Genomic DNA, 70,338 nt, shown 5'->3' on the forward strand with positions numbered 1-70,338 from the left:
TTAAATTCAATATTATCGGCCATATGATGGAGGAAATAAACGGATGAGATCAAGAAGGAAATAGGAGGAATGGAAAAATGAAATGAATACATCCCTATATATATAATGGTTTCGGAATTGGTGGGGGACCATGGGCCCCCCTTAATGGCGAATCCAGGAATTTTAATTTGGGAGTACGAATTGTACAACAAATTAATACATAAAATAAGTACTATTAAAAATATAAAAAAATTAAAATAGCAAGAATTTGAGGTGAAAGTTGGGCTACAAATGATACTCACATAAAATAATAAAAAAATACTTAATAAAGTATAATATAAAAATCAAAGCAATTTAAAAAATAAATAATAGAACAAATTTGAAAAACAAGAATAATTTTGAGGTACAAGTTGCACTCAGTTAATGTTACATAAATTTACAAAAACAACAGCGTATAAATAATAAAACCAATGCAATTAAAATAATTAAATAAATAATAGAATATAATATAATATGAAATATCAAAACAATCAAAACATACTACGACTACTCCCTAAACAACCTAATAACTGAAAAATGTAAGTGCATAAACAGAAAATAAGTGCAAATAATTACTATTGGATGACTAATAAAAATATCTATATAACTTAAAAGGAGTCTAAACATAATTAAAAAATTATTAAAAAGAATGGTAAATAGTTGAAAAGATTCTTTGTCTAAACATATCTAACACATACCGAGAGGAATGATAGAAACAGTGAAATTACTTGCTACTCCCGTCGGGTTTCAAACACGGGGCAGAAGCCATGCACTGAGAGCGTTTTACCATTGGACCACCAATGTTAGATGAAATCAAACACAAAAAATAGTACTCCCTCCGTCCCAGGTAAGATGACACATTTTTCTTTTTAGTTTGTCCCAATTAAGATGACACATTTCCTTTTTTGGAAACTTTCTCTCTCCAATTAATACACCCAACCACTTTTTCTTACTCCTACTAATATATACTCTCTTTATTTTAATACTTACACTCACGTTTTCTCTCTCCAATTAAACACATTAACCAATAACTCCTAAAATTTCGTGTCGGCCAAGAAATTTGTCATCTTAGCCGGGACGGAGGGAGTATTAGATTTGTCACGTTTGGGGGTACAATGGTACCTCTTGTTCCCAAGTGCGTCTGCCAGGCCCACTTGGACCCAACGCGGCTTCGCCACTGCCACACAGAAATTTTGGAGAATCATCTCTATAACCACCACGTGAAGCCATACTCTCTATACTCCATTAAATTATCAACCAAACCGCCACGACAATCTCTCAACAACCACTTAAACACCATCTCCTCCGCAGTGGAAAATGGATGGAATCGGTGTTTTGATGATGCACCCCATGAACAACTACCTGGAGCAAGAGCTCGACAAGCGGTTCAAGCTCTTCCGCTACTGGACCCAACCCAATCCGACCGAATTCCTCGCCGACTCGATCCGCGCGGTGGTCTTGAGCTCCAGAGCCGGCGCTAGGGCCAACCTGATCGACGCGCTGCCGAATTTGGAGATAGTCTCGAGCTTCAGCGTGGGATTGGATAAAATCGACTTGGCCAGGTGTAAGGAGGAGGGGATTAGGGTTACCAACACGCCCGGTGTGGTGACAGATGACGCGGCGGATCTCGCCATCAGGCTGATGCTGGCTGTTCTCCGTCGGATTCGCCAGTGTGACAAGTATGTGCGGAGTGGGGATTGGAAATTCGAGGACTTCAGGTTGACTACTAAGGTGGCATTGCTTTCCCATATTCTTCGAGCGCTTAAAAATAAAAACTATTTTTATTTTGATCCATCCTTTAAATATAAAATAATGTACTGTTGTATTGTTATGCATTTTCACATCCTATGCATGCTTTTGATGCTGTTGAAGTTTAGGGTTTTTTACGAATTTTATACATTTTCCTTTGGACTGTGTGCCGGTGTTATCAGTTACTACTTTCGTCTCACACTCATATTCATTTTTGGGATGTTATTCAATGGCGGATCCAGAACCCAAAAATAAAAGGGGTGGAATTTAATACTAATAATATTAATATAATTTAAATGGTTTTTTCTTTTTCTTTTCCTTATGTTTCATCTTTTAATTTCAACTCAAAATAAGATTATGATGATTTTTTTAATGAGATGTATAAACCGCACATAGTACATAGTATTATTCATCTAATACTTGAAAGACTTATTACTAATTACTAAACCATTAATATGACTACTTGAAAGACTAATAAATGAATGGGGGCTAATATGTTATTTTCGGCTCGACTCGAGGAGATTTTAATGCTCTTCAGACGGTCGGGAGGGGGTGGCCGACCCCTCCCACTCCCCCTTCAATCCGTCACTAATGTCACTAACTGTTTTTTACTTTATTCTCTCTTTATACTCTCTAAACATTGTTTTCTTAAATTTTGTGCTCAAAAGAAACGTCTCGTTTATGGAGGCTTTTTGTGATGCAGTTCAGCAGCAAAAGAGTTGGCATCATAGGATTAGGCAGGATCGGTGTAGCAGTCGCTGAGAGAGCAGAGGCGTTCGGCTGCCCCATTAGTTACTACTCAAGATCGAAGAAAGCCGGTGCCACAAGCTACACTTACTATGGCTGCGTTGTCGAACTGGCATTAAACAACGACGTCCTAGTGGTAGCTTGTGCCCTGACTCCAGAGACGACCCACATTGTGAACCGGGAAGTACTCGATGCTCTGGGTCCAAAGGGAGTCCTGATCAACGTCGGGAGGGAACCCCACGTTGATGAGGCCGAGCTAGTGTCAGCTCTTGTGGAGGGCCACCTGGGTGGCGCTGGACTTGATGTCTTCGATAAGGAGCCTAACGTGCCAGAGCAACTTTTTAGGCTCGATAACGTAGTTGATAAGGCTCGTTTCATGCATTGGTTTTAGATCAAAACTCTGTGTTTTCGGTGCACTAATGTATGTTTCTAAGTTCAGGAGCATGAAAAATCTGCCAGACCTAGGAAGCGCATATAAATTACAAGGGGCCAGGGAAAAGGAAGAAAATGAAGTGAAAAACGCCAGCAATTTACCTGCCCGAGGAGATGAAAATGAACGCTGGCAGAATACAAAAATGGAGCAAGGAGCAAGGAGCAAGTATAAGGATGAAGGGAAAAAAAGACAAATTATGAAGAGAGAGTGCCCTAGGGATTGCTGCCTAAATAAAGGGACGACCCCTTTTGGAAGAGGAGCCTTCTTTATAGCATTTTTTCGATCTTTTCGCTTAGTCTCCTTAGTTTCACTCTCCAATCACAGTTCACTTCACTTCACACGCACTTGGCACTTATGGGGTGACTTCCGGCTACCGTGGTGGTTCCTAGCTAGTTTCTGTGGTGTAACACCATCCTCACGAGGGCGAAGATACAATTTGCTTTTATTTTCCGTTGTTTATTCTCGCCGTGAAGAATGCACAACCACTGGAAGGAACGGCAGGAGAAATGTCAATGAAGGCGTCGTCTTCAAACCCTATCGCCCAGAAACCGCCGTTGGTACCACCACCAAAAATTGTCGAGCCTGCGAATGCCCAAATCACGGTGCCTGCAACTGCTCCAACGTCAATGCTAGCACCAACCGCAGTCCCTCCACTGCCAGAAACCAGTTCGAGCACCTACCGCTACGGTCACTCCCACCTCCACCACGATGACCGATGAGTTCGACCCAAAGCAGATTATGAATGAATTTCTCCAGAAATTCGGTCGTGGAGTGAGGGCGAGTGATCTTTTCGCTCGAATGGCGGCTGCATGTCAAGAGGAAGAAGCCACCTCAACCCTCACCCCACTCGAGATTCTACCCAGACCCCAAACCTTGATTGAGACACCTACTTCTCAAGCCCTATGCACACTAAGAAACCCAAGACCCTACCGAACCCCCATATCGAATCCACATCCCAAGAAATAACCCACACAGTACCAACCCCCATATCGAAACCCAAGACCCTACCGAACCCCTTGTGGAAGAAACGAGAACACTAAAGAGGGGGGGATAAAATCAAAGATGAGGAGGGAGTGAAACTAACTGAGGAGGGTGATGAGGGCGATGAGGGTGATGAGGAATGGGATGAGAAGGAAATGAAACTGACCGAGGAAGGTGATGGGGTGATGAGGGTGGTGAGGCAGGGAATAACTAGGAAGTCGAATCTGAGGGCGAGGGGGTAGGAAAACAAACGGAAGGAGGCAAGAAGGATAACGAGATACAAGAGCAGGTTGAGAGTATGGTAGGTGAGGAAGATGAGGGGAATGTTGAGAGCGATGTGGAGTCTGATAGGGTTGATGAGAAGGAAGAAACAACACCAGTTGTCGAGGAGGAAACCGGAGATCGAGATACAGAGATAGGGAACCCCAGTTGACTAGAGAACGGTTAGGAGACAGTCACGTCGGGCTAAGAATTGGGAGAACCCAGTGCCGGCCAAACTGCAATGGGAACTGAGGCTGAGCGACTCCGAGGAAACAGGGGACGATATTCCCCAGGCCCAGGAAACTCCGGAAGGTGCAGAGGATGTCTCTCCAGAGGCCCTGGAGAAGAGGTACGAAGCAGAAAGGAAGCGTAAGGGGAAGCAAGAAGCTAAGCCCCATAAGAAGACTGTGTTGGTCGATGAGGCCACTCCAGAGACAATCCTAGTTCCGTTTGCCTCACCGACTGAAGAGGAAGAAGCACAAAAGGAATCTGAAAATGAGACCGAGGACCCCCAGGAGGAAGAGGGTGTGTTCAAAAAGATGGAGGTCCTTGTTACTAGAAAATTGTTGGAAGCGATGGTCCACTTCGAGGACCCCAAATAGAGCATGGCGTGCGAGGGAAGAGTATCGAATGGGAAAGTGGCTAAGTCAGGAAAAAGTCTGTGTTTCTCAGACCTGAGGGATCTAGGTGTGGAGGAGAAGTTCATCTCCTATTTCAAGAGCATCGGGTTCGAGTGGTCTGGACCACTGCATGGAAGAGGTACCGGTGGCTCTGGCAAAGGAATTCTTCACATCCTTCAAATTCAAATCTACCACAGATCCCGACGCAGACTCAATTACATTCCGACTATTCAACAAGGAGATGGTGATGAGTATCAGAGAGTGGTCACTGAGGATGGGGCTATTTACGCCCGAAGAGGATGAGGAAGGGGCCTGGAACGAAAGAGAGATTGAACCACCCAAGAAGACAAAGGGCTTCGTAACTGAGGAGGCCTGGACGATGATTGCCCACAAGAAATGAGGAAAATTCAAGACAAGCTGCTCTAAAAGAATACATATCACTGACCAAGTCCTCCGCCTGGCGCAAGTATACATCGGATACAATCTGCTGGGTCAAGTAGGCGCAACTCTCACCACTCCAGAGTTGTACTTTATGTGGTGCATGCTTAAGGGCGTGAAGGTGCATCTAGGTTATTGGATGGCCCAAGCATGCCACCTGGTCAGGACCCACTCAGATCGCCATCTCTACACTTGCAACCTCCTAGGAGCCTTCATCAAGAGGAACGTGGCCATAAAGATAGCTGATTCAGTCACCCACATGCCCCTGTGCGATGCCTCAGGGAGTTTCGATCTCCCCTTTCTTCAACAAGGGACTCACCATAATTAAGGATGACGAAGTCCGATTCTATGAGGTCGGGAAATAGGAGGGGGTGACAGTGAAGACCGAGAGAGAGGAGGACGAGGCGCCAGCGAAGGTGGCTGATGATGGGTGGAAAACCAGGATGGAGGAAATGATGTTGAAGCAGGGCGAGAATGCAGTGGCTCAGAGGGGACTGATGGAGGTGCACACAGAATGACCCAGGCCGTCGATGTGATAATGAGAATGGTCGTTGTGGTCGAGCAGCACATCCTCTCGGCCCAGCAGCGCATGATTCCTAAAGTGCATGTAGAGCCCAAACAGCAAGCCCCAGGAGCCACCCCAGTGAAGCCAGTTTCCAGCTCCCCAGCAACTACTCTAACCAAGAAGAGGAAGGATGATGAACCAGCACCACCACCACTTAAGAAAACAAATATGGTAGTGAGGAAGTCTGTCCCCTTAGGGACCAGAGTCAGAATTGATCGCCCCCTATACACCACGTAATTTTAAGTTTCCGTTTTAGTTTTTATTTTTAATTAAGTCGTATATATGTTATGTGCCATCTCCCACTTAGGCCATTGCTGGGCCTAAGTGTGAGAAGTTTGTGTGTCTATTATGTGTTTTGTTAGTCTATATGTTTTAGATATACGCTCTGTCAAGGATGTTATGTTTTTGATTTCTGTTGTTCTGTGTCTTTTCCCACTTAGCCCAATGTTTGGTCTAAGTGTGAGAAGTTTGTGTTTTTCTTGTGATTGTTTCTGTCTGTTTTTGCGTGTGCACTAACTGCCATGTTTTCCACTTCATCGGGAATGCTTGGGAATAAGCAAGAATGAAGTGGGAGGGGGGGTTTGTGTGATAAGTGTCTGAGCATGCATGTTTCTACTAGGTCTAGGAGTCGGTAGATTTTTTAGATTCTATGTTTATCCATAACTGGTGAAATAAAAAAGCAAGTGCCCCTTAATGAGAGTGATTGAAGAGAGAATACATGTCAATTTGTGAAACCCTCTTCTTTAATAAATTGAAGTCATTTTGGACGAAGTGAGGATGATTGAAAAAGCCTTAATTTAAGCCAACTGTGAAGCCCTCTAAGAGTGAGTTAGAAGCGTAGAGTAGAACACTTTCTACTAAACACTAAAAAAACAAAGTGGCTGCCATTGATGCTAAGAGAAAAATGACACAGGTAGTAAGGACTAAAGGCAATAGGGATAGCCATTTGAGCTCAATTCTTTCGAACCTGCTGAACCTGCCTCATTGGAAAGGCACCCTTTAGTGAACACTTTGGGCCTACACTGAATTTTTCCTATTTTTTTGGAACCATTAGCCTTCATGCCATGTGAACAAGGGGACATGGATGGAGCAGCTCACCATTTGGGGTACGAAATAGGATGATAGAATAGGGGAGAAAAAGAAAAAAAATTAAGAAAAGAAAACGGGTAGGAAAAGTTGTCACTTGACCCAAGAAAAAAGAAAAAATCAGAAAAGAAAATGGGCAGGAAAAGTTGTAACCTGACCCAAGAAAAAATATATATGTATATAGAAAAAATTAGCAAAAAAAATAGAGAGAAGAAAAACAAAGGGCAGAAAAAATTTTATCTGACATGGTGGAAAAGAGTAGAGAATAAGGCTAATTAGCCAGGGAACATCTCCAAATTTTGGGAAGTTAGAATTGTACATAGGGAGGTTGTTTCCAATTTTTTTGTCCCAAAGTTCACATGTCCGCAGTATGTTTTCACTTATACTTCTTGAACTTATGACCCATAGGACTCTCACCTATATACATTGTAATCCCCTAGCCCCATTACAACCTAATGAAAGACCTTAAGGAACTATTCTGTGTCAGTCGATCTCAAGGCATTAAAGTGGTATGGCAAAATAATGAGTGAATGATCCTAATATCCCTGCTGAGGAATGAGTGATCGAGTGAATCCAACGGATGGTAAGGACTAAGGCTATCTTGACGAACTGACAACCTGACCAGATAGAAGAAGGGATGGGGATGAATCTGAGGTTGTAGAGGCTTGAATTGACCTTAATCTTGTGGGGACGGCTGCTAGAAATTAAACCAGTTTATGCATTATGTGTCGATGTGATTTTCTTTGTTTTGTTGTTTTCTGTATGTGTTTTTGTGTCTGTTTTCTTTGTCCAAGTCTTTTTGTGGGTCTAGGAGTTTATATCTTTTTCTTTTCCGTAGGGTCGGTTAAAAGGGGAACCATGCATCGAAACTTGCCTTATTTCTTTTTTCTTGTCTTTTATACTTGAGGACAAGTATGGTTTAAGTGTGACCAGTTTGATAAGGCTCGTTTCATGCATTGGTTTTAGATCAAAACTCTGTGTTTTCGGTGCTCTAATGTATGTTTTTAAGTTCAGGTGCTTGAAAAATCTGCCGGACCTACGAAGCGCATATAAATTATAAGGGGCAGAGAAAAGGAGGAAAATGAAGTGAAAAACGCCAACAATTTATCTGACCGGGGAGATGAAAAGGAACGCTGGCAGAATACAAAATTGGAGCAAGGAGCAAGTATAAGGATGGATGAAGGGCAAAAAAGACAAATTATGAAGAGGGAGTGCCCTAGGGATTGCTGCATATATAAAGGGACGACCCCTTTTAGAAGAGGAGCCTTCTTTTTAGCATTTTTTCGATCTTTTACACTTATTCTCCTTAGTTTCACTCTCCAATCACAGTTCACTTCACTTCACACGCACTTGGCACTTATGGGGTGACTCCCGGCTACCGTGGTGGTTCCTAGCTAGTTTCTGTGGTGTAACACCGTCCTCACGGGGGTAAAGATACAATTTGCTTTTATTTTCCTTTGTTTATTCTCGCCGTGAACTTCCTTGCCGGAAGCTCAGCGACTGCTTTGTGTTTTGGAATTTGTTCTCGTGGATATAGTAGTTTCTACTTTTTGTTTTACTATGGTTTCTGATGTTTGATGTTGTTCTACTGATTTTGGATGCTTTTCGCAATTGACTGTTGCATTGGAATTGAGATTGGTTGAATATGAGGTTGTTTGTTGAGTGGTTGTTTGAATCGAAGTTCATGTTCCTGGATCTGAAGGTTGTTGGGTTTGGATCGGTTGGATCTGGAAGGGATTGTGAGTCGGAGTTGTGGATCTGATACGTGGTGAATTGAATCTGCATGATTATGACATTTTTACTATTGTTCTCGCATCTGCTAGGCCCAGTAGTTTAGATTTGTTGAGTTTAGCCTTTAATTCCTTGTTTAATTTCAGATCTGGAACTTGCTCTATTTTTATGATATTTATTACTCTGTTTTATTCTGTTTTCCCGATTGGATTCCTGAAGAAGATGAAGTTTGTTAGTAGTTAGGATCAAATCTGCGATCTGTCTGTTTTCTCTGCCTTGTCCTTTACTTTTCTGTAGTTTTTTCAGAACCTAGACACTTAGGGAAATTTGGTCCCCACTTTCCTGAACATGCATGTGCCGTACACACCCGTTTCCTGGACCCAGTAGATAGAGTAGTTAGCTTTCATTTCCTAAGTCCAGTAGTTTAAAATTCTCGACCCACTTGTTGCGAGGCAGCAGTCGAACCCTCCCAAAACCCTCCAAATGTATGCTAACTCATCCGTCCTCGTGGGATCGATTATTTACTTCTCTATACTAGCCAATAGTGTAGTGGGTTGAGGTTTTTGAAGCGGAAAAGTGTGTGTCCAACGACCGAATTCTGAAGGTTCCACGATCTCCTAGACCAGGATCTAGTAAATCCTCGGGACCTAGGGGTTTGTGATATATCAATAGCACATCGCACTATTCTTCTACTTCCAGTAGTCCTGTTGCCGCATGTTGGGAGTGGCACCTAGGAAACGCGTAGAGCCATGGCTGACCTTGTTCTCGGAAATTTGGAAGCTCAGTTTTCCAGCAAAGCTTTGTTAACACCTGTGGTTTAGATTTTAGCTCTATTTATAGTAGTGCAAAGGATGATCTCACATTTGGGGAATTGTTCAATTCAATTGGTAATGAAATTTGGAATAATTTATCCTTTCTCAATTCTTTTATAAATTTTATCTTAACCTTTCGAATGTTTATCTATTACACTCTGATAAATTCCAATGAAGTTTAGTCGTGTACTTTTTTAGTTATCTAGTTAAATGACTATGTATTTTTAATGTTGCTTTTGGTATACTATTGTTGTTGTTTATTTGTGTGTGTGTGTGTGTGTTTAATCTCATTAATTAATGCATTAGCCACTAACACCAATGTGCCAAATTACACACACATACAAAAAATTGTTTATATTTTGGATGGCTATATACTATGGATGTTTGTGTTCCTTCTATTTGTATGGAGTAGTTTGTATCCTAAATCATCGGTTCTTGAAATGAATACTATAAAATAAACGAATTATTTGAGACCAAGCAAAAAATTTCAAAATATCATATTATTGGAATCTGAAATTCAAACCATGACAAATATTGCATGTGGTATAAAAAATTAAAATGATACATGTTGGAGTCACATCTCAAAAAGTGGTCTTAAAAAATCGAACAACAGATACATTTGTTAATTTGTTCATATTATTTGAGACCAAGCAAAAAATTTCAAAATATCATATTATTGGAATCTGAAATTCAAACCATGACAAATATTGCATGTGGTATAAAAAATTAAAATGATACATGTTGGAGCCACATCTCAAAAAGTGGTCTTAAAAAATCGAACAACAGATACATTTGTTAATTTGTTCATTTCATTATCCATGCCTCGGTTTTACTGGTTGAATCTTATGAACTAAACACACTATAATATTTAATCTCGGGATACAATTTTGCGAATCGAATACTCCATACAAAATTGACTACGTCAAAGAAAGAAACGCTTGCGTTGAATATCTTATTTTCAACCAAGTATTCTACTAACTTCTTTTTTTTCAAAATCCTTTTCAACTATCTTAAAATTAAAATAAAAAAAATGAATACAACTACGAGTGGTATAACATTTTGGTTGGTGGCCACCTAACCCAAATTCTTCATCACCAACCCAAAATCGGAAATACGAAGTACTCCATCAGCTATATATATATAAAGTGCAATTATACATGTGATCATTGACTCGATTCAAAAGGAAATTCATTTTAGCATAATGGAGTATTTTAGTTTTTTTAACTACTGGAGTACTATATATTAGTAAAAAAAATATAAGAATTTATGTTGCTTGTATTTTTGATGTTTTACCCTCGAAAAAAAAGGTGTACCGATAAATTATACTACATCCGTCCCACAATAATGGTCATTCTTTTCCATTTCAGTTCGTCCCACAATAATTGTCACACTTCATTTTTATTTTAAATGATAAGTAGGTTTCACATTCCACTAACTCATTCTACTCACATTTTATTATAAAACCAATATAAAAAATGGGTGTCACATTCCACTAACTTTTCCAATCAAATTTTCTTTACATTTTTTAAAACTCGTGCCCACAATAAGAGTGACAATTACTGTGGGAGGGGGGAGTAATTCTTTATATTAGAATCCTCAATGATTTCTTGGAGTATGAATATGTGTGAATCGTAACCAAACCAATTTAACCAATGCACTAATCTAAAAATAATTCCTTGATTAACAATGTGAAGGTCAAATAATGGTTTATTTATTCAAAAAGTTTAATACTAATGATAGGTTTACTAACCTAAATAACAGTCTTTGTTCTTTGACTCACAAACAAAACCGAGCCGAGCCGCATTTCCACGTGCTGCCATTTCTACATAAACCAATCGATCCCGAAGTCCTTCAACTACCACTCAAACACCATCTCCCTCCTCCTCCTCCGCGGCTAAAATGGATGCGATCGGCGTTCTGATGATGGGCCCCATGAACAGCTACTTGGAGCAAGAGCTCGACAAGCGGTTCAAGCTCTTCCGCTACTGGACCCAGCCGAATCAGACCGAATTCCTCGCGCAGCACGCCGACTCGATCCGCGCGATGGTCGGGAGCTCCGGCGCCGGCGCTAGCGCCGACCTGATCGACGCGCTGCCGAAATTGGAGATAGTCTCGAGCTTCAGCGTCGGATTGGATAAAATCGACTTGGACAGGTGTAAGGAGAAGGGGGTTAGGGTTACCAATGTGAAAGTGTGTCCATGCAAACTACTGGAGCTCGGCTTCTGAGCTCGGAAATGAAGCTCGGCTTTGAGTCCGGTTGTGATCGAGTGGTGGAGCCTCGGCAGCTCCGAGAAGAGATCAAGAAATAAAGCTCGGCTTTGAGCTAGCCGAGAAAGGCAGTTCGGTTGATAACCGAGAAAGGCAGTTCGGTTGATAACCGAGAAAGGCAGTTCGGTTGATAGCCAAGAAATGCAGTTCGGTTGCTAACCAAGAATGGCAGTTCGGTTTTAGCCGAGCAGCGGTTATAACTAACTTTGGGAAATAGAGTTAGTTGGATTTTATTTCTTGATTGCATCTTGTATAAATAGCTCGATAGAGCTCAGTAGTGAGAGACGCAGAACACAGATTACACACACAATTAGAAGAGAATTCTTGCACTAGCTAGCGTTTGCTTAGAGTGATAGATTGTGAGTGTGAAGTTCTTGTATTGAGAGTTCCATCAATAAGATTCCGGTCATCTTCTCCGTGGACGTAGGTGGATTATCACCGAACCACGTTATATCGTTTGCGTGCTTTATTTCCTCGTTCGTGCGTGTGTGAGATCGGCGGTATCACGACCCAACAAGTGGCGCCGTCTGTGGGAAGACTTCCACGATTTGCCGATTGATTGGTTTCTGGGTGAGTTCGTGTCTAGAGGTTCCGTTGTATAAGCTGATCTTGGCGATTGCCCACCGCTCGTTTTGAGAAATGTCTACAGCCAAGTTCGAGGTGGAAAAGTTCACCGGGAGAAACGATTTTGGGCTGTGGAGGCTGAAGATGAAGGCCATCTTGATGCAGCAAGGCCTATGGGATATCTTGAAGAATGAAGGTGACGCTAAAGAAGGCAAACCTGATGCTGATGAAAAGGAGAAGCAAAGGCTTCAAGATATGCAGTATAAGGCTTATAGCACCCTGATCTTGAACCTCACGGACAGGGTGCTAAGGGAAGTTTCCAAGGAGGAGACGGCTGCAGGAGTATGGGGGAAACTTGAGTCATTGTACATGACCAAGTCTCTGGCGAACCGGTTACATTTGAAGCAAAGGCTTCTTGCTTTCAAGTTTTCAGATGGGAAGAGCATTTCTGAACAGCTCGAGGAGTTTGGGAAATGCATAGATGATCTTGAGAATATCGATGAGGTCATTAAAGATGAGGATAAGGCATTGATGTTGCTCAATTCCCTGCCTAAAAGTTATGAGCACTTCAAGGATGCAGTGCTTCTTGGAAGAGAAACCAAGGTCACCTATGAAGAGATTCATTCTGCATTGAAGATGAAGGAATCGCAGAAGGCTAATAACAAACAAACTGATCCAGTAGCTGAGAGTCTGCATGTGAAAAATAATCAGAATAAAAGGGGTTCCAAGAAGAAGTTCCAGAAGAAGGAAGAAGGTGGAGTATGGAAGGAGAAGAGAAGCTGTCACTACTGTAAGAAACCGGGCCATTTAAAGAAGCATTGTTTTGCTTGGAAGAGGAAACAAGAGCAAGAAAAGGCTGGGAACATAGAGACTGCTGATCTGGCTCAGGATGTTGAAGATAATGAAGCTTTGAATATCCACTCAGGGGCCAAGATTGAAGAATGCTGGATCATGGATTCAGGGTGCTCCTTCCACATTTGCTCACACAAATCTTGGTTCCAAGAATTATCAGCTTGGGAAGGATCAGTGATGCTAGGAAATGATCAAGTGTGCAATGTCAAGGGCATTGGGAACATCAGATTGAGGATGAAGGATGGGAGTATGAAGACTCTCACAGAAGTCAGATTCATTCCTCAAATCAAGAGAAATTTAATATCTCTTGGAATGCTAGAGTCAAAAGGGTGCAGATTCAACTCTGGTGATGGGATCCTCACAGTAACAAAAGGCACCAGAATTGTGATGGAGGCCCAGAGAAAGAACAGCCTATACTATTTGCTGGGTGAAACCGTGGTTGATGCTGTGAATCTTGCCCAGACAGAAGACCTGCATCTATGGCATGCCAGGCTTGGACATGTGGGTGAGAAAGGCATAAGAGAGCTGGCTAAACAAGGAGTGATGAAGTTAAGTGCATCAGACAGCCTAAAGAAATGTGAATCTTGCATTCTAGGAAAGGCAAAGAAGCTGCCATTTTCTGGTGGGAAACACACTTCATCAGCCCCATTTGTGTATGCCCACAGTGACTTGTGGGGGCCATCCCAAACTGAATCCATAGGTGGAGGTAAGTATTTCATCTCCATCATAGATGATTACTCAAGAAAAGTGTGGATTTACATTCTAAGAGAGAAGTCCCAAGCTTTTGAAAAATTTAGAGAATGGCATGCTAGATATGAGAATGAAAAGGGCTCAGTGCTTAAATATCTAAGGACTGATAATGGCATGGAGTTTCTGTCTGCGGAGTTTGATAGTTTCTGTAAGGTGAAAGGGATAAGAAGGCATAGGACCGTGCCAAGAAATCCTCAACAGAACGGGCTGGCAGAAAGAATGAATAGGACATTGCTAGAAAGGGTGAGGTGCATGCTATTCTACTCTGGAATGCCAAAGAGATTCTGGGCAGAGGCTGTCTCTACTGCAGCTAATCTGATCAATAAGTGTCCATCATCTGCTTTATCCAATGAGACCCCAGATCAAAGATGGTATGGAAGCCTAGGTGATTACTCAGCCTTGAAGGTGTTTGGGTGTGCTGCTTATGCACACATTAAGCAGAGCAAATTGGAGCCAAGGGCAAAGAAATGTGTGTTGTTGGGATACCAAGATGGGGTAAAAGGATACAGATTGTGGAATTTGGATAGAGAAGGCAGAAATATCATTGTGAGCAGAGATGTGACATTCAATGAAGAGGAGATGCCATTTAAAGATGATGGGAAGCCCTCTGGTGGTGGCAGTAGCTCTGAAATGCAAAACCTTGAGTTTGGTGGAGAATCTGCTGGAACAGACACTGATGAGGATGTTGTGATCACAGGAAATCAAGAAGAAGGTGGAGCAACTAGCTCTCAACATACTCAGAACACAGGTGAGCAGGAGTCACCAGTGCAGCAAGCTGCTGCAGCTCAAGGGGCCAGAAGAAATCCAAGAAGAAATGCAGGCCTACCTAGCAGATTCTCAGATTATGACATGAGCTTCTTTGCTCTATGTGTAGCAGAAGTACTCATGTTTTCAGAACCCTCAACCTATGAAGAAGCCATGAGTTGCAAGGAAAGTCAGAAATGGATCAAGGCCATGGAAGAAGAAATAGAGTCCTTGCTGAAAAATGGGACTTGGATTTTGGTGACTGATCCAGGGACTCAGAAGCTGATCAGTTGCAAATGGCTGTTTAAGAAGAAAGTAGAGGTGGGGGAAGTTGAAAGCATACGGTTTAAGGCAAGGCTGGTTGCTAGAGGATTCACACAAGTAGAGGGTATTGACTACACAGAGGTGTTCTCTCCAGTGGTGAAGCACACTTCCATTCGGATCTTATTGGCCATGACTGCTCATTTCAACTGGGAGCTGCATCAACTTGATGTGAAGACAGCATTTTTGCATGGAGATCTAGAGGAAACAATCTATATGATGCAGCCTAAGGGTTTTGAGAAGCCGGGAGAAGAAAAGAAAGTTTGCTTGTTAAAGAAAAGCCTATATGGGCTCAAGCAAAGCAGCCGGCAGTGGAACAAGAAGTTTCATGAGCAGATGGAATTGATGGCATTTGAGAGATCCAGTTTTGATAGCTGCGTGTATGTCAAGAGAAGTGGAAATCTAATACTGGCCTATCTACTGCTGTATGTGGATGATATTCTGCTGGCAGGATCAAGCAAGAGTGAGCTGCTGTCTGTCAAGGAGGAGTTGAAGCAGAGATTTGATATGAAAGATCTTGGGGAAGCCAAGAGAATCTTGGGTATGGATATTGTCAGGAACAGAAAGAAGAAAGAACTGAAATTGGTTCAGGCTGATTATATCAGAAAGGTGGTAGAAAAATACCAGGTAAGGAGTGAAAAGTCAGTATCCACTCCATTGGCTAGCTGCTTCAAACTCAGTAAAGAACAGATGCCAAAGACAGCTGAAGATAGAGAAGAGATGAGCAGGATACCCTATGCAAATATAGTGGGAAGTGTGATGTACTTGATGATATGTACAAGGCCGGATGTGGCTCATGCCATAAGCGTTGCAAGCAGATATATGGCTGATCCAGGTAGGGATCACTGGGCAGCACTAAAGTGGATTCTGAAATATCTGAAAGGGTCTGTCATGGTTGGCTTGAAGTTTGGTGGTGGAGTTTGGTCTGAGGAGAGGGAAGTCCTAGAAGGATTCTGTGACTCGGATTATGCGGCTAACTTAGACAACAGAAAGTCTCAGAGTGGTTACATCTTCACACTATATGGCACAGCAATCAGCTGGAAATCAAATTTGCAGTCTGTGGTTGCACTGTCCACAACCGAAGCTGAGTATATTTCTCTGACTGAGGCTGCAAAGGAAGGAAAATGGTTGCAAGGAATCTTGGAAGATTTAGGAATGAAGCTGGGAGCAGTGAAGATTAACTGTGACAGCAACTCGGCTATATGTTTAGCAAAACATCAAATGTTCCATGAGAGGTCGAAGCATATAGATGTGAGGAGACACTTCATCAGAGATGAGATTCAAAGTGGAAAGATCAATGTGGTGAAAGTTCCTACCGAAGAAAATGCATCAGACATGTTGACAAAATCTCTGCCAACTTCGAAATTCAAACATTGTTTGAAGTTGGTTGAGATTGTGGAGTGTTGAAGCTTGTAACAAGGATTGAGAAGGGAATCCAGATATTGATGGAGTTTTGCAAGGACAAGGTGGAGATTTGTGAAAGTGTGTCCATGCAAACTACTGGAGCTCGGCTTCTGAGCTCGGAAATGAAGCTCGGCTTTGAGTCCGGTTGTGATCGAGTGGTGGAGCCTCGGCAGCTCCGAGAAGAGATCAAGAAATAAAGCTCGGCTTTGAGCTAGCCGAGAAAGGCAGTTCGGTTGATAACCGAGAAAGGCAGTTCGGTTGATAGCCAAGAAATGCAGTTCGGTTGCTAACCAAGAATGCAGTTCGGTTGCTAACCAAGAATGGCAGTTCGGTTTTAGCCGAGCAGCGGTTATAACTAACTTTGGGAAATAGAGTTAGTTGGATTTTATTTCTTGATTGCATCTTGTATAAATAGCTCGATAGAGCTCAGTAGTGAGAGACGCAGAACACAGATTACACACACAATTAGAAGAGAATTCTTGCACTAGCTAGCGTTTGCTTAGAGTGATAGATTGTGAGTGTGAAGTTCTTGTATTGAGAGTTCCATCAATAAGATTCCGGTCATCTTCTCCGTGGACGTAGGTGGATTATCACCGAACCACGTTATATCGTTTGCGTGCTTTATTTCCTCGTTCGTGCGTGTGTGAGATCGGCGGTATCACGACCCAACAACCAACACGCCAGATGTGTTGACGGATGACGTGGCGGATCTCGCGATCGGGTTGATGCTGGCTGTTCTCCGCCGGATTTGCCAGTGCGACAAGTATGTGAGGAGTGGGGCTTGGAAATTGGGCGACTTCAGGTTGACTACTAAGGTATTGCTTTCCCCTAATTTATCTTGCTTTTGATGCTGTTGAAGTTTATGATTTTGTTAATTTGATGCATCGTAGTATTACATTTTGGAATTGGATGATTGATTTCACTTTCATTAGGGATTGAGAGCAGTTTTCTTCATATAATGTTCATGATTAATGATTTGTGTGAGAGCAATACTTTCTTAGCTTGTTTGCTTGTTGTTACTGCTCTGCAACTGCAAGCATTAGATAGTATGGGGTAAGATGCTGATTTTGGTTTATATGAAGATTTTCAATTCTGAAGAACGATGCTTTATTCTTATATGGATTTTGACAATTTTTTGGATGAATCATTTCATATCTTTCGTTCCTCTTTGCATAGGGTGAACTAGGAGAAACTTATGTATCCTTCTTGAGCTCTTATTATGTGAGAACATACTTATGTACTTCCTTGGTTGCTATTCATCTGCGTATCATTCCGTATTCGAGTCTAGGTATCCATAACCGGTAGAATGCATTGCCCCGAAACTCTCTCTATTCATTGGATGGAGGTCATGACTATATCCCGTTGCATGCTTTGTTTACTGATGAAGTAGAATGAGTCTTGGTGCAATCTTTCGTTTGTAAGTTTTTATTGAGCTTCTTCATTACGTAGTGATGCTTCATGCAGAACTGCTTCAAGCATTAGGAGAAAGGCACGCATTAGTTTGCGAATTAGTGTCGTTTTGGGCATTTTTTCGGATGCAAGTGTTTATATATGGTCTTTATCATTCAATTGGACCACATTACCTTTTTGGGCTTGCTTCCGTTGGTGGAGTGTTGGTCTTTGACGGTGATTCACAGTCGCATTTTCTCAATTAGTCCATCTTTTGATGCAGTTCAGCGGCAAAAGAGTTGGCATCATAGGATTGGGCAGAATCGGGCTAGCAATTGCCGAGAGAGCAGAGGCATTCGACTGCCCCATCAGTTACTACAGAAGATCCAAGAAAGCTGACACCAACTACACGTACTATGGCAGCGTTGTCGAACTGGCATCAAACAGTGACATCCTAGTGGTAGCATGTGCCCTGACACCAGAAACAACCCACATTGTGAATCGGGAGGTGCTCGATGCTCTGGGTCCAAAGGGAGTCCTGATCAACATCGGGAGGGGACCCCATGTTGATGAGCCCGAGCTGGTGTCAGCTCTTGTGGAGGGCCGCCTGGGTGGCGCTGGACTTGATGTCTTCGAAAAGGAACCTAAGGTGCCGGAGCAGCTGTTTGGCCTCGAAAACGTAGTTCTGTTGCCGCATGTTGCGAGTGCCACCGAGGAAACTCGGAAAGTCATGGCTGACCTTGTTCTGGGAAATTTGGAAGCTCACTTTTCCAGCAAAGCTTTGTTAACACCTGTGGTGTAGATTTTACTCTACTTATATCAATATCATAGTGAAAGGGTGAAGTGAACTCATAAAATTCAATCGAAAACATCCTTAGTCATCATTGTTGAATAATTTCACATTTTCAATTCTTTTCATTATCAATAAATTTTATTCTAATCTTTTCAAATGATTATCTATTATATTCTCAAAAGAATATACATTTTGAATAGAAATCAGGGTTAATTGTGGGTAAAATTACAAAGTTTCACTCAAATTCAAGCATTTTTTGCATCTTTTAAAATTTGAATGACAAAGTTAAAACTTCCAATTCTCTACTGACGATGTTTTAGGCAAATGCGATGTTGAATTGACGCACACGTATAAAATTTATTTTGATAATATGTATGAATAGTACGTATGTGTATTAATATTATGACGTCGATGATTTTCATATGTAAATTTTTTATAAATTGATGAGATGGCACAATTAAAAATTTACAAAAAATTGTGATTAGCTCTTTAAAATTTAAAAAAAAAGATATTAACTAGATATAATTTGTTTTACATGGTAGTAAATTTTTAGAGAAGAAATTATGATTAATCATTATTTGTAGATATCACAAGTCATAACTAATCCCTCTCTCAAAAACCCGCGAAACCCAACTGCAATCCGCCAAACAGAGTGAAAATGGAGACTGCTTCAAATCCAATCGGCGTTCTCCTACTCCGGCCGCTGTCGCCGTACATCCAGCAAGAGCTCTCCAAACGCTACGCCCTCTTCAAATTCTGGGAGTCTCCGCCGCATCTCCGCCGCGATTTCCTCGGGGAGCACTCGAGCTCGATCAGGGCGGTGGTCTGCAACGGCGTGCAAGGCCCCGACGCCGAGATGATCGACGCGCTTCCGCTCCTCGAGATCGTGGCCAGCCACAGCTCCGGCCTCGATAAGATTGATCTGGATAGGTGCCGGACGAGGGGCATTAGGGTAACTTACACCCCCGACGCGTTGACGGATGAGGTGGCGGACATGGCGATTCTGCTGATTTTGGCTACTTCGCGCCGGATTTGTGCGGCGGACCGGTATGTCAGGAGGGGCGAGTGGAGGAATTCTGATTTCAAGTTGTCCTCGAAGGTGAATTTTGTTTTTCGATTTATTTCGATTGCTATTGCGATAGGATTTGGGGATTTTAGGAATAGGGTTAGCTTGATATTTTGATTTTATTTGCCGTGTGTTATTTTTTCCTCGAATTTTTCCCTTATTGCACTTTCCTATAAACATGTACTACAAATCATTCTGTTATTTACAGTCACTGGAATTTAATTAACATTGATTGAGATTTTTGTGGGAAATGAAAAGCAAAGGATGAATTTTGAAGCTTCAAATAGAATGATGGCTTTGAGATTTTACAATGTTGAGATGATATTTTCATTACTGCACGAATGAGTTCTGCTTAGGCGATTGGATTTGAAAATGAGGCGTTTTTGAAACTTTTGTTGTGATTTTTAATGGTAAATCGGCCATTTTGTGTTCGAAGTTTTCTTGGAAGGTTTATGATGATTATTATGTTAGATCAATGAAGTAGTAATCTTGGTATCTGTTTCCTTCACATTTCATTAGTTCAGTGGGAAATCAGTTGGTATTATTGGATTGGGAAGGATTGGCTCAGCCATAGCTAAGAGAGCTGAAGCTTTTGGGTGTCGAATCGGATACCACTCTCGTTCACCAAAACCAGATTCAAGATATAACTACTACACTTCTGTCACTGACCTGGCCTCGGACTCCCAAATCCTTGTTGTGTCGTGTGCACTAACGCCTGAAACTCACCACATTGTCAACCGTGGTGTCATGGACGCGTTAGGTAGAGATGGGATTATCATCAACATTGCAAGAGGCTCCCACATTGACCAAGCTGAGTTGATCTCTGCCCTTGCTGAAGGCAGGTTGGGAGGAGCCGGTCTAGATGTGCTGGAACACGAGCCTGAGGTGCCTGATCTATTAGCTCAGCTTGACAATGTAGTCCTCTCACCACATGGCGCAGCTAGCACATATGAAACACGCAAGAGACTGGCGGACCTCATCATTGGACACCTGGAAACACATTTTTCAAACAAACCGTTGCTTAATCCTGTCATCTAAGAGTCGCACCACAGCTGATAAGGTATGGTTTCAGCTAAACTCACTTAACATTAGACAAATGCATGCTTTTTGTTCATGAAATATGTAAGTAAATTATAATTCTGTTTATTAGTTCGTATTGTATACGTGGTCGGGACTCAATGGTGATTGAAGATGTGAAGATTGGATCAATAATGATAGGAGGTCGGTCCATACGACTACTGATTTAAGTAGGTTGTATGATTCTTTAGTCACACTCACTACTTCTGTCATCATCCAAAACACAACATTGAGGGGATTTGTTTTATGCTACCTCATGTGCTTCTACTGAAACAACTATTGATTTTCAAGTATTCTATGATCTTCTTGACTTGGTCCCCCCCCCCCCCTCGTTTTGCTATGAACTCCATTGACACCAAAAACTTTTTAAAAAGTTAATGGTTTAAGATCAAACCTAATAGATCACTTTATCCCATTGTCGTCTTAGTTTACTCTAGAGTTAATTGTTGGAAATAACATTGTTTATTGCCACTTCCACGAGATTCTAAAAATGTCGAAATTATAATAGATTTTGGGCATCTTTATAGTGGTAGTTTTAGACAGAACATGATGGTAAAAATTTTGTGTTATTAATAAAAGGATAAAACAGACAAGTTGTAACTAAAACATTTTTAAAATTCATTTAAAGGCCTGCATATTCAGTTGAACATGGTGTTATCTTGGATAATTAATCATTTCCTTAAAGAGACAATAGTAAGTTTGCCAAACAAATTTGTTGAAGATTTCTTCTGACAATACAGTTAGTTGTGCCACGTGAAGCTTTAGAGCATCCGCAACGCGGCGTGATATCATCCTGCGTTCCGTGCCGGAGGGACGGAACGCCCGCGAGACGCGTTGCGGCACTCCGTCCCGCCCCGGAACCGTACCCATCTCGTCTCGTAACCCGTCCCTGCGAGACGCTGGACGGGCTGTCACGCCACGCGCCCCTGCGCCATGCGTGACGCCCACTAGCCGGCCCGCGGGTAGGCGTCGTCACGATGACGCAATAAATCTTTTTTTTAAATTCGAATTAAAAAAATAATAATTTTTTTATTAAACGGTAATATTACCTTTTATATCCGTTTTTTCTCTTTTTTTTAAATTTTTTTTCTTTTTTTACTCTATAAATACTCCTAATTCATCCTCATATCACACACAACTACACATCTATTCTTCCTAAATCAATTTCATTTCCTCTCCAATTTTCATCTAACATCTCATCACAAAATGTCCAGCGACAGCAACTCCGGCGGTGGCGGCTCCGGCGGGTGGGATCTCAACACGTTTAACGATTGGGAGACCATGTACAACACACTGGGTGGTTCCGGTTCGTCGACGTCGGGCACCCAGGGTTCGGCGACGCCGGGTGGGTACCAACCAGTGTTGTTAAAATCGCGCCCCGAGCGCGCTTGGGTCGCGGGTCGCAAGGGTCGAGACCGACATCGCCCCGATGCGGCGGGGTCGTGCGAGATCCGTGGAGCGACGGTGGGGCGCGCCTTGGTCGCCTGGGTCGCCGTGGGTCGCTTGGGCCATCTGGGTCGCCGTGGAGCGAGCCGATTTTTTCTTCTCCTTTCTTCATCAGCCACCACTCCTTCGACGTGGGTCTTCTTCAGCAAAAGCAAAAATCACTTTATTCTTCAGCCACCACTCCTTCGACGACTCGACGTCCAGATTTTCAAGGTTTATCTATATGTACAAGCATCAAAGTTTTTTTGTATTCTCCTATTTTCCATCGTTTTTCTTGGGTGGACTCAAATTAAAGTTTGGCTTTTTTATCTTTCTTGCATCGGGGTTTGTGAAAAAAATGAGTGTAGAGGTTGAACATGATTTGGCAAGAGGAGAATGAGAGTTGGTACAGGTGTAATCTTGTCCAAAATCCCATAATCAGCTTGTGGAGTTTTGATTTGAATAATAAAAAAGGTGTCAGGATTAAATATTCTATAAATTGTGTCAGCTTTCGTGAAGCAAATCAAGAGAGAGATAAAAATTTACAGAGGCTTCCGTGAAGCAAAGCAATTATGTGTTACTTTTTTCCAACTTTTTTTCTCTCATATTCCATTTTTTACAACATGTTTCTTGGCCTTTTTTGTTTTTTTAAAGCACTTGTTCACGAGGTCATGTCGGATGAATAAAAATAATTATTAGTTTTATTAGTTTTTCTATCAATAGCAATTTCATACATTGTGAATTATCATTAATTATAAATAAATGATTGTTTCTTTCTACATATCATTTTTATACAAAATGTCTCAAGACCCCGCTAGGAAATATGCAAGAGCTGATCCGAATACCAGATATAAACTTACATGCAACTTTCTACATATCATTTTGGAACTTTGATGATTTTTTATAATAAAATTCAGTTATTTAGTTATGTTATGTTGTTTAAAATTTTATATTTTTCGTCTAATCTTCTTTTTTAATATGGAGTAATGATGTATGTAGATTTATTTGATGTGATAAACATTCAAGCAATAAACTTATAAAAGAGATACAAATATAATCATCATTCGGCTATTCTGGCGCCCCGATTTGTGGGTCTCTCGCCCCGTCGCCCCATTGCCCCGCGACCCGGGGTCCCCCCTCATCGCCCCGGGGCGCCCCGCGACCCTAACAACACTGGTACCAACCACCCACTTTTGACGTGGATGCATACGCACGTCCCTCCGCCCCGCGGTATTCGCAGGGATTATCCCAGATTCGGGAGGATTTCCCCGTTGAACCCACTCTGGGAGGAGGCCGAGGCGGGCGAAGCTCCAGGGCGGAGTCGGAGGCGGGCGAAGCTCCAGGGTGGAGTCGGAGGCGGGCGAGGAGGAGGATCTAGGCCGGCATCCGTACAGCAACAACGAAACGATGGCGGTGTACAACGCTTGGATCACCGTCTCGTACGATCCCGTCGTCGGGAATCAACAACCCAACAAGTGCTTATGGGAAAAGGTCACCGAGATCTACCACCAGATGAAGCCGAAAGGGTCTCGGAAGCGCACATATAAGATGCCCCGCTGTCACTTTGGCCGAGTCGACAAACAGGTCAAAAAATTCTGTGGCATCTACTCGACCGAAGCGGCGCACTACCAAAGCGGAGCTTCGGGAGCCGACATTCTGAGGGCGGCTTTGCGCTTCTACAACCAGGACACCGGTAAACAATTCAAATATGTTGATATTTTGCAGGTCGTCAAGGACGAGGAAAGGTGGGCCGGCGGTGTCCGCTCCAGCTCGGGCTCAACCTCAAAGCGCACGAAGCACACGGCGAGTGGCCAATACGCATCTGGTGACAGGGGTGAGGGCAGCGGCGCACAAGAGGGTGCACCGCAGGAGTTTGTGGGCACGGCCAGCGATGCCGCGGTATCCAGCCATGGGCGCCGTCGGCCGCAAGGGACCAAGGCGGCGAAGGCGGCTAGAGCGAGGAAGGGCCGAGGCGAATCAAGCCAGGCGGCCCCGGGATCGGGCTCGGGGGTCTCGAACACCCTTATGGCGGTGTACATGACCGCCACAATGGCGGACACTTCCCGTTTCTCGCCCTCCCAATACCAAGCCTGGTGGAACGGAATTGTGCATATGGCAGCACAACTTGGTCTTCCGCCTCCTATTGCACCTCCACCGCCTTCAGGGGATGATTCGCCGGCGGAGTAGTTTTTTTATTTTCTTTAAATTTGTATTTTAAATTATGCAACGTTTAATTTTTTAGGATTTTAATTGTGTGTTTTTTATTTTTTAAAATTTTAAGTTGTAATTTTTTTTATGTTGTGTGTTTTTTAATGAAGTGTGTTTGTTTTAATTGAATTGAGTTGGAAATAAAAATAAAAAATGAAATTGAATTAATAGTAATTTAAGGAATGGTTAAGGAACGGATAAGGAACGGAGGGTTGCAGGTTCCGTTTCTTAGTTAAGAAATGAAGTAAAAAAGTGCATTGAGGTTCGCAAATAGTAGTTTAAGGAACGGTTAAGGAACGATATAGCAACAGCGCCGTGGATTGCCATAGGGACTAGCTAAATATTATACTACCATTTCCCACAACAGAGTTCATTATTCTATTGCAGACATAAAATGGCACTTAAATCTAGATTTTGTCGTCATTTTTTAAAACCGTGCTCCAAAAAACTAGTAGCTAGGAATTAGGATGGGCACTTAGATATAGATTCTTGTTGTCATTTTTCTAATCGATTCTCCAAAAAACTAGCTAGGATGCTAAGTTTCACCTTCTTGAAACTTAGTTTTTACAAAGAGAATTGATGTCTGTCTTGTATTCCACTCCACTCCACTCCCCCCACTCAGTCACAGCAATTGGTGATTTGGAATCAAATTAGATGCCAAGTGTAAACATTTTGTGTTGTGTTTTTGTGTCGGCAAAACAGAATATGGAATCACATCATTTACAAGTTGAGTTGTGGTGCAATGTGTGCACAATGTAAAAGATGTAGGTAGGAATAGGAATATAGGATGCAAGAGAAGAGACTGATGATTGCAAGTGTTGAGCTTATCCACAACATTCATCTTCTAGATAAAACATTCCACAAATATTTTCCAGATAAATGATTTATAGAGCTTCAAGACCTTTCTGATCATACAAACCTCAGTCAAATTTCTTCTCATGAACATGCCCAGATCATTATATCATATTTTGTTACAGCCTAAACTTCTGCATAAGAGGAGTATCAAAAGGAGTTCCTCAACAGCAGAAAAAAGTTAGAAAAGGAAATGAACACTTTGTCTTCTTTCCTATAGTCCTAACACACATTCCACAACACCCTCTGTCTCTCTCTACCACTAGGAAGCACCTTTGAAGATGAGGAAGTTGAGAGTCTCTAGTGTGAAATATATGAAGCTCCCTTTAAAGTGAGTGAAAAAACACCCAAAGTTGGATCCCACCACACACTGCCATCCACTCCCATACTTCTTGTCGAACTCCTGCAACCAAACAGACCTTCAGCCCTCAGCACCCAACATAAAAAAAACTGAATCTTGAAATACCCAAAAACAGAAATTAGAAAAATATCTGACCTTCTTGATGTGGGCAGCTATGGATTTGCATTCAAGAACATCGTAGAGATCCAAAGCCTGAGAAGCAGATGCCATTGCCTGGATCTGCATCTTCAATGGCATATCTGTGTCCTCAATCAAAGCTTTCCCTTCCAACATCTTCCTGCAAAACTTAAATCCCTCTTCGACAAAACTTTTCTTTGTTGGTGTTTGAATCTCTCTCACTCTCTCTCTGTGTTGCAGAAAAGAAGAGTAGTAATGATTTTATAGAAGGTATTGCAGGAGGATTGATCATAATCTACTCAAAGCCTTGTAAGTATTAATGCATTTAAAATATGTGTGAGATATTGGAGTGATTTGGCACATTTCCCAATTATTTTAAATGTCCTTTTTCTCCCCTCTTTAAGGACTTTATTGGCTTATTCTATTCTGGGACTCTCTTTTATGGCGTCATCCATCAAAGAGGATAACGATGTTAGGGATAAAGCTGGTGAGGCCCAAGAGCATCTTTAACGCAAGGGGCCGGGCCGCATCTCGCGAGTCCCGGCCCGTCCCGAGCGTTGCACGGAGGAGAGTCACGGCCCAGGCCCGTCCCGGGGCCGCGTTCCCGGCCTGTCGCGCGTCCCGCGTCCCGGCCTGGGACGGCGTTGCACGGTGACGGGCCGCAACTGTAGAGTCCCGGCCCAGCGTTACACGCTCCTCGGGCCGGGCCGCAACCAATTTTTTTTTTTAAATTCGAAAATTTTTTCTATAAATACTACTCCATTTTCATACACATTCAACTTCATATTCAACTTCAAATCTCTTCCTTGAATTCGAAAAAATGCCTCCACGTCAAAGAATATTCGAAGATCAAATGTCTCGGTCGTTAGCAGAGGCGCTACCGGCAATCCAAGAAGAAATCAACAACGAAGTTGAACGCTACCAAGCTGTTATGTTTTTCTGTTTTTATGTATTTTATTTTCAGTTTTAAAATTTCTATGTTGTAATTTTGCAGTATTCGATGAAATTAAATTTTCCGTGTTATAAATTTCCAGCGTTTTTTTATTTTACGAGTTAAATAGGTTGGAGTTGTGAATAGTGTCATTTATTAGTTGCGGCCTGGGCCGCAACCTGCAGGGTTACAGCAGTTGGGTCCTGGGCCGCAACTGTAGAGGAATGATGACGTGGAGGGGACTTAGGGCCGGAAATGGGGACGGGGTTAATGATGCCCTAAATCAATCCTACCTCTCTTTTTTTTGTTTATTAATTTCTATTTTATTGCCACTATTTTGGAAAGATCAAGAGCATCTTCATAAAAATATTTCTTGCTTTTTGTTTGATTTATCTCAATTGCCATAATTTTTGAAAGATTAGCTGAAGATGACTAGAGTGAGAAAGACAGAAATTTGGCAACTGCCAAGTCTCCTAATGAAACAAGTCTTGCTTGAAGACCACGGGTGTGGAAATGCGACTTCAGAAAATCTTATAAAAAGCACAAAGTTGGTTAGGATGGTGTTCTCGTAAGATTGAGTTTTATGAATGTTGTTCGATATTGTGGATACGGCCTTGGGACAATATTAATCTTGGGTCAGCTTAATTTTGAGTAAACTATGAATTTTTTTTTATCTTAAGCAGTCAAACCAATTGTATCTTAAAAGAGTATATTGTGGAAAGGGAGAATTTCATTCATTCAACGTGTTCGATTTACAGAGGCATATACACGGTATTAAGTAGTGGAAGAAATAGCTAAACATGGTAAAGATTTACCCTAACTAATTTCCCCTTCTCCACGGTAATTCCCTAATCTCAGGGATCTTTCCTTGATTTTATTTTATTTACTTTCCAACATTCCCCCTCAAGTTAAGTAATGAGATCACTCATTCTTAACTTGCCCAATACTTCGCGGAAGCTTCTTGAGTCCACAGCCTTTGTTAGGATATCGGCTAACTGATCTTCAGACTTTACAAAGGGAAGTTCTATGTTAAGGACCTAATTCCTTAACGGAGATCGGCGGTTGTCTGCTCGGCGATCAAGGGATTTTTCCGGCGTCTCGAGAGGAGATCGGCGGTGGTTCTAGTGTCTTGCTGTGCGCGGAACTCCTCCATCGGGCAGCAAGACACTAGAACCACCGCCGATCTCCTCTCGAGACGCCGGAAAAATCCCTTGATCGCCGAGCAGACAGCCGCCGATCTCCGTTAAGGAATTAGGTCCTTAACATTCTACTATTCTGGCCTCTATGTTGTCTTTGATGAAGTGCATATCCACCTCTACATGCTTCGTCCGATCATTCTAAACTGGATTCTCAGATATACTGATTGATGCCTTGTAATCGCAGAACAACTTACACGACTTTTGCGAATTCATGCTTAACTCCATCATTAGCTTCTTCAACCATAGGATCTCGGTTAGGCCACTCCTAATCCCTCGAACTTTGCCTCGGCACTTGACAAGGCAACCACTTTCTGCTTTTTGCTCCGTCAAGTGACAAGATTCCCTCTTACAAAGGTAAAGTACCCCGCAGTCGACTTTCTATCTTTTGGATTTACAGCCCAATCAGCATCCGTGAAACCATGAATCTTTATGTGCCCGTGGTTTTCAAACATAATCTTGTGTCCAGGTGTCCCCTTTAGATATCAGACTATCCTCAGAGCTGTTTTCCAGTGAGCTACTTGAGGTGCATGCATGAGATACCTTGTTCGAGGAGTTGGCTCAGCTCCTTCAACTATCTGTAGTCCATGATTCTACACCATGGGAGTGTCATCCGGCTTACAGACTAACAATCCTGTTTCTGCCAATAAGTCGAGTACATACTTTTTGTGGTTGATGAAGATTCCCTTGCTTGGCCTCAACACCTCTATTCCTAAAAAGTACTTGAGTAGACCCAAATCTTTCATTTGAAATTTTGCAAACAAATTTTTCCTTAACTGATTGATTTCCTCTGCATCATCTCCAGTAAGGATCATATCATCCACATAAATAATTAAGCACGTAATCTTTCCTTTCCTTTTCTTCAGAAATAGCGTGTGATCAGAGTTACTTTGCTTGTACCCATACTTCTTCATCACATCTGTGAACCTCTCAAACCATGCTTTGGGCGACTGTTTGAGTCCATACAAGGTCTTCTTCAATTTGCAAATCTTTCCTCCTTCAAATTCCCCTGTAAATCCAGGTGGTGCCTCCATGTATATAGGTTTTGACAGCTCCCTGTGTAAGAATGCATTTGTCACATCAAACTGGTGTAGTGGTCACTCTCTGTTTGCCGCTATCGAGAACAACACTCGAATAGTACTCATTTTTTCGACAGGTGAGAAAGTTCCAACACAGTCAACTCCGTAGGTCTGAGTGTACCCTTTTGCTACCAACCTTGCTTTATATCGTTCAATGGACCTATCTGGCCTTCTTTTGATGGTAAAGACCCACCGACATCCCACAGTGTGGATTCCCTCAGGTTTCAGGAAAACTTCCCATGTTTTGTTCTTCATTAGAGCCTTCATTTCTACCAACATCGCTTCTCTCAAATGGGTAATTTTCATGGCTTCCTCTGCGGTTCGAGGGAGCTCCTCCTCTTCATAAAGGGCTGTTGCGAATGCCCTTGCCATCTCACTCAAGTTTGCTTTAGCCAAATTTGCCATCGAGTACCGGCTTCTCGTGTTAACCTTGCTGGGCTATAACGCTTAGGCGGTACACCACGATTGACTCTTGGAGGGAGTATGTATCATCCAGTGTCACCATCAATTGCTGCATTCTCCTCTTCACCAGAATTGTTAGAGGTAAGAATTGTACTATCTGAGCTAGTTTCAGGAATTACCTCAGATATCACTGGAGGAGGACTTAACTGCGGTGTAGGCGGCTGAGGAGGCTCTACAGCGGACATGATCAGCTCGGCGGTGGCACTAGCTTGCTCTGTTGGTTCCACAGTCGAGTCGCATGAATGTGGTAACACAGCCCAAGGAAATGGTCTAATACAATCTCTCGGATTCTCCCCTGACTGATACAACTCTCTCCATGACCCCGAGTTTGGGTGTAGAAAAAATACTCACATTCTAGAAAGTTACAGTTCATGGTTGTAATTATTTTTCTAGAAACTGGATCATAACAACGATACCCCTTTGATTAGTCCCATACCCCCAAAAAACGCACTTAAATGCACAAGCAGAAAATTTACTTCTTTCATGTTTAGGAATATGAACATACACGGAGCATCCAAAATTCTGAGCGAAAATGTAAGAGGTTCTACAATTTTTGCTAGGGCTGAAAGTACTTGAAGAGGTGTTCGCATACCCAAAATTTTGGTACGAAGACGATTAACTAAGTACACAGCAGTAGCTACAGCTTTAGGCCACAAGAATTTTGGAACAATTGAATCAAAAAACAGGGCTCGAGTAACTTCTAGGATTATCCTATTTTTTCATTCTGCTACTCCATCTTCGGGGGTATATGGACAAGTCGTTTGATGAACCAAGCCTTTACTCCTATAAAACTCTGTCATTTCTTTATTAACAAATTCCCTACCATTATCAGATCGAAGTATCTTAATAGTGGTTTGGAACTGCGTTTGAATCAAGGTGAAGAAAATAGCAAATTTTTCAAAAACCGCCGACTTATCCTTCAAAAAATATATCCAAGTTAGTCTAGTGCAATCATCCACAAATATGAGAAAATATTTAAAACCATGATCACCAGTAATAGGCGCTGGGTCCCACACATCAGCATGTACTAACGGGAAAATATCCTTAACCCGTGTCTCACCAGACTTGTAAGATTGTGTGTGGCTTTTTGCCAAAACACATGATTCACAAGAAATATCTTGAAACTTAGAAAAATTGGGAAACAAAGTTTTAAGATAATCCGAGGATGGAGTCTCAATCTGCGGTGCCACAACCAGACTTCTCGATTAGCAAATCTGTGAGCAAGCATCGTTGTACCACCTTGTAGAGTAATCTCATCCACATAGTAGAGGCCTTGACGCTTAGTGACACGCCCAATTATCCTACTCGTCATGATATCCTATAATACACAGAAATTGGGATGCATCATTAATGTACAATTCAGTTCTTTGGTCACATGACTAATGGACATAAGCTTATGGGACAATTTTGGCACATAAAGACAATTGGAGAGTTTTAAGCTCGGTTAAATCTCAATAGTCCCACTCCACTAACAGTCATGAATTCCCCATCAACAGTTTGAATTGAGCTTTTGGTGGCCTCATTAAACATAGAAAAATCCTTTTTATCATAGGTCATTGTATTCGTAGCCTCACAATCAAATATCCACCCATTTTTCTTAGAATTAGTTTTACTCTGGGCCATACATGCAATAGAAATTTTTTCTAAGGGCGCAAACGGGTTCGGAGTCACAAATGCTGTTTTTGGCAGTTCTGGGGCAGAATTATGATTTATCACATGTTTAGGGCTAATTTGAACACATTTATCTCTATAGGGGGCAGATAAGGGTATAGGCGTATGATGGGGTATGTTTTTTGAAACATAATAATTTGAAGGACCTTTCTGCAAAAATATTGGTGGATTAGGATTATCAAATCTCAATCCAATACCTCCATGAGCGGCGCCCCCTTTTCTCTCGGCGAATGTTGCCCCGCCGATTACCTCCGTCAATTCCCCACGTCTGCCGCCCCCCTCCGTTCCGGGAGTCTCCATCTCCGGTTCTCGGGCGAGGATTGGTGGCCTCGCGGTTGCCTCCTCCTGTCGGGAACAATCCACCGCCGCTGCCATCGTCCATCCCGATTGCTAATCGGGCTTTCGCCTTTTGATTTTCATCCCACCATTCGGGAAATCCAACCAAGAGAAAACATGATTCTCTGGTATGTTTATGTTTACCGCAATGAGAGCACCACAACTTGGATTTGTCCGGTTTGAATCCTCGTCCCCTGCGGTTGTGTCCGGCGGCGCGTTGCGGTGGTTGTTGGTTGATGCGTTGTTGCTGTTGGGGTTGGTTTCGGGCAGTGAATCCTAGCCCCACTCCGCCCGATGATGAGTCGTCACTGACTGTTCCGGTCGAGGGATCTGAGTTTGCTGCCGGCGGCATGATTTTGAGCCGGGTAGCTTCTCGTTTCACCCACCCGTATGCAGTTTTGATTGAGGGCAGGGGTTCTCCTTGAGGATATCGTGTCGGATTCCGTCATACCGGTCATTCAGTCCGGTGAAGAACTTAAACAAACGCTTTGTTCCTATGTAGGTTCGGAATTGCCCAACCCCTTTGTCACAGCAATCAATAGGGCGATTCTCGCATCGATCTATCTCGATCCAGATCCCATGGAGACGACGCCAATAGGTTTCGAGCCCTTGTTCTCCTTGCACTATCTTACTTGCTCTTTCCTCCAAGTCGTATAATAGGTACGGATCAGCGGTGCTCGCAAACGTGACAGACAAGCTTTCCCACAGGGCCTACGTTGTTTGGTTGTGTGCGAAGTCGACGATGATATCGGTTTCGATATTGTCGATTATCCAAGAGAACACAATCATGTCGGTCTCTTCCCATTCGGTATAGCCTTTCGCCCCTAGTTCCGGAAGCACAGGTATACCCGTGAGGTGCCGGAGAGCTCGTCTGCCCACAACGGCTATCCTCATTAGTTTCTCTGCCAGAGAAGGTAGTTGTTTCCATTGAGTTTGACCGCCAGAGTAACATTCTTACTCATTCTCAATCTTGAATCGTTGTTGTTGTTGGGTTTCTCTTCATCGTCTGAATGATCTACCATGGCCGAGATTTGGTATTCTCAGGTTGTGATGAATCTTATTCTAAGCCTTGCTCTGATACCATGTTAAAAGAGTATATTGTGGAAAAGGAGAATTTCATTCATTCAACTTGTTCAATTTACGGAGGCATATACACGGTATTAAGTAGTAGAAGAAATAGCTAAACATGGTAAAGATTTACCCTAACTAATTTCCCCTTCTCCACGGTAATTCCCAAATCTGAAGGATCTTTCCTTGATTTTATTTTATTTACTTTCCAACAATTGGAAATGAGGAAAACAATACTGAGTTCTTGTTGTATGTTTTGTCTATGTAGTATTAAATGTAAATAAAGTAGAAAAATTAAAAACAAGATTTTTATTGAGGTTTTAAAATAAATAAATACGACTACGTGATAACATATTTCATAATTAGAGTTACAATTTGTGACGTTTAATATAAAATGGACAATATTAGAGGATAATCTAAGCAATGGATTTAATAAATCATCAAAAATCATCAACGAATGAGTTGGAAAAATTTTAGAACACTTGGATATTTAGGTTTTGATTTGTAATTACAATTATCTGAATTTTAATTGGTAGAAAAGTTAGTACACTGGTCCATGAAAATTGAAGCCAGAAGAAACAAAAGGATGATAAAGAGGTTATGGACGAAGTCAGATTAGATTAGTCATTTCAATATTTGCATTTCAGAATATAAAATTCATTCTCTCACTAATTATTGGGCATCAATGATTGCACAATCTTCTTTACTTAATATCTTATTCTGTACTACAGGTCATTCTTACATAGTTCATCGGTCTATTGAGATTATTTTTTTTAAATTGAATTCAATTAAGATAAATTTCATCATAAAGTTAAGAATCACATTAAATCTAATTTAAACTCTATCTACAACTGAAATAATCTAATTTAATCTATTAAATCGAACATTTTAGAACCTTCCAAGGATATATTAGACTCATGTGAAAGTGTACGATAATGTCTATATACACTAGGTTACTTTGAATTGATGATTAAACTAATTATTAGTCTATATGAATTGGATTTTTGCTAGTAAAAGGCAATGGTACGTTTAGGTGGGGCCGGAGTCTACTTACACCGGCACATAAAACTAAAAAATTTCATTAAATTCAATCTTTGAAGCTATTGTCAATCACGGGATATCACAACTCCACCTAAATCCATCTTGGGGTTGACTTGCATTATTATTTGTCATTTGTTATTAGTGACGACTGTCGCACCGTATTCGCCTTCCAATCACAACGATAATCTTGTTCATTGTGTCGGGCAGTTCACATGATTTCCTTCATCCGTGAATTGCAGAATTACTAAAATTACCATTGAAAGCAATCCGTCTGTTTCGAGTTTATGTGGGGAACGGTGAATCATTGTTATGCTCTTATGCCAGCTTGAAGACGGAATTGGTGATTCAGGAAACTACTTTTCACATCGACTTGCACATACTGCCGATCCACGGTCCAGATATTATTTTGGGAATGGCTTGGCTGAGATCCCTTCATAGGGTGACGACAGATTATGACGGGGGTACCATCGAGTTCCTGAGAGACGGGGCTCCCGTCTGCCTAAAAGTGGTGTCGCCTGGTCCGCGGGAAGTCTCCCTACGGATGTTTGCTTCGATAATGATGCATCAGGGGGACGCGGAGCAGGGAACGTTGTACCTGCGTCGTTGATGGCATCGAAAAAGACCCAGCCGCCGAATACACCGGAATCGTGAGAGCTGCCGAGGACACCACTAATTGCGGAAAACGATACTGAGGGAATTCTGGTAACTGTGCACTCGGCAAAGTTGTGTGCGGCGGTTCGGGATCCGGCCGTGGCGGCGGGCGCTGCAACGCCGATCGCCGATTCAAATCAGCGAGTTCCGACTCAAATCTTGCCATGGATGCCAAAATATGTTCGAACATGGTTTTCGTCGGATCCAACGGTTGAGTCTCCATCATCTGCGATATCACCGGGTCTGCTGACACCGGAAGCGAAGATAACGGAAGGGTTTCCGGTCGGAACTGCGTCGAAACTGTGAGGGACATGGTTCGAGATAAAGGCACCAAATTTAAAGGGATCGGTTCCCTTAATCGTTCAACCATCAACGAGGGCTGCTCGTCGCTGAGACGGTGATGCTGTCGCTTGCGAGATCCGGTGATCACGCTGAAGTAGGGCTTGCGGAGAAAATAAAAGATGCATAAATAGGGTAAATTATGATGTTATTTCTTGGATCTCAAAAATAACATAATCCTCCCCTTTTATATCTAAGGGCCCTAGGGTTGATTCGACTCTACGATTCGGGAAAGAATCAACAAAGAAAACCCGAAAATGAGCTTATAGATCCGCTCGACTCAAAATAAATATTCTAATGTTTAAAATAAAGAAAAGTAAATAAAACATAAATAAAATACTAATCTAAATAATCTTCACTTGATCAGCGTGAGACATACTCTCCATACCACACGGGCAGCCGTGACTCCCTCCTCGGCCGTCCGTTCCTCGCGTCAGCAGTATCCTCCGGCGGTTCTCTCTCCATTGTCTCGAACACCTGATACTCTTCCCTTCGTGACTGCTCCGGCACCTCCGGGGGTTCTCTACTCGGTGTGTTCTCACCTTGTGAAGAAGTACTCGTATCACGGGCTCTACAAGTTATGCCATGTAGATCCACCATCGGTGGTAAGTCGACATTATAGGTGCATACTTTTATAGAAACAAACATGTTGGATGGTGAATGGGCCGAAGTTCCTAAACAGACTGGGCTTCAATTTTGTTTTGATTGCGGGCTGAATTGAATTGGACCATCATTAATCATTTGTCGCATTATTCAGTATCATGTTTTGTATGTATACATTTTCCTTGCCGATTTGTTCATAAAAATAAAAATTCTATTTTCCATGACTCCATAAGTTGAATCAATAAACTGTAATTGAATGTAATATATTTAGATTAAAATTGGTCATTTACATCAGCCGTTTGAAAGGTTTCCCTATTCAGTAACCTTCGAATCTATGCTTATTTTCAACTTCCCAGAGCATTGATCGTTAATTCGTTATAGACTAATACCACGATCGAATCCCAGAAAAGCGGATCTAATTGAACATCTTGAGTAACAATACCTTGTTGCCTTTTATTGAATACCAATATTGTTTTTTATCCTATTATAGACATCCAGATCCAGTCTATAGCAAAACAACAAAATGCTGTCGGAGGAATAAATGAGAACGAAAAAACAAAAGAATGTTGTGGAGGGTGTCCTCATAGGTAAATGTAGAGGGTTTATAAGTTTTTTTTTAGATTTTATTTAGGATTTAGAATTTAGGGAAGCTAAAAGCTTATAAAGAGGGAAATTTTTTTTAAGTTCTATTAACAAGAAATTATTGATTTAATTTTATATATTTATGTTACTAATATAGATATAGGGATATAATTAAATGCAAACTTTAAATATTGTACAAACTTCAAACTATAATCTTGACCGTTAAAATATGTCAGCAGATGACCATATAATACCAACAAAAAATGTCAACACAATGTCAACGGTTGATGTTGGGTTGACACTGTGTTGACATTTTTTTGCTGTTATTTTGTCATCTGTTGACATTTTCTAACGGTGCAGCTCATAGTTTGAAGATTGTACAATATATATTTTTATGCATTTTATATCAATATGGTGATCTATGTGTGTACGTAAATAAATACTACTACTTCTCCCGTCTCATGTTACTTGTACTTTTCTATTTCAGTCCATCCCAAACTACATATAATATTTCTATTTTATGTAAGAATTAGGCTATTTAATTAATATCTTAGAAATTAAATATTTCATTATTAAATAATATCTCATATTACACTTAAAATACTAATTTGATCACAAAGGGAGTGAAATATAAGCATTGTGAAAATAAAATTAAGGTGACATGGACGTCAAAGTGGCGTAAATGGCTTTGCGTCACCAAAATTCAATTACTGACTCCACCCTACTATATACATTTATTTTATAGTAGTAGGACTGTAGGATGTGGTCTCCAATCCAAGTTCGTAATATAACAACAAAGGTGATAACTACACTTACTTCATGAGTTATTATTTTTTTTATTTTTATACTAAACACAATAAATTGAAATAACGATATGACAGGACATATGTTATGCCAGCTAGCAATATTGAATTATACAGAGAAAAATATAAGCAAAGAATACATATATTGCGTAGATGGAAGATGCAATCTTCAAATTGATGGAATCGTAGAAGAACGAGTAGTTTCAAGGTTGAAAGTGAAATCAATTTAAATTTAGAATGGAAGTTTGAAAGTACTCCTTAAATTTTGTAGATGGAAGATGCAATCTTCAAATTGATGGAATCATAGAAGAACGAGTAGTTTCAAAGTTGAAAGTGAAATTAATTTAAATTTAGAATGGAAGTTTGAAAGTACTCCTTAAATTTTGTAGATGGAAGATGCAATCTTCAAATTGATGGAATCATAGAAGAACTAGTAGTTTCAAGGTTGAAAGTGAAATCAATTTAAATTTAGAATGAAAGTTTGAAAATACTTAAATTTTGTACTATACATTAGTACTCCATATAGTAAGAGATTTCATGGAGTTATGATATATTGATATTATTAGACATTAGTAGAATACTTCTTTTTTTATTGGTTCGAAAGGAAATTATGATCAGAATAATATAGTCTTACGTGATGTGATTATAGTGATTTTAAGCATTATTGCTCGGTGCTGAGCTTGGGAAAGGACTGTTAGCAGATTTAGGATTGGGGATCGATCATCTGACCGTTTGGTTAAAGATGCACGAGTCCCATGTCATTCGATCACATCCCTTGGATTCGAACGAGACATTTGTAGTGCTAAATGATCCTCAAAAGAGTGTCGTAAATCTATTACTAATAATACAGTAATACTACTAGACGATAAAATGAGATGGGATTGACCCTGTCTCGTATTGTTGCCGTCGAAACATAAACCAGCTAAATCAAACCATGCATGAGGGCCCCACTTTGCGAGAGCGACTCTTTGCTGCCGACACTCATTTCCAATTCTAAGCAAATCGCTTAGGCTCGGATCCAGGCTCAGCCTCGGAGCTCCCTCTTTCTTCCCCATGTAAAACCACACCACTTTCCATCTCTGCTTGCCGCCATGCACACACACTACACGGCACACGCACTCTTCACACTCTGCTTCTTCCATTCCTATTCTTTCCTTTTTTTTCTTCTTCCTCACATTAAATTACACGCTTCTGTTGATCCATTCCTCTCTCTCTCTCAGTTGAACGCTCAAATTCTCTATTTTGCGGTTTAATCCAACAGAATTGTGCCTTTTTTTTAATTAGGGTTTAAGCATTCAAAACCTTTCATCAATTCCGACTAATCCGATCTCACTAGTTAACCCTCTCGACTGATTTAAACCCCAATTGAGATCGTATTTGAACTGACACACACTTCTCACAAAAAAAGGGGGAAAGGAATTTGCAGAATGCAGCACACAAAATCAGAATCCGATCTAGCAAGCTTAGCTCCGTCGTCGCCGTCGCGATCTCCGAAGAGGCCGGCGTACTACGTGCAGAGCCCGTCGTCGTCCATGCACGCGACCCCCAATTTCACGAGCCCCATGGAGTCCCCCTCCCACCCCCACTTCGGCCGCCACTCCCGCAACTCCTCCGCCAGCCGATTCTCCGGAATTTTCCGCTCCTCGTCCGGCCGCAAGGCCGGGGCCGCCCGCACCAAGCCCAACGACAAGGGCTGGCCCGAGTGCCATGTCATCGTCGAGGAGGGGAATTACGACGATGACAAGGCCTGCACGCGCCGTTGCCAGGTGTTATTAGCCTTGTTCGGCTTTGTTGTGTTGTTTACCGTCTTCTGTTTGATCATCTGGGGCGCCGGGAGGCCTTTCAAGACCGAGGTTTCTGTCAGGGTAAGCTTTTGCCCGTTTTTGAATTTGGGGATTTCTGTTGAAATTGAGAAAAATGTCATGTGTTTAACCTTGTTGCTTTTGTAGTTGATTAATTGCAACTATTGAACTTCTTCGACTTAGCTAAGATATCGAATCTTTTACTATACGATTCGACTCTTTAATTACTCGATGGAGTTATGTCCAATTGATGTGATTTGTAGCTGAAGCGCTAACACTCTGGATGCTGTGTGCAGACCTTGATGGTCAGCAACATGTACATGGGCTCGGGTGCAGACTTCACTGGTGTTCCAACGAAGATGCTGAATGTGAACGGCTCCTTGAGGATCAGTGTGTACAATCCTGCAACATTCTACGGCATTCATGTCACTGCTACACCGGTCAATCTCTTCTACTCGGAAGTCGTTGTTGCAACAGGGGAGGTAAGGCATCTGCGAACATCCTCTGTTTCGCTTCACAGTTTGGTAGCTATGTGTCTACTCTGATTGTGTGATCCTTCAAATACTCTACTATATTTTATTTACTGTTTGTGATGCAGCTGAAGAAATACTATCAACACCGGAAAAGCCACAAGAATGCGGTGGTGCACATAGAGGGAACCCGAGTCCCCTTATACGGGGCTGCATCGAATCTGATAGTTGAAGATGGTGGTGCAGTTCAGGTCCCACTGACGTTGGAGTTTGAAGTGAGGACGCAAGGCGATTTGGTCGGGAAATTGGTGAGGACAATGCACCGGAGAAGAGTGTCGTGCCCACTGATCCTCGATTCAACGAGGAACAAGCCCATCAGGTTCAACAAGGATGATTGCACTTACAGCTGAAGTAACCTACTTGAACCACATTTTGTATACTACTACTATTCAACTTGTAACAGTGAAAGCAATATTCTTTTTTTTCAGTTGTGAAAATAGGAAATGTGAAGGTTGTGGTAACAGTTGTATCCTGTATAATGATTAATGTGCCAACAAATTCAGTTTAGTTGAAAGCAATGATCAGCTCAAAGTGACCATGAGTATAGGATAGTAAAATCCTAAATGAGATTAGTACATGATGGTTGGGCGAATTTTTGATGGTAGTAAATGCAGGTAATGAATATAGAACACGACACAAGGAATTACGTGGTTCGATTTACTGAGGTAAATCTACGTCCACGGGAAGAAAGGAGGGCAAGATTGTATTGCTTGATCTGGTTTTCCAGCTTACAAATACAGACTTGCTAAATAATATTTGATGTCTAGAGCCTTTCTATCTGATCTAAGTTCTATTTATACATTGAACTAAGATCGTGGCTTGCATCACCACTAACTAGGTCTCTAACTAGGTAGTGGATGTCGTGGAGGTCATGAGATCCTGCATGGGTCCACTATCTCTTTGTTTGGTCCGCTATCCTGCATGAGTTGACACCACTAAATAGATCGTGTAGTGGAGGTCGTGGAGGTTCTGCATGAGTCCACTATCTCCCAGTTCGGTCGAATACTGAGACCGAACTGCTGAACTATTGCCGAGCAGCTTTTGCCGATCTGAGAGTAGAGCTTGATTGGTCGGCTTTTACCGAGCTGTAGGCTGGGGCCGAACTCTTTGGTAATGCCGAACCGATTGGTTGGCTTTTACCGAGCTGTGCTTTTACCGAGCTGTAGGCTGGGGCCGAACTCTTTGGTAATGCCGAACTGATACTCTTCCTTGGGCTTTGGGCTGATGGGCCGTCACTGCTATTGGGCTTGTTTAGTACGTACCCCATCACTACCCCCCCCGAAAAGCGAAGTGAATCACTTCGGCGAAGCGAGTCACTTCGGCATTCTGGATAAAGGTACGGGGGAGGCTGACGTCAGGGGACGTGCCTTGCGCGTGACTGCATTAAATGCGACAGTAAAATCCGGCCGTTGAATCCTGAAAAGGTGGGATTCGAAACGGTGCGATGATTTTGAAATCTTCTCCGAATCTGATAAATACGTCCTTTCTTCATCATTTGAACACTTTTGCTATTGCTTCTTCTGCATTCTCTCTCTCTTTTGCGTAAAAAATTTCCTTCCACTTTCAAGAATTTCTTCAGAATTTCTTCAGAATTTCTTCAGACTTTCAAAGAGTAAGAACCATGTCTTCTTCTTCTTCTTCTGAGTCAGGTAGCGGTAGGAAAGGGGGTAAGGGGTCTTCTAGCCGGAAAGAATCCGGGGAGAAAACCGTAGAGTATTTTCACAGCATCTTGAGTAAGGATACTGTGATATCCTTACACGAAAAATATTTTTTTCCTGGGGGGAAGGTTGCGATTCCCGACGACCTTCATAGGGCTGACTCGCCGCCGGAAGGTTACGCCACCGTTTACGAAGCCGGCTTGGAATGCGGGCTTCGTTTCCCTCTTCCCCCTGCCTTTGTAGAGCTGCTAGATTTTTTTCAACTCCCTTTAGGTCAGGTGACTCCGAACTCTTGGAGGCACTTATCGGCCTTTGCTGCCGAACTGCGTAGGCTAGACAAGGATCTGTCTCTGAGGGCAATCCTTAATTTCTTCCAGTTTAAGAGGAAGGGATCTTGGTTTTACTTGATCCCTTTACAGCCCTTTAGAGCCTTTTGTAAAACCAAATGGCCGAAATGGCAAAATCGCTTCTTTTTTTATAATAGGACTTCGGCTTCGGACTTTTCCTGGAGAGGGCCGAAGTCCGTTATTCCTCATCCTCGGGTAGAACCGTTGGACGAGCTCGAGGGCGAGCTCAATAAGATTCCTATGATTAGGAAGCAGTACCTGGAGTCTGAGCTCGTCAAGGGCGACTTCGTGTTCGACTCCTCGTCTTCGGATGAAGAGACCGAGGGTGAGGAATTCTTTTTTGTGCCTTACTGCTTTTGTGGCGAAAACTAACTTTGCTTTCTTGCTTTTTGGCAGTGTACATGCTGAATAAGATTAGCCGCAAATCCTCCGAGCTTAAGGAGCCGGAGAAAGAGAAGGCTACCAGCTCGGCGCCTGATGCCGAGAAGAATCCGAAGAGGCAAAAGACCTCTTCGGATCCCAAGAAGCCGGAGTCGACTTCGGCAAGTAGGAAGGGGAAGACCCAGAAGCCCCCAAGAGCGCCAGAGAAAGACGTGGTCTTGGCGCCTCCTTCGGAGCATATCTGTGAGCCATTTTTATGGCCCACGGACTTCGCCGAGGTGAATTGTCTTCTTGATTTTCTGGCCTTGCTTTTTTCCTGTATTTTTTGTGGCCCCTCGGTTGACTTTTTCCTTTTTCCATTTTCAGAGGAACGATATGCTCTCCAAGCTCGTCGCCGTTGAACTCTCCAAAGCGTCCAACGATTATGCTGAGATGCAGAGGAAGTTGGCGGCTGCTCGTCACCAGGCCGAACAGGCTAAGGCAGACTTTGAGAAGGCCAGAGCTGCTAGGATCTCGGCCCAGGATGAAGCCCAGTTTGCCAAAAACCAGCTCGTCATCCAGCGAGAGCAGACGAAACGGAGGGATGCTGCCGCCGTGGTTGCCCAAGGGGAGGTTCTCCGTGCTTTCGCGGAGAAACTCTTTCTGAGCAATCAATTTTCGGCCTTTGTCGGTGATCTGCTGAAACTGATGACCGATAATGCCGAGCAGGGGCCCGAAGTCGTTCTGCCGCTGTACGGCCAAGAGATAGCAGCTCGTCTCCAGAGTCTGCCGCTCCTTGAGGAGCTTGCTTCGTCCTCGGTCCTGCTTTCTGCTGACCGAGTTCGTAGTTGCCGAGCTGACCGGGACGAGAATATGGAGGCTATCTTTGCCTCCTTAGGGCCAGTTTCACCCGCTCCAATTTTCCACGGAAAGGGTGAGACCGAGCAGCTTGATCAGCAGACCGGAGACAGGCAGGCCGAGCAAGAGGTGCTGCTGATCGGTGATGGGGGCACCGAGCAGGCTGGGGAGAGCAGGGAGGCCGAGGCTGAAGCTGAGGCAGACAAGGAGAAGGAAGCTGAACCTCACCGAGGAGGCGGAGACGAAGCTGGCGGAGTATGATTTCGTCTCCCTTCTCTTAGTTTAGTTTCTTCCTTCTTGTAAAATGGCCTTGAAGCCCTCCTTGTGTAAAAAATTTTTTCTTATGAATGAAAAAATTCTTCTTTCTGCACTTGTGTCTTCGTATAGCTTTTCGTACTCTCTTTTACTCCTGTTGTGGTTTACTACCTGCTCAGTAAACTGAAATGCCGAACTGACATAGCTGCTTTGTATTCTTAACTCTTTAAGGAGCTGGAGGTACTTCACTGGAAACGGCTGTACTCTTCCGCTTTAGACGAAGCTGAGAAAAAAGCCATAGCTGACCAGATGAAGAATGACGAACTCTTGGCTTGTTTAATGAAGCTGGAGGCCGACAATAAGGACTTAGAGTCCGAAAAGAAAGATCTGGAGGCCGAGCTGAACACTGCCGTCGCTGAGAGGACTGCGTATGAGGATTTCATCTGCAGGCGCGGGGGAATGACCATCTCTGAAGTTCAGGAACGAGTTGACGAACTGTGGGAGGAATATCATGTACTCCGGAGGAACAATGCGCTGGAGAGCTCGGCTTGCCAACAAGTCGTGAAATCATTGCGGCGCTGGGCTTCTCGGTACGACATCATTCTTTCCCGGCGTCCCTCAATCGAGAGATTCCTTAGGCATTTCCCGCCAACAGATGGTCACACTCCAGCTCAAACCCCTGATTCACTTGCTCAAAACCTTACTCCAAGTCAGCAACGAACTCAGGAACAGCCGGAAACGTCAAGACGAGAACGGACTCAGGAGCAACCGGAAACGTCAAGACAAGGACGGACTGAAGTTCGTAGAGGAGCTGTGATTATGAGTGAGCAAGATCAACAAATGCTTCGTGAAGAGACTCTTCGCCGCCGAGGTGCTAGAGCTTCCCAGGCTCAGGGAAGAGGCGGTAGGTCGATTAGAGCATCTCGTCGACCTGCTTATTCTTCAGCTGCCGAGAACGCCCGAACTCGGCTTCACGAGGATTTTGTGAATAGATGGCTCAACTTTAGCAACCAGGGACAGTAGAATAGTCCTTTGTAATGGCGTAACGCCTTCTCGTAGGGCAGCGGAGTTGTATGCCGAACAAGTTTTAATAAATGAAATCTTCATTTCGCTTCTATTACTGCGTATTTACAGCTTAGCGAAAAAATTTCATCGTGTTCGTCCTCGGTCTTATGAAGTAGACTTTTTTGACCGGACTCGTCCTCGGTCTTATGAAGTAAGCTTCTTTGACCGGACTCGTCTTTGGTCTTATGAAGTAAACTTCTTTGACCGGACTTGGTCCTCGGTCTTATGAAATAAACTTCTTTGACCGGACTCGTCTTTGGTCTTATGAAGTAAACTTCTTTGACCGGACTCGTCTTTGGTCTTATGAAGTAAATTTCTTTGACCGGACTAAGCTTGTGTCCTAATTTGGCGAGTTTTATCGCTTGGATCGGACTTTCCCTTGTCCTAATTCGGCGAGTTTTATCGCGTGGATCGGACTTTCCCTTGTCCTAATTCGGCGAGTTTTATCGCGTGGATCGGACTTTCCCTTTGTTGCAGTTCGTTTCAGACGGACTGCTTGTTTCTTAAGCTGAATTGTGGTCTTGTATCCTCCTTAGAAGCTTGGACTCACAATCGTTGGCTTATATATGTTCTAAAAAGGGGATCAGCCTTCGAAGAACAAGATACCTCAGTAACATTTGTAAGAGACGACACGCACATAGACAAAACGCACATAGACGAACAAAACGCACATAGACGAACATGAAAAACAAGTAAAAAACAAAGAAAGCACATACCCCTAGGACCGAACTAGACACAAGACTGACTGACCGGACTGTCTCTTACAAATGGAACTTCTTGAGGTTGGAAATGTACCATGTTCGGGGTACTTGTTCTCCTGACATGTGAGTCAATTTGTAAGACCCTTTGCCGAGGACTTCTGACACCCGATATGGACCTTCCCATGTGGGTTCGAGTTTGCCCAGCTTTTCTGCTCGGCTTACTTCGTTGTTTCTCAAGACGAGATCTCCCACTTGAAATTGCAGCTTTTTCACCCTTTGGTTATAATACCGGGCTACTTGCTCCTTGTACTTGGCGGCTTTTATGCAGGCCAATTCTCTTCTTTCTTCGGCCAGATCTAGTTCGGCTCTCAGTCCGTCATCATTCATTTCTGAGGAGAAATTTAGAGTTCGGGGACTGGGTAAGCCGATCTCAACCGGAATCACGGCTTCAGTGCCGTACACCAGACTGTACGGAGTTTCACCGTTGGAGGTTTTGGGTGTAGTTCGGTAGGACCATAGGACTTGAGGGAGATTTTCTACCCATTGTCCTTTGGCTTGTTCTAACCGAGCTTTTAACCCTTTCACCAAGATACGGTTTGTTACCTCCGTTTGTCCGTTTGCTTGTGGGTGGGAGACCGAAGTGAACCGCTGTTGAATATTCAGCTCTTGGCACCAATTCTTGAATGTCTTGTCGGTGAACTGAGTCCCATTATCCGAAATGAGGATGTGGGGTATGCCAAATCGGCACACTATGTTCTTCCAGACGAAATCCAATGCCTTCGAGCTCGTTATCGTAGCTAATGGTTCAGCCTCCACCCACTTCGTGAAGTAATCCACGGCAACGATAAGGAATTTCATTTGCCGAGGAGCTTGTGGTAATGGTCCTACTATGTCTATGCCCCATTGCATAAAAGGCCAAGGGCTTTGCATAGCACATAGATCGGTCTGCGGCATCCTTGGGATATTTGCATGAATTTGGCACTTCGTACATGTCTTGACGAGCTGCACTGCTTCTTGTACCAAAGTTGGCCAATAATATCCCCATCTCAGAACTTTTTTAGCTAAAGCTCTAGCTCCGATGTGGCTACCGCAAGATCCTTCATGAACTTCTCTAAGGATGTAGTCCGTCTCTTCTGGTCCTACACATCGCAATAACGGTTGAAGGTAGGACTTTCTGTATAGGACTCCTTCATGAAGTTCATACCGAAGTGCTCGGCATGTGATTTTCCGAACTTCTCTCTTATCCTCGGGCAGTTGTCCTTGATCTAGATACTGTAAGATCGGCGTCATCCAGTTCGGCGAGCTGGTTACTGAATGTACCTCAGCTTCATCAATGCTTCGGTGTAGTAATTCCTCCACCTTTGAGCTCGGATATGAGGCCAACTTACTTAAAGTATCTGCTCGGCTGTTTTCCGCTCTGGGAATGCGGATTATCCGAAAATAAGAGAAACTTCGGCTAATGCTTTGCGCTTTGTCCAAGTATTTTTTCATCCTCTCATCTCGGGCTTCACTTGTACCCAGCATGTGATTCACTATGACTTGTGAATCACAATGGATTTTGAGAGATTTGACAAATAGACTTTGCGCTAATTGAAGTCCGGCAAGGAGGGCTTCGTATTCGGCTTCGTTATTAGTAGTTGGGAATAAGAACCGAAGTGAATAAGTTACCTCGTGTCCGTCGGGAGCGATAAGTAGAATACCAGCTCCACTTCCCGTCTTATTCGAAGCTCCATCTACGAATCCACTCCAGCAGTCCAGCGGTTCTACTTCGGATTCTTGGGGCTGTGTTAGTTCGTCATTGGCAGGATTTTTCTGTTCGGCAATAACAGGGATTGCTTGATCGAACTTTGCTTCTGCAAGAAAATCTGCCAAGGCTTGTCCCTTGATGGCTTTCCGAGGTAGATATTCTATTGAGTGTTCTCCCAACTCTATGGCCCATTTGGCGATTCTGCCTGATGCTTCTGGCTTGGTCAAAACTTGCCGAAGTGGCAGATCGGTTAAGACACATACCTTGTGAGCATAGAAGTATGGCCGCAGTCTCCTTGCTGCATTTACTAACGCCAGAGCAATTTTTTCCAGAGGTTGATACCTTGTTTCTGGACCTCTTAATGCTCGGCTTGTAAAGTAGATGGGAAGCTGCTTTAGGCCTTCTTCTCGTACAAGCACCGCGCTAATGGTTTGATCTGATGCCGCTAAGTATAAGAATATCACTTCGGCATCTGTTGGAGCAGAGAGAATTGGAAGCTTGGCTAAATAACTTTTGAGCTCGTCAAAAGCCTTTTTCTGCTCGGCTCCCCACTCAAACTTTGGTGCCTTTTTCAACACTTTGAAGAACGGTAGTTGCTTTTCGGCTGCTTGGGAAAGGAATCTATTCAGTGCGGCTAGACATCCAGTTAGTCTTTGCACATCATGTATGGACTTCGGCATCGCCATGTTCTGAACAACTTGAACTTTTGAGGGATTTGCCTTGAGTCCGTCCCTTGAAACCCAACAACCCAGAAACTTTCCCGAATCTACCAAAAAGGTACATTTTTGGGGATTGAGTTTGAGGTTGGCTTTTTTGAGCACGTCGAGGGTGGATTTGAGGTTGTCTTCGTACTCCGAAGTGCTTCTGCTTTTGACGACTATGTCGTCAACATACACTTCAACCTCTTTTCCGATCAAATGCCGAAAGAGCTTATCTACCATCCTTTGATATGTGGCTCCGGCATTCTTTAAACCGAATGGCATCTTTTTATAAGCAAAGATGCCGAAATCAGTAATGAAAGCCGTTTTTGAAGCATCATTCTCATCCATTAAAACTTGGTGGTAGCCTTTGTATAAATCAAGAAAACAGAAAATTTCGAAGCCGATCAAAGCTTCTACTTTTTTATCTATGTTCGGAAGGGGATAGCAATCTTTAGGACAGTGCTTGTTTAGATCGGTAAATCTATGCACATCCGCCATCCTCCTTCTTTTTTCTTGATCATCACAGGATTGGCCACCCAAGAAGGATATTTCACCTCGAATAATACATCCGCTTTCAGTAATTGGCGGACTTCGTCATGGATGACTTGATTTCTTTCTGCCGCAAAGAGTCTTTGCTTCTGTTTTATAGGCCGGACTGAAGGATCAATATTTAATCGATGAGTGATTACCTCAGGGGGCACTCCGGTCATGTCCAACGGAGACCATGCAAAGACATCTTTGTACTCCTTGAGGAGCTGGATGGTCTTTTCCCAGAGTAGGGGCGTTCCCGCGAAACCGATCTTGACCGTTCTGGATGGATCATCTTCATATAACTGAACGGTCATTGAGTTCGACTCTGGTGTGACTTCGGTCATTTCGCTTGCCTCTGACTCCGGCTGCTGTGATTGCTATGCTTGATGATGCCGATCTGATTGCTCGGCACTTTTAAGCGCAATCTGCAGACACTCTTTTGCTCTCTTTTGATCACCTCGGATGACCGCTATCCCACCTTTAGTGGGAATCTTGATGGTGAGGTGATAAGTAGAGCAAACGGCCCGAACTGCGTTGAGCCAGTCTCTTCCCAAGATGATGTTGTACGGGGACCGAGCTTTTACCACAAAGAACTCGATCATCGTACTGGAGCTTGTAGGCGCTTTTCCCACCATGATTGGAAGGCTGATAATACCTTCAGGGCGGGTGTCCTCCTGGGCGAAACTTTTCAGAGGAAGTGGAGCCGGACTGAGCCGAGCTGGATCCACTTCTAGTTTATCGAAACATTCTTTAAAAAGAATGCTGACTGACGCTCCGGTATCCACAAACACTCTGTGGATCAGTTTGTTTGCCACTCCGGCTTGGATGACAATAGCGTCTTGATGAGGAGAGATGGCCGGGACGGGATCTGCATCTGAAAATGTAATCACTTCGTCCTGCTTCAGCCTTTTATGCGTTGGCTCCTCTCGATTGAAGCCTCTGCGCTCTGACTTCAGGGACGATCTAGTCTTCCCGGCAGGGAGAGCATCAATAGTCAGGATTACTCCATCATATTGCAGCTCGTCATCGTCTTCGGGGTCCTGTTGCTTTTTCAGATCCTGAGGAGCGCAGTTTGCACCTCTCTGCTTTTTGTTCTTTTTCGGCTGCTTGCTTTGGTATTTTTTTAACGTCCCTGCTTTCACAAGAGCATCAATACCTGCAGCCAAATGTCAGCACTCCTCGGTATCGTGACCGTGGTCTTGATGGAAAGAGCAATATTGATCCTGAGGTCGACGCGCGGCCGATTTCGTCATCCGCTTTGGTTTTTCGAACATATCGGAATGCAGTTCGAAAATTTCCGCTCTCGACTTGTTCAATGGTACGAACTGAGCGGGCGGCTTCTCGGGATTGAGACGTGGCCCCAATCGGTCTTGCACCGGAGTCCTTTGAATCCTTTCAAAAGGAGTTCGGCGAGGATGTCCCTGATCGCCAAAAGGAGTTCGGCGAGGATGTCCCTGATCGCTATGATCGGGCTTCCTCCTGTCTCCTCGGGATGAGCTGTCTAAAGACCGTTTGCGACGGTCTGCCTCATCGGCACGGGAGAACTGGTCCGCAATGTCCCACATCTCTTGAGCTGTTTGCGGACTGCATTCTACGAGCTTTCTGTAGAGAGCTCCGGGCAGGATTCCATTTTGGAATGCCGAAATGACAAGTAGATCATTGAGATCATCTACTTGTAGGCATTCCTGGTGGAATCTCGTCATAAAGTCGCTGATCTTTTCGTCGCGACCTTGACGTATAGAAAGCAGCTGAGCCGAAGTGATTCGGGCTTCCGCTTTCTGAAAGAACCTCTTTCTGAAAGAACCTCCTGTGGAAAGCATCCATTAGATCTCGGTAAGATCTAATGCTGCCTTGGGGGAGGCTATCGAACCACCTTCTTGCGTTCCCGATAAGCAGCTCGGGAAACAGCTTGCACATATGGACCTCATTGAGACCCTGGTTCGCCATGTTATACTGATAGCGTCCCAAGAAATCATGAGGATCCACTAACCCGTCATAAGTCATCGACGGAGTTCGGTAGTTCTGTGGCAAGGGAGTTCGGGTGATATCGTCCGAGAACGGAGTCTTCAATGCTCCGTACATGGCGAACCCGACATCTCTTCGGTATGGAGGAGATGGAGTTCTCCTGTGATTCCGGTGCCGAGGAGGAACAGGAACATGTCGGGGTTGAGGATTCTTCTTCCTGGAAGACACAGCACTACTGCGGTAGTGACTTTCATGTCTGGATGAGGAGGGAGAATCCACCGTTTTCGTCTCCGGCTTTTGGCTCTTTTGCAGGAAGATTAAGAACTCTTCCTGCTTCTCGGCCAAAAACAATTTGACAGCCTCGTTCAAATCGGGCTGCTGGGACGACTCGGTGCGATGAGTCTTTGAGCGGCTTGTTCCTTCTCCGTGAGAACTGGAAGTAGATTTCTCCCGAGGCTGTTTTCCAGACCTGCGGGCTGGACTAGCTTCCTCATGGTTATCATGAACGGTATTATGGGTGTTACGCGATCTGGTATGCATTTTTTTTTTTTTTTTTTTTTTTTTGGGGTGGAAAAAGGGTCAAAAATTCGCTTTATCACAAATTTGGTTCTCTGTTTCCCACAGACGGCGCCAGTGATGGTTGGGCGAATTTTTGATGGTAGTAAATGCAGGTAATGAATATAGAACACGACACAAGGAATTACGTGGTTCGATTTACTGAGGTAAATCTACGTCCACGGGAAGAAAGGAGGGCAAGATTGTATTGCTTGATCTGGTTTTCCAGCTTACAAATACAGACTTGCTAAATAATATTTGATGTCTAGAGCCTTTCTATCTGATCTAAGTTCTATTTATACATTGAACTAAGATCGTGGCTTGCATCACCACTAACTAGGTAGTGGATGTCGTGGAGGTCATGAGATCCTGCATGGGTCCACTATCTCTTTGTTTGGTCCGCTATCCTGCATGAGTTGACACCACTAAATAGATCGTGTAGTGGAGGTCGTGGAGGTTCTGCATGAGTCCACTATCTCCCAGTTCGGTCGAATACTGAGACCGAACTGCTGAACTATTGCCGAGCAGCTTTTGCCGATCTGAGAGTAGAGCTTGATTGGTCGGCTTTTACCGAGCTGTAGGCTGGGGCCGAACTCTTTGGTAATGCCGAACCGATTGGTTGGCTTTTACCGAGCTGTGCTTTTACCGAGCTGTAGGCTGGGGCCGAACTCTTTGGTAATGCCGAACTGATACTCTTCCTTGGGCTTTGGGCTGATGGGCCGTCACTGCTATTGGGCTTGTTTAGTACGTACCCCATCAGTACATTTTAACTAAGAATTAAGATAAATACTTATTCACTTCTTTTGAGAAGTGCACTTTACATCAATATTATTTGTATTGTGAGTACTACGTAATTGAATATGTTGTTTGAGCTTCAAATCAACAGTATTTTTTTTGTATATAATTTTTACATTTTAATTATTCCATTAATTTGGATTTGTCGGAAGCCAAAATTCATTAGCTTAATTTTATATTCTCATATTTTTTTTAGGCTTATATGCATGACTTCTGTGAGCAGTATGTATGTATAAAAGCCATGGATTTCGGCTCTCACACCATACACAATTTCCTCCCATTTCAATCAACGGGATGATTAAAGAAAAATAAAAAAATATGATATAATTGGCTAATTTAAAATTGTGTGAGAAATTATGTACTACTCCATATTAATTAAATTCATGATTTTTATGATAATTTGACAGTTAAAAAATCATAATTCATGGTAAAACTTTCAAGAAGGGTGTAATTAATTTCAGAAAAGATGGAATTTTTTGCTGAATTTAGACAAAAAAGTGCCTATCGCAGTAAACTCAGATTGCGTCGGTCAAAGCAGAGGAAAATCTACACTCCAGCACGTTGCCACATTAGTTTCACACTCTCAAGTCTCAACTATATAAACTATCCAAACAACAGATCTCACACCAAAAAAAGTTCCCATCTTTACTTCAAGAATCTTGTAAATTAACCCACAAATCACCATGTACAACCCCAAATTCAGCTCAAGAACCCTTCTTCTCCCCTCAATTCTACTCCTCCTCCTCCTCACTGCCGCAGCAGTTTTTTCACAAATCGAAGATGCTGATGATGATCTGGGCGACATTGATGAGCTCATCGCATACGACGAAGAGCAAGAAAATGGAGAGAATTCGCAGCCCACAGCAGCCCATTTCGAAAGCAGAGAATCTGGGAAGAAAACGGATGTGCTGAGCAGAGCTCAGCGAGTGGTTCTTGAGCTCAACGGTGACACCGCGAAGAGGGCAATTGAGGAGAATGAGTATGTGCTGGTGTTGGGGTACGCGCCGTGGTGCAGCAGAAGTGCTGAATTGATGCCGAGGTTTGCTGAGGCTGCGAATGTGCTCAAGGGTTTAGGGAGTAGGGTTTTGCTGGCCAAGATTGATGGCGACAGGTACTCGAAGGCGGCTTCCAGCATCGAGATTAGAGGGTTCCCAACTCTGTTGTTGTTTGTCAATGGCAGCTCTCGGCCTTACACCGGTGGATTTTCATCGTAAGCGTTTGATTCTTGGTTTTATGTGAAGGGGTGAATGTTTGATGTATGAGTTCTTTGAATTATTGCATTGCTAGGAATAATTAGCAGATTTTGGGACTAGCTTGTGTAATTTCACTGAGTGTGTGATGTAGTTATAACGTTTTTGTGGTTGGGATCAAGATTCTTGATTGAAAAGAGGGTGATTGTGATTGGTTCATTTGCATTGGTGTAGTCATTTATGTGTTATTTGGTGGAGTTTGGTATTTGAGTTCTTGAATTATTGCTTATGTTATCTCAGTGACAGTGTGATGTGATTATTAAGTTTTATGGTTCGAATCAAGATTCTTGCTTTAGAAAAGAGTGGTCGTGATCGGTTCATTTGCATTGGTGTAGTCATTCTAGGAATCTAGATTCGCATTAATGTGTTATGTTTGTGAAGATATACTGATATGGAGCTCTCTCTTGGTGACATTTTGTGAAAAGGGAAGAAATTGTGTTGTGGACGAGGAAGAAGACGGGGGCACCTGTTATTGAAATAAGCTCAGTGGCTGATGCGAATGAATTCCTGAAGCAGCACTCCACTTATGCAGTTGGGCTGTTCGACAAATTTGAGGTGTGTGGGTGTTAAGAGCGTGATTATTTCATAATATCGTTCGTTTGTTATATCTTGAATCACTTTTGCAATGGATTCCATACAGTTGATATCTTTGTCCGAGACATTGAGAAAGAGATTATATTCAGGGACCTGATTATATTCCAGAAATACTGACCCAAGCTTGTCATTTCCTAGTCCAAGTTGGTGCAGACTTACTAAATCGTACATAATATATTCAGGGACCTGATTATGGAGAATTCGTAAAAGCTGCTGCTGCTGACAATGAAGTCCAATTCATAGAAACGAGCAGCGCTGAGGTAGCCAAAGTATTATACCCTGTTGGCACGCCAACTAAGCCTTTCTTTGGTCTTGTGAAAAGTGAACCAGAGCATTACGCGTCGTTTGGTAAGTTCATTTAGGGAAGATGGTTTCTCCCAGCTTCATTTCTAAAATGTGATCAATATACAAATGATTGCGATGGGAATTTTACTTATTATTTGTGCATAAATTCTTTAGCTCTATGGTTTTAGCAATGTTGTTATTCAAATATTATTTTGACTAAAGTGGTGATTTGTTTGGTTTACAGATGGACACTTCAGTTCTGATGAAATCTTGCATTTTTTGGAGAACAACAGATTCCCGTTGGTTACTGTAATGACTGAGCTCAACTCTGCTAAAGTGTATTCCAGCACAAACAAGCTACAGGTTGCTCTTCCATCAATTGCAGACATTTTTCTCCAGTTTTATTTTTTTATTTTTCCTATTTGTAAAAGTGTATTTTTACAACTGTGTGTTTGTATAATCATGCGAATAGAAGTTTTGGATCCCGTTCAAAGTGCATTTTTTAAATTCCCTTATGTTCGAGTAGGTGTATGTCTTTGCTGAGGATGACGACTTGCAGAAGCTTCTTAAGCCATTACAAGAAATTGCAAAGAAGTTCAAGTCACAGGTTGACCAAGCTGTGGACTTCTGCTCTTAGTCTCTGTTTTTGCCATAACATATCTCGTAAAAGGTTCCTGTGATATTGCAGATGATGTTTGTAGCTGTAGATATTAGAGAGGAAAACCTCGCGAAGCCCTTCCTAACTTTATTTGGTCTAGAAGACTCGGAGGATGCAGTGGTAAAGTCTCTACGAATTATTGCATCTCCTTCTTGTACAATTCCCGGTTTAAATTCATACTTCTTTTGTACTCCAGGTTGTTTCTTTTGACTACAACAGCAACTCCAAGTATCTGCTAGAATCTGACATATCATCAAGAAATATCAAAGTAATGATTTTCTTCTGTCTTGTTTTGATTTTCAACTATCATGTGTTTTCTCGTTCGATCATTATATGTGTTGGCGTTGCAGGAATTCTGCACTGGCCTCGTGCAAGGAACGTTGAAGCCATACTATAAGTCGCAAACAATTCCTGATAATGTGAGTTCCTGTCGATTGAAAGTTACTTACCTTTGTATACTTACCAAATTGCTTAATTCGGGTATTTTTAGTTTTCTTTAACAATGTTTGTAACAGACTCGAATTTTCTGCAGAAAAACGCCAGCGTTCTGACTGTGGTTGGAAAGACATTTGATGAGTTGGTCATTAACAATCCAGCAAACATTGTTTTAGAGGTTTGTTCATATCCTGGCTTCAAAACTATCTTTCTGGTATTCTGTTTTCGTTCTTTGCTTCTCGTTCATTTTGTTCATGAGCACAGAGCCACACAGTTCCACAATAAGCAGAAATCTTGACACTCCTCGTTTTTAGGTCCACACACCGTGGTGCATCACCTGCGAAGCCACGACCAAGCATGTTGAGAAATTGGCAAAGCACTTCAAGGGGTTGGATAATCTGGTTTTCACAAGAATAGATGCTTCAACAAACGAACATCCAAAACTGCAGGTACGCCCTTGTATCTTCAGTTCTTATGTCATAACTGTACGAACACCTCTTTTATAGTACTTACTTAAAGTTGAAACGGCTATGTAGGTCGAGGACTATCCAACGCTGCTCTTCTACCCTGCAAACGACAAGTCAAACCCGGTAAGCTATTCTTAAACGTTCAACTCCTTATAGTCGAGCCTTGTCTTTTTAACACGTCTCACGTCTCATGCACAGATTAAGCTCTCCCCAAAGTCCAACTTGAAGGAATTGGCTGTACTTATCAACAAAAATTTGAAAACTCAAGATGGCGCAACCAAGGATGAACTGTAGCCGAGTGCTGATTTACCACCTCCGGGGTTATACGACGAACAAAAACCGAGATGATTTTGTAGATTGACACAATTTGTCAACATACATATATATACATCTATAAAATTTGGTGTGTGACAATTGCAATGAGCAGATGTTTCTCTTTTCTATATTCAGTTATAGAAGTTTGGTAAATTTTTGAAGAAATATGATTTCTGGGCTTTCAAGATATATATACTCTTCATTTACACTTATTCTTGTTTTCTCTCTGTCGTGAAGTCTCTCTGACTAATTTAAATTCTCATGTGATAAAATTAATAATTTAGGTTCAATACAATCTCAAGCAATATTGGGAGAAGTTAATCTTCGAGCAATATCGAGACAAGTTAATCTTAAACAACCGAACATTGAAAATATGAAATACTAGTCTCTATCTTCGGTCGATGTTTCCGGCACCAAGAAACCTAACTTATTTCCATCCGCCGTTCCCACGTTCTCATTTCATCCGACGTGGTCGTCGTCGGAAAAATTGACTGATGATAAATTCAAGATATATTGACATATTAATTCTTGATCTTAGTACTTATGTCACCAAGAATGAAAATATAAGCTCTCTCACAACAGAGAAAAACAGGACAAAAGTATAGGTACATAAGTATGTGCATGAAATGATCTTCTGAGGCAGCAACTAAGACTTGTTGTATTCACAAAAGCTGTAAAACCACATTTCATATCCGCCGTCGACGTTTCCAATGATGTTTTCGATGCCAACCCAACCTGTCCGAAATAGAGTAACATAAACGATTTTCCCCACTGCTGACCTGAGCTAAAACGAAACGAGAAGATACAAAAACGAGCATACCTGGTGAAATCGCGCTCACAAAGATGGTGAAGGCGAGGATGAAGATGATCAACGACGCCCTACCAAGTATGCTAACGATCTTCCTTACCACGTGCAGTCCGATCAATGCAGCAAAGGGAGCCACTACGACAAAATAAAGGGCTGCAAGAAAAACAGATGATTTTAACACGAACGAGCTGTCCATGATTGGGATCATCTGTAGTGAGGTTTCTCGACTTTGCAAATGTGGAAGAGCGTACCGTAGGATGGAGGGAAACGCCTCAAGAGGTAGTATTGTATGACAGACATGGACGCGGAGAATGCCATGACCAGTGTTGCTGTGGCACTCGAAACCTGCATTTCAAGAACTCGAATAAATTAGACATATGATCAAGATTTCCTCGATGAGAAAGAAAGAAATGCACCTGTGGTGGAACTCCTAGCTCGAGGAACAACGGGCCTAAGATGAATCCTCCTCCGAAGCCAAGCAAACCACCTACTACGCCAGCTAATACTCCACAGAAACAGCAAAGAATCAACTGGTATACCGTCCAATTAATTCCTGGTTCTCCTTTGGATGCGACCATGCTCCAACAATTGTATAAACAGACAGCCTGATACCCGAGGCTCCAATTGTAACGGGGATCTACAGACAAAGAGAAGAATGATGAGCTGTGGAAAACCCCGAGCTAATTCGATGTGTATGGTTTGGAGATGTTTACCTGCAATAATGTTAATGACCAAAATGCAACTGAACAAGTGTTCATGAAGTCCTGCAGAAACGTGTTTGATGTTATAGACGGGGAATATTTGATATACGGTAAAAAAACAGTTAAGATTTGACAGAATGGTTCGAAGATATACCCTGGAGACGTGGAGCAAGAAGATGACGAGCCAGACAGCAAGGAGAAAGCCGAGCTTCTTCCATGATACGTTGTTGATTGCTGAAACCTGCAGAGTTAGGCAATCCACTTCAGCAACTAATCTTTTAAAGATGGTGAGGCTTTGATCTCATAACCTATAATGGTTTTTCCTCGTTGAGATTCACTCGATTTTCATCAGCGGGGCCTGTTGGTAGAAGCTTGTACGGAGCTTCTTCGCTTCCATTAGCTTGTGCTGAATTGATTACAAGTATTAGTGGTTTCTGTAGCGTGAGCATAAAGAATTCAAGAATCCAACTTACAATCAGATGTGAACCACCTAGCAGCTTCCTGTAACGCGAAAGGAACGAGCAAACTGATCAGCTTAAACTTGTAACACAGACACTGAAATTAAGTAGAAATTTCACACCACCTTCTTTATTATGGTTTCCTTCTTCCATGTTTCGACACCTTTGAAGAATGCCTTTGTCGAGGTAGCTATCAAATTGCAAAACAAATAAGCACTATCGTAGTTAAAGAGAAAAAGGCAGAGCCTGCGTAGGCAAGAATCAGTCGGTTTACCTATGAAAAGAACTATGAGCAAGACAGTTACCATCCATTCTGCCAAAATCACATTGAAAAAAACTCCAATGCTAATGCCAAGAATAAGCATTGGCTGGAAAAGAAGAGCTAAATCATAATCAATTACGGATAGATACAGTAGCGAACGCAGCACCGGTTATCATACCTGATCAAGAAAACGATACTACGCTTATGGAGGCAAGAAAACAAAGGCATACTACAATAAAGCACATGCTACACACATTGATGTGTCTATCAATCCAATTCTCCTCAAATATATATGGAAACTAGTCCATGTCTAGCACTAAATCTTACACTTCAACATAGCATTCGAAGGTTGGGGGTCGAACCCTAGGATCAACGACAGCATAGGAACAAAAATGCCACCTCCACCAACATTAATGTATCTCCATCAAATCCAATTCTCATCAAACATATATGCAAACTAGTCTATGCCTAGCTCTAAATCTTACATTTCGATATAGCAGTCGAAGTTTTGGGGTTGAACCATATGATCAACGACAACATAGGAACGAAAATGCCACCTCCGCCAACACCTCCAACACTAGCAAGAGCAGCACCAAAGAATCCAACCACAGTACCAAGAACTATTCTCCATCCAAATTCAATATCCTGCAAATTCCAACCCTTACATCAACAATTTGCTCAAATTTCTCAAAATTTCATAAAAATTGTTGGATAAAAAACATCTTACAGGCCAAACAGTTCTTGCAAGCAACTCTCTACTTTGCTTCAAGAATCTGATTATTCTTGTGGAATAATCAGATTCAAAGGCACCATTTCCTTTTGTAGTAATCACTTGCTCAAGATTCTCTTGAGCTGAAACAATCCCACAAACAAAAGCAAGTAAAGCAATAAAAATCAAAGCTTTTCCACTCAAACCCTTGTTACATCCTGCCCCAATCTCAGCCATGAATTCCTCCAACCAAAACCCTACCTTTTTTTCACCCTGTAAAAAAGATCAAGAATCTTCCTTGAAACCAACCCATTTACCAAAATCAACTTAAGAAATCAAGCAAACATCAAAATTCAGACAAAGATAAAATGTGGGCCTTTGACCTATCATAGTGAACAAGCTCAACAACTGTGTGAAAAATTCAATTTTCTTGATTTGGGTGGTGAGAAATGAGAATCAGAAGCCACAGATTCTATCTTATAGTCCTCAAAGAAACAAATAATAATACAAAAAATAAAAAGTGGCATGCAAACAAGTTTCCCCTCTTTCTTCTTCCTACTCTGAAAATTTTCTGCAGCAAATACAAACACACACAAACCTTTAAATGTTTCTTTCACTATGAAAAAAACTCCGCTGTTGCTGTCAACACTCAACAGAGAATCTTATGAAATCTTATTAGTGAAAATTACTCTGCTTGTTTTCTTGAATTAGGGCATCTGCAGCTGTGCTTAGATCAGCCATAAACTCCTCCTGCCACATCATCAGCATTAAAAATCCTCCTGTCATATCATCAAGACAAGCAAATAGCCCATCAATAGCTCAGGAATAGTCTAGCCACATCACCCCTAATTAAATTCGCTCGCCGAACGCTCGCCGGTCCTGAGCCGGCAATTCAGCATTAAAAATCCTCCTGTCATATCATCAAGACAAGCAAATAGCCCATCAATAGCCCAAGAATAGCCTAGCCACATCACCCCTAATTAAATTCGCTCGTCGAACGCTCGCCGGTCCTGAGCCGGCAATGGCGGCGAGCGGACCGGCGAGCGCTCGCGAATCGGCCAGCGCTAGCCGAATTTTTTTGCCGAAATGGCGCTCGCCGGTTTCAATGATTCGGCGAGCGGACCGGCGAGCGCCGGAAATCGGCTAGCCGGTCAGCTCGCCGCCACTGGGGATGCTCTTAGTATCATGCTTTCCTTTTGTCATTGTTACTAAATTCGAGCCATAAATGCATCTTGCATTAATTTAGTTAATTAGTTCCAGTAGTTTGAAATTCATGAAATAATAAAGAAAATACGATATTTTTGTGGCAACAAATGCTGCAGATGCAGCTCAAGTAGTTGGACTTGGACTTGCTTTTTTAAATGAGTGATGCTAAATGGTCATATTATGGTCAGCCATAAAATTAAAGTAATAATAAAATTTTGATGTATTTAATGCTGATTCAATTTAATCAATTCACCTAAAATAACTGAAGATATTTATAAAAGATGTGGAAATTGGAAAGCGTGGTTTTCTTAAAGTTGTAAAATTTTTTTGTACTTTGTAATTTGTTTATAATTTTATTTATATTACACATATTATAGTTAAATGCAATGATGACTTAAAAACTATGATAGCATATTATAACTATATGATATTATTACTATTGAATCGGGAAATAATTTGATAATAATTATTACGATGTAGAGGTATACATGTATCCTAAATTCCTAATATCTATTGATAATTTAAAATTACATAAGATATCATCATTTAGATATTGAATTGCTTTTTATTACTCTTTATGTCTCACAAGAATATGTAATCTTTCCTTTTTAATCTGTCCTAACTAGATTAAAATTATACAATGAAATACCTATTTTTACTATTATTCAAGTAAACTTGAGTACTATAACCTTGTAATAGACGAGTAAATTTATAAATTACAGTGACATTTTGATTTATATGGCCTTTTCATTTCTTTTATTTCTATTCCTATTTCTATTTTTACGTATTGTTATTTAAATTATTTAATATGTACGATTATTTTAATTTAATGTATCAATATATTTTATGATATTTGATTCATGTTGTTAATAATAATTTGTGTTTAGTTTTACTTATTTAAAATTACTTACATTATATAACTAATTCAATTGTACTACATTTTATTGCTTGTACTAAATTTTTTTGTAAAAATAAAATATAGATCTAATACAGTGTCAGTAATCAATACTTGTCTTCTAGTTAAGAAGGAATAATATTTTAGTATTAAATTATATAAAATATATATTATTTGTAAGTGAAATATAAAATTGACAGTAAAATTTACACCATCAATTATTGGATTATATTTGATAACAAGTATAGGTAAAATCAATGACAATTCATAAATCTAAGTTGAGAAATAATATGTTACATACCTTATGTGAGCACCTTATATATATGAGCACTATCATCCTTTGTTACACATTTATCATCATTGATTTTATATATATAATTTATTTTGATTTTAACTATTAAAAAAATAATCAAAAGTAAATAAAAATTGAATCTAAATGTAAAACTAAATTAATAAATAAAAATATATTGTACTAATCTTAAAACTAAAATAGAAAAAACACCTCTTCTTGATCTAACAACGACTTCCATCTCTTATCCAAGAAAATCATCTAACACACATTATCGTATTATTATAAATAATAATTTATGTTAACAGAAGTATAATTCTAATAGGTGTTCTAAAGGGGAGTTCATGTTTGAGAGGAGCTCTCAGTTGGGCTTCATCCTTAGCTGTTTTATGATGAATTATGTGTTTATTACATTCGTTAGACTTTATTGTAATCGGATATACCAAAAATCTTTTTCTACTAAAAAAATAAAAAAAAATCTTTTTTCATAAAATGGTCCAACTGAAAATAATGTAGTCATATTTTTTTTTAATCTATGTTATAGTTAGTAAATACATTGACATATGAAAATAATATTACAGAAAATAAATAAATTAGTAATAAAATTTATTTATTATTCTCATATGTAATACATATTGTGATTTTTATTATAAGATCAGTCGTAACCAAGTGTTCAACTAAAACCCAAATATATCTAATCCTCCATCGTTCGATTAATAGAAAATCAATTGAATGTCAAATTGAATCTCTATGTAATTCTAGGTTCAACTAAAAAGTATAATTATTCAATTTAATCTAAAATCAATTAAAATCTGTTGTCGTTCAATTAATAACCTAATATAATTTAATACTATCAATTAAGATTCATAATAACAAAATTTGTATAGTGATAATTTTATTTTCAAATAAAAATAAATCCAAGTGAAATCTCCAAATTTTAATTGAAATGATGACCAATTGAAACTCTTAATCATTATATTAATTTCAAATTCAATTAAGACTCGTAATAAGTAGTGAAAGTGAAAAATTAGTTAAATAAAAAACAAATCAGAATAATTAGTGAAAGAGAAAAGGACGTATGACTCTTGTAATTAATTAAAAGACTTAATAATGTAAAAACCAAAAACATAATATCACTAAAATAAATGATTAAGGGTAACAGAGTAAAAACATTCGAGCATTGAATGACACAATTAAATTATTAATGTTTACTTTATATATATTTACAAAAATATCCTTTTATGGCCAGCCATATTATGGCTGCATAGCTTTATCCTTTTTAAATACTAGGAGTAGTAATCATTTTATTTTTAAAAATTCTAACAAATTAATTATCTATCAAATTTCATGTCACATTAATTTGTACCCTAATGATCAATCGAGCGAGCCGCAAGTCTTAAACGGAAGTTTACCGTCAATGTGGACGAAAAGACCAGCGGCTCGAGTCGCAAGGGTGGCTCTTGAGCCACGTTGGTGAGACGCTCGATTGCAACATTCTCAGCTAATGGGAGTGCGACTGTGCGAGTGAGAGAATTTTGGCTGACTTTTTTTTCTATCTTGAAATTAAAATTTTAAGATCAGTAATTTTTATTTTTTTCTCTTTTTAATAGCCTCCATTTTATTTTAAAAAGTTTTATCTATTCTCTTTTTCTTTATAATTATGTATTTTAAAATATTTTATGATTTTAATTATGCCATTTTTTATTTGAATGGAATTTATTTTAATTGTGTAATTGCATTTTATGTGAAATGCAGTACTAATAAAGTAAGATAATGTTCTTTGTCGTGAGTGTCTAAACAACCCAACTATTCATATTAAACGAAAAGTTACTTTCCGTGTAATTATAATCGGTATCATTAGAGTGTCCACAGTGGGGGAGCCGCGGTCCGTGGCTCGGGTGCGCGGCCCCCACTGCAGAGAGCCACGATTCGCGGCTGAGGGCCGAGAGCCACGAGGGAGCCGCGGCCGCGGCCTTCACACGGCTGAGCCGTGTGAGTCGCGGCCCTACACTGCAGCGGGCCACAAAACGTGGCTGGGCCGCGAATTTTTTTTTTTTTTTTTGAAATTTTTTTAGAAATACTACCATTTCCATTTCCATTTTTTCCACTCCATTTTACACTTCAACACCACAAAATCTTAATTAAAATACTACCAAAGATGCAAGGTGGAGATGGTGATTCCCCGAGGTATGGAGACTCGGGATATGGCAACTTCCCAAATCAGATGTGGAGTCCACAATCTCCGCAATACCGGGTTCAGTTGTCCTCCCATCAGCAGAGGAATGTGGTTCGCCAACCATCGGGGTTCGGTGACTACCGGCCAAATATGGACGCGATCAACAACCCGTCTCAGCACTTCCAATCCTCCCAATTCCAATATACCCAGTCTCCTTTGTCTGAATCTGATAGATTCACATGGGAACAGTTGATGGGTACACCGGAGACCCCGACATCCAGTAATGTGGAGGTGGAGGCCCCCACCGGGGGTGGCCGAATTATTAGGCTAATTAAATTTGTTGTAGTTAAATTAAAAAATATAATTAAAAAAAGTAAACAAATTAATTTTTTTTGGAGAGGGCCTCATTTCGTTGTCCTTGTTGTTTTTGTTTATTTACCATTGCGGAGGGCCATGGAGAGCCACATTTCGTGGCCGGGCCAACTTTGGTGGCCTTCGAGGGCCACCATTGTGGGCTCTTAGTGTCCTTTTGATTTAACTTAATTAGTATTTTAGTATAAAAGATTATGAAGCTCATATTATTATCGAACATACGAAGTGAAACCCAATAGTACTGCTTATTACAATAATAATAATAATTATTATTATTATTTGGAGGACTGTTAAGGAGAATTTGCAAATCGATTAGCTATATTGGTATTCTTATTATTACTACGAACGTGGCTTTGTTACGTAATGTTTCTATTACATTGGGTTTAATCAATAATTTTACATTGTTTTGTGTTTAGAAATCTGTGCGGGTATTCACACCCGATTTTGGCCGAAATGGCAGTCCCGATACTCATCCCACACTGAGTCGGGTATAACCTGATACTCGAGTCGGTATCCCGCACCCAACACCACGGGTACCCTACCCACAACATTTTTTTTAAAAAAAATTCTTTTTTTATTATTTATATATTTTATATGATTTGCATAATTCCATAGTTCCAAAATTCATATGACCTTCTGTACAACTAATATGACTACAGCACATACTTTAAATTTAGGCATAAATTTCGTTAACAATAATAGTACAATATTAGAAACTAAAATGCTCCAAAATACCAAGACAATATGTCATAAAACATACCAAGTATTCAAGCCGCATATATGCTCATTTCTTAATAAAAAATTATGAAATGCTCCCAAAACTAAAATGCTCCCAAAGACAATATATTATATAAAAACACGTTTATTACTAAATTACTAATAAAAAATTATATTCTGACTACAGATATTAAAATTAAAAATAAAAAATAAATTAATAATCTACAGTATCATTCTATAACCTACTATGATTTGGGTAGGCCCATCACTTATATATTTCTCTTCTACTACTTTTTTTAGTGGATTAAATGTTTGATTGATAAAGCACTCAATTTTCAACCAAATAATTAAATAAATTTAATAGTCCAGTTGAGAAATAATTCCAAAACATTTAAATGTCATTTGACCCACAAGGCTATAATAGGGCACATGTTTTCGTCCCAATTTAATTGCATCTATTCTTCTATTTCAGCTGCATTACACGCAACGCGTACTACTATAGTACTACTACTAACTACTCCCTAGTATATACTCCCTTCGTATTCAAAAAATAGAAACATTTGAAACCCCACGAATTTTAATGCAAAATTGATAAAGTAACTGAGAAGAATTGGTAAAGTAAGAGAGAGGAAAAGAAAAATGAATAAAGTAAGAGAAATGAAGAGAAGAAGTAATGAAAGCAGAGTTAGTGGATTTTGGGGTCCATATATAAAATAGAAAGATTCTAAAGTTTCTATTTTTAAAGAACAGCCCAAAATGGAAATAATTGCTATTTTTACGAAACGGATGGAGTATCACAAAAGTTTCTATTCGTCTAGTCATTTTCATTTTTGGGGGAAGTTTATTACTCCTTACTCCCTCCGTTCCCTCATAATTGAGGCGATACTTTTCGACACGGAGTTTAAGAAGAGAATGTTGAGTGTGTTAAATAAATAGATAAAAAAGTACGAAAGAGAAAAGGTAGAGAGAATAAAGTAAAATGTGAATAAAGTAGAGAGATTAAAGTAAGAGAGAGTAAAGTAAGAAAGAGAAAAAAGTTATTATATATGCAAATGACTCAATTATGAGGGAACTTCCCAAAATGGAAAAATGACTCAACTATGAGGGGACGTGAGGAGTATTAGATAAAAGTATCATGACAAATCGATAATGCTAACCATATGTATGAATATTTTTTTGGGTAATAAAAAGTTGCAAAAGCCGCTTACAAAACAATTACCGAATACATGAAACACATAATCTATTATGCAGCAGCCAATCACTAAGTTTAGTTGTCCACAAAAATTAACCTTTTATATATTTATGATAAGTTTCTCTCTCTAATGAAATCAATCTAATTAATTTTTCGCTAAAAATATATCAACCATTTTTCTGTATATTTCTCTTACTTTATCAATTTTATACTAAAATTTTTATCAATAGTACTGGTCCCTCTGTCTGCGATTAGAAGTCTGGTCTTTCTATTTTGGCATGTCCGTCAATAATAGTCTCAATTCATTTTTACTAGGTCTCATATTCAGCTAACTATTTTCACGCATTTATAAAAATAGAATTATATAAAAAAGTGAGACTCACAATTCACTATCTTTTTCTATTTAAGTTTATTTATACTTTTTAAAATTTGTACCAAACTCAAATGAGATTTCTATTCGCTGACAAATATATGGAGTTATCAATATACCCCACAAATAAACCTAGTGTGTCCCTAATGCCCCACAAATTGGTGATTGATAACCCAACTAACTTATATGTAACGAGTCTCTTCAATATAATGTGGACAGAGGGATGTCAATCGGGCCAGCCCACCGGGTTTCGGGTCAACCCTATTCGGGTTGCGGGTTAATCGGGTGCGGGCTAATCGGGTTGTGATTTTTTCGGGTTATAAAAGTTCAACCCTAACCCTAAAAGCTCGGGTTTCGGGCTAGCCCATCGGGTTAATAGGGTTGCTACCGATAAAATTAACATGCGATCAATCCAATAAATAATGGTGAAAATTAGTTATATTTATAAAATATAAAATATTTAATTATGATAAATTTGAGATATATGCTTAAACTCAAACGTAAATATGATCAAATACTAATATTTGAGATTTATGCAAAATAAAACATAAATATCAAGAAATTTTAAAGCATGTTTAGAAATTTAAATATATTATTTTAGTAAATTTGAAGTTTCTAATTCATTTATCTATTATTATATTAATAAAAACTTAACATATAATTTATATATTTAATACTCCCTCCGTCCCGCGTTACTTGAACGTTTCCTTTTCGGCACGGAGATTAAGGAATGAGTGGTAGACAACGTCAAATATTACGGCTGTTGGTGATAATTTTTACTAAAAATGGAAAGAGTGCAACTAACTTGGGACGCCCAGAAAGGAAATACGTGCAAGTAACACGGGACGGAGGGGGTATATAAAATGGAAAGTTATTTTTTCAGTAATCTATATTATAAAATAATCAATGAAGTGTCGAATTAGAGTCAAACAAATAGAACAATAGAAATTTTATCGGACTTCCGGGCCAGCCCATCGGGTTTTCGGGTCTGACCCTAACGGGTTGCGGGTTAATCGGGTGCGGGCTTATCGGGCTGTAATTTTATCGGGCTGAAAATTTTCAACCCTAACCCTATAGATTTGGCGGGCTATTCGGGCTAGCCCACGGGTTGCGGGCTAAATTGACATCCCTTGATAGTAACACACAAGCTAGTACTAGTATTAATTTGGCTTTTGTAAGTTTGACGCGTGTACTTAATTGACTCTAATCCATATAAGTTGAGTTCGACAATTAAATCAGAACACTATTCACTTGAATAATCAATTTAAATAATCTCATCAATCAATACAAAATCAATTATTGTAGGATATACTATATGCAGTGTCAATATCAACTGTTCTAATCCATATAAGTTGAGTTACAACAATAAAAATAGTCTCTCCGTTTGCAACATACTAATATCTAGATTTGACTTAGATGCAAGTTTTAAGTAGAAGAAAAAAATGAAAGAAATTTAATGAAATATAGATCCTACTTTACATGCCTCCTCGGAATGCCAATAAAAGTCTAGTTTTATAATTTAGTCAGTCTGCCACTAAGTTATAAGTACGTTTTACATTTCATTAATTTATTTTACTCGTAGTTCATTATAAAAATTAATACTCCTATTACTAGACTATTGGAATATTAGTTTAATAATGAATTTGAATAAAAATTAATACTCCTATTACTACACTATTGGAATATTAGTTTAATAATGAATTTGAATTAGTAAAGTGTGGGGAGTATTAAAATTGTTAATGTAATTACGTACGATATTAGGCCATCTGCAACGCTGTCTCTTAACCGTCTCATCCCTTAACTATTCCTAGGCTTCACTGTACTTTTCACTCAATCTCTTAACTAAGAGACAGAACCTGCAACCCTCCATCTCTTATCCGTCTCTTATCTCATCCCTTAACTATTCATTCAATTTCATTTTTTATTTTTATTTCCAACAAATTAAATTAATAAAAGCACACTTCATTAAATAAAATAAAATTACAACTTAAAATTCTTAAAAAAATTTAAAAAAACATAATTAAAAATCCTAAAAAATTTTAAAATACATAATTTAATTTCTTCCGCTCACTCTCTCTAAATTCAAAATCTCAAAGCGCAAAGAAACAGAAGAAAGATCATGTGCGTCTACCGGTTGTCAAATTTTGCTCAAATGTGCTCCATTAGATCATCTTGGAGTTGGGCTTGGGCGGTGGAATCGCGTGTCCTTGCCTGAATAGACAACCGATCTTGCAAAGATGGATGCATGAATGGATTAACTTTGATTAAAGAATAAAAAAGATGATTTGAGATGAAAATTGGAGAGGAAAGAGAGATGATTTGAGAAGAATAGATGTGTGTTTGTGTGTGTGAAAGATGAGTATTTATAGAATAAAAAAAGAAAAAAATTTAAAAAAATGAAAATTATCGTTGAACAGTCATATGACCGTTTTTAATTTTTAATTTTTTAAATTTTTTTTATTAAATTCGAATTTTAAAAAAAATGATTTATTGCGTCAGCGTGACGACGCCCACTCGCGGGCCGGCGAGTGGGCGTCACGCATGGCGCCGGAGCGCGCCACGTCGCGCGAGCGCGTGGCGAGACAGCTCGCGTGCCGTCTCGGTGGGACGGACGTCTCGGCGGGCTAGGGACGAGACGTGACGTTGCAATGCGTCCCGCGGCCGTCTCGTCTCGGAGGGACGAGATAAGGGACACCCGCATTGCGGGTGCCCTTAGACCATGTTTATCGGAGACTTTGGTCCCTCTCTCTCCTCCATGTCATTTTAAAAAAAAAAAGAAAATAGAAAACGGTCTCTCTCTCTCTGACCTGTGGTCGACCAAATGAAAAATGAGATCTATGGGTCGCTCCCTCTCTTCCATGCATTCAGCAATGAGATTTTGCCATTTGGCATAATTTCATTGGTACTTAATTATTTTTTTAATAAATCATTTATCTTTAATATATTATATTAAACAAAATTAATAATTATACCAAAATTTATAGTTTTTCGTTCTCTATAAATAGAGATCAAATTTGCTATATTTTTTTATAATTTTTATCTTTCATTATAATCCATTTTTATTTACTATAATTTCTTTTTTTAGTACTATCAATTATTTACCCTTAATTTTGTTAGTACACAATGCAATTTTGTTTTTGGTTTGTTTGTCTATATTTTTTTAATTTGTTATTTTTGTGTTTTAATAATTTTACAATAAAAAAATAATTTAAAACAAATAGAATCTATTATTTACAAATAATATAAAAAATAATATAAAAGTAAATATATAATAGTGTGGTTGGGTGGTCATTGATAAATCATGAAAATATGTGTGGTTGGGTTGGATGAATATTAATGATGTGGAAGATGACGTGGAGGAGATATTAATGAATTAAATATTAAAAAAGTGGATGGTTGGGTTGGGTTGTAGGGTTGCTTATAAACATGCTCTTAGCGTAAATTGCATGAAACATGGTTTATGTGTGTCCTCTCCTATACGCTATAGCCACGTCAACATTTCCCAAATTGCCCCTCTTCCTTGACATAATTCCATCCATGTAAGCGTGCGGGCTCCAGCACTACAGCCATAACTATCTTCAATTCGACACCTCCCTCCGCATCCAAAGTCCCAAGCCCTCTATTCGCGACGAGACGTCGGAGGATTCATCTCCACCGTCGATCTCGAAACTGCGTGATCTGATGGCTGAGGCGGCTTCAGATATGACCCTTTTAACGGATAACTTTTTGACAACTAATCAACTATCAGTGTAATAAAAATGTTAAACAGTGATATGTGTATCTCAGTACTATTTTTGTGTTGATATTTAAATATAAATATAACGATATAATTGATATAGTTATATCATTGTGAATACTGAATTTATAGTCATTAAAGTTATCACATTAAATTAGTTATCATCTTAATTTAATTTTGATTGACATACTGGAAATTGTTAAAGTAAGAGATAAGAGAAATAGTGGATGAAGTATGAGAGACTAGAAAAAGTGAAAAAGAGAAACTTTCTATTTTTAAAAATGAAATTGCTGAGTAATTTTTTTGGACTATCTAAAATAGTAAATGAGACTCTTTTTCGCCGATAGTTCCATATAAAACCTACAAAATAAAGAACAGTACTGAAAACCATGTATATAGCTTTTTCATGTATGTAATAATAAGCTCCACCAAATTTTATTTGATTCTTGAAAATAAACGAAAACAATGATATTGAATTATTTTTCTTTTTTGTCTGGAAACTCCTAACTTATTTCCAATATGGAGTAATATAGTTTCAACCCGAAAGGCAAGATAAAAACAAATTTGGCATAATATTTTATCTATTTCCACAAAAAATCTTATGAAGTCTTTGTTATCAAAATATTATGAAAGAAAAATTTTAAAAAATGGTACTCCCTTCTTTAATAAAATGGTCGCTAGTAATAAATTAAAATGGTCGCTATGCCTTGGTATTGTGGTTGTCCTAGTATAAGATAGGTGAGCAATATTACGCAGAAAATATAAATTTATGTGTTTGTTTGGTTTAAAATATTTTAAAACAAATATAAATGTTTATCATTGGTCAAAGTTTGATTTGCGTCCTACGTTTGCCGACGAAAAATCTGTTAAGAGCATTTCATCCATACTCTTTGACCATCCATGCTTTTGTCAAAGAGTATGAATGTGGGTCCGAACCCATTTTTATTATTTTTTTACTTCCTACTTTTCTCTAAGAGCACAACACTCACATCCATGCTCTTCCGCAAGAACATGCTCAATGGTCTCACCATTCCATTATTTAATTTAAATACTTCAATTACTAAAAACATTTCTACAATATAAAAATACATTAAAAATACTCAAACTACTATTACAAATTTTAAAAATATAAAAATTACATAATTAAATACTAAAAAAAAAATTACATAATTAAAACCATACAAATTAAAAATTACATAATTAAAGGCTAAAAAATACCCTCGTGGAAGACTAGTTTTCTGGCCTTATCCCCAATGTTTGTCGGAGATCTCATATCATTGCATGATGCGCTTCAAGTTGCTCGGGAGACATGTGAGACGTCTCGGCCATATTGAGTTGGGCCAAAAGGGTCCACAATGAGTTGGTGGGGGTTGAGGTGGCACAAAGGGAGCGGGAGCGGCGCGAGGGCGATTTGTTGTCGCATGTTTCCTTCCTTGCGGTCGGCGTTGGGAACTGCTTGGGCCGGCGTCGGAGCTACCCAAGTTAGCTCCGGCAAGCTGGCTAGCCACCTCATCCTCGCCGGCGTCGGATAGGGATACCGACCTCGACCGTTTGCTGGAGGAGCTGGAGGAGGATGATACGCCTCCCTTATACTCCGGATGATGGCGCACCTCCTGCCAAGCGTTGAGGTACTTGAATGGTTTGTAATGTTGGGATTGGTAGGTCGCCAAGGTGGCACTGACGATGTCGAGCTCGCTCCAGCCGCTCCCCGCCGACCGCTCTTCCTGGAGGTAATACCCCTGGAACTTTTGGATTTATTCGTTGGCTCTGAAGATGACATTACGCACCATACTCTCAATTCGAGGGATGGTTCCATCCGACCGGTTTTCATTGTACTAGCGAGAGACGCGGAACCAAAACTTATCCCCGGTTTGGTTCATGCCAACCTCCGGATCTTCGGAGATAGTCAAATAGGCTTTGAATACCCCCGCTTATGAAGCATATGTCGCAGCGAATACCCCCGCCCCTCCTCCTCAACCAACTAGATCAACTCGTTGCTACATCCATCGTGACCGGGAAGGAGCCCACGAAAGGCTCGTTGGCGACTATTTTGTCAACCCGCAGCGGTTTCTGGAAGATTACTTTAGGCGCCGTTTTCGCATGTCAAAGCGCTTGTTTATGCGTATTGTCAACACATTGTCCGCCCGTGTTGAATTCTTCCAAACAGGTCCAATGCATC

General features: G+C 40.9%; 6 protein-coding genes and 1 pseudogene across 8 annotated transcripts; 5 read left to right on the forward strand and 2 right to left on the reverse strand.

The window, feature by feature from the left end:
- The first annotated feature begins 1,335 nt into the window (after positions 1-1,335).
- Positions 1,336-9,363, forward strand: LOC121795132 (hydroxyphenylpyruvate reductase-like). The gene is made up of 3 exons (XM_042193583.1): positions 1,336-1,749; positions 2,471-2,885; positions 9,332-9,363. The coding sequence occupies exons 1-3, from the start codon at positions 1,336-1,338 to the stop codon at positions 9,361-9,363; spliced, it is 861 nt and encodes a 286-aa protein (XP_042049517.1).
- Positions 9,364-11,226: 1,863 nt separating this feature from the next.
- LOC121795127 (hydroxyphenylpyruvate reductase) lies at positions 11,227-18,617 on the forward strand. The gene is made up of 3 exons (XM_042193577.1): positions 11,227-11,621; positions 17,018-17,159; positions 18,017-18,617. The coding sequence occupies exons 1-3, from the start codon at positions 11,341-11,343 to the stop codon at positions 18,533-18,535; spliced, it is 942 nt and encodes a 313-aa protein (XP_042049511.1). The 5' UTR covers positions 11,227-11,340; the 3' UTR covers positions 18,536-18,617.
- A 508-nt stretch (positions 18,618-19,125) lies between these two features.
- LOC121795123 (glyoxylate/hydroxypyruvate/pyruvate reductase 2KGR-like) lies at positions 19,126-22,587 on the forward strand. 3 transcript variants are annotated; one of them, XM_042193572.1, is made up of 3 exons: positions 19,126-19,625; positions 20,112-20,652; positions 21,884-22,587. In XM_042193572.1, the coding sequence occupies exons 1-2, from the start codon at positions 19,185-19,187 to the stop codon at positions 20,628-20,630; spliced, it is 960 nt and encodes a 319-aa protein (XP_042049506.1). In that variant the 5' UTR covers positions 19,126-19,184; the 3' UTR covers positions 20,631-20,652; positions 21,884-22,587. The 3 variants fall into 3 exon arrangements, with proteins under 3 accessions (XP_042049506.1, XP_042049505.1, XP_042049504.1); XM_042193571.1 differs by lacking the exon at positions 21,884-22,587 and adding an exon at positions 20,743-20,962; XM_042193570.1 differs by lacking the exon at positions 21,884-22,587 and having other exon boundaries at positions 20,112-20,962.
- Positions 22,588-25,158: 2,571 nt separating this feature from the next.
- On the reverse strand, positions 25,159-25,931 carry LOC121795152 (dynein light chain 1, cytoplasmic-like). The gene is made up of 2 exons (XM_042193610.1): positions 25,651-25,931; positions 25,159-25,557 (listed from the first exon to the last, which is right to left on the reverse strand). The coding sequence occupies exons 1-2, from the start codon at positions 25,786-25,788 to the stop codon at positions 25,417-25,419; spliced, it is 279 nt and encodes a 92-aa protein (XP_042049544.1). The 5' UTR covers positions 25,789-25,931; the 3' UTR covers positions 25,159-25,416.
- An 11,537-nt stretch (positions 25,932-37,468) lies between these two features.
- On the forward strand, positions 37,469-39,244 carry LOC121795130. The gene is made up of 3 exons (XM_042193581.1): positions 37,469-38,259; positions 38,493-38,678; positions 38,795-39,244. Exons 1-3 carry the CDS (start codon positions 37,822-37,824, stop codon positions 39,074-39,076), a joined length of 906 nt encoding a protein of 301 aa, XP_042049515.1. The 5' UTR covers positions 37,469-37,821; the 3' UTR covers positions 39,077-39,244.
- Positions 39,245-50,845: 11,601 nt separating this feature from the next.
- On the forward strand, positions 50,846-54,480 carry LOC121795107 (protein disulfide isomerase-like 1-6). Its single transcript, XM_042193553.1, has 12 exons — positions 50,846-51,474; positions 51,940-52,069; positions 52,291-52,456; positions 52,638-52,756; positions 52,920-53,000; positions 53,082-53,171; positions 53,248-53,319; positions 53,402-53,470; positions 53,584-53,664; positions 53,801-53,935; positions 54,023-54,076; positions 54,152-54,480. The coding sequence occupies exons 1-12, from the start codon at positions 50,948-50,950 to the stop codon at positions 54,245-54,247; spliced, it is 1,620 nt and encodes a 539-aa protein (XP_042049487.1). The 5' UTR covers positions 50,846-50,947; the 3' UTR covers positions 54,248-54,480.
- A 280-nt stretch (positions 54,481-54,760) lies between these two features.
- Positions 54,761-57,777, reverse strand: LOC121795111 (annotated as a pseudogene).
- Positions 57,778-70,338: the final 12,561 nt, after the last annotated feature.

Source organism: Salvia splendens, chromosome 3 (genome assembly GCF_004379255.2).
Source record: "Salvia splendens isolate huo1 chromosome 3, SspV2, whole genome shotgun sequence".
Classification (NCBI taxonomy): domain Eukaryota; kingdom Viridiplantae; phylum Streptophyta; class Magnoliopsida; order Lamiales; family Lamiaceae; genus Salvia; species Salvia splendens.

What these genes read in the sequence shown, in the direction of transcription:
- LOC121795127 (XM_042193577.1), top strand. Translation starts at nt 11,341, where the DNA reads ATGGATGCGATCGGCGTTCTGATGATGGGCCCCATGAACAGCTACTTG. An exon ending in GAGAAGGGGGTTAGGGTTAC is followed by an intron (nt 11,622 to 17,017) that starts CAATGTGAAAGT and finishes CGACCCAACAAC; the next exon opens with CAACACGCCAGATGTGTTGA. An exon ending in ACTTCAGGTTGACTACTAAG is followed by an intron (nt 17,160 to 18,016) that starts GTATTGCTTTCC and finishes CTTTTGATGCAG; the next exon opens with TTCAGCGGCAAAAGAGTTGG.
- LOC121795130 (XM_042193581.1), top strand. Translation starts at nt 37,822, where the DNA reads ATGCAGCACACAAAATCAGAATCCGATCTAGCAAGCTTAGCTCCGTCG. An exon ending in AGACCGAGGTTTCTGTCAGG is followed by an intron (nt 38,260 to 38,492) that starts GTAAGCTTTTGC and finishes TGCTGTGTGCAG; the next exon opens with ACCTTGATGGTCAGCAACAT. An exon ending in TCGTTGTTGCAACAGGGGAG is followed by an intron (nt 38,679 to 38,794) that starts GTAAGGCATCTG and finishes TTTGTGATGCAG; the next exon opens with CTGAAGAAATACTATCAACA.
- LOC121795132 (XM_042193583.1), top strand. Translation starts at nt 1,336, where the DNA reads ATGGATGGAATCGGTGTTTTGATGATGCACCCCATGAACAACTACCTG. An exon ending in ACTTCAGGTTGACTACTAAG is followed by an intron (nt 1,750 to 2,470) that starts GTGGCATTGCTT and finishes TTTGTGATGCAG; the next exon opens with TTCAGCAGCAAAAGAGTTGG. An exon ending in TAACGTAGTTGATAAGGCTC is followed by an intron (nt 2,886 to 9,331) that starts GTTTCATGCATT and finishes TACTTCCAGTAG; the next exon opens with TCCTGTTGCCGCATGTTGGG.
- LOC121795123 (XM_042193572.1), top strand. Translation starts at nt 19,185, where the DNA reads ATGGAGACTGCTTCAAATCCAATCGGCGTTCTCCTACTCCGGCCGCTG. An exon ending in ATTTCAAGTTGTCCTCGAAG is followed by an intron (nt 19,626 to 20,111) that starts GTGAATTTTGTT and finishes ACATTTCATTAG; the next exon opens with TTCAGTGGGAAATCAGTTGG.
- LOC121795107 (XM_042193553.1), top strand. Translation starts at nt 50,948, where the DNA reads ATGTACAACCCCAAATTCAGCTCAAGAACCCTTCTTCTCCCCTCAATT. An exon ending in AAGACTCGGAGGATGCAGTG is followed by an intron (nt 53,172 to 53,247) that starts GTAAAGTCTCTA and finishes TTTGTACTCCAG; the next exon opens with GTTGTTTCTTTTGACTACAA. An exon ending in CAAACGACAAGTCAAACCCG is followed by an intron (nt 54,077 to 54,151) that starts GTAAGCTATTCT and finishes TCTCATGCACAG; the next exon opens with ATTAAGCTCTCCCCAAAGTC.
- LOC121795152 (XM_042193610.1), bottom strand. Translation starts at nt 25,788, where the DNA reads ATGTTGGAAGGGAAAGCTTTGATTGAGGACACAGATATGCCATTGAAG. An exon ending in TAGCTGCCCACATCAAGAAG is followed by an intron (nt 25,558 to 25,650) that starts GTCAGATATTTT and finishes GTTTGGTTGCAG; the next exon opens with GAGTTCGACAAGAAGTATGG.